At 39.6% G+C, this 63,236-nt stretch overlaps 6 protein-coding genes across 7 annotated transcripts; 4 read left to right on the top strand and 2 right to left on the bottom strand.

The window, feature by feature from the left end:
- Positions 1 to 3,278: 3,278 nt before the first annotated feature.
- LOC308100438 (lysophosphatidylserine lipase ABHD12) lies at positions 3,279 to 8,870 on the top strand. The gene is made up of 13 exons (XM_080449489.1): positions 3,279 to 3,506; positions 4,029 to 4,144; positions 4,232 to 4,337; positions 5,096 to 5,215; positions 5,353 to 5,383; positions 5,486 to 5,531; positions 5,700 to 5,829; positions 7,155 to 7,192; positions 7,327 to 7,403; positions 7,521 to 7,594; positions 7,681 to 7,759; positions 8,127 to 8,248; positions 8,359 to 8,870. The coding sequence occupies exons 1-13, from the start codon at positions 3,412 to 3,414 to the stop codon at positions 8,378 to 8,380; spliced, it is 1,056 nt and encodes a 351-aa protein (XP_080305615.1). The 5' UTR covers positions 3,279 to 3,411; the 3' UTR covers positions 8,381 to 8,870.
- Positions 8,871 to 10,715: 1,845 nt separating this feature from the next.
- tm9sf3 (transmembrane 9 superfamily member 3) lies at positions 10,716 to 28,047 on the top strand. Its single transcript, XM_080448708.1, has 15 exons — positions 10,716 to 10,960; positions 12,483 to 12,678; positions 12,858 to 12,980; positions 15,530 to 15,690; positions 15,916 to 15,993; positions 16,766 to 16,897; positions 17,704 to 17,870; positions 19,169 to 19,263; positions 19,421 to 19,551; positions 20,371 to 20,510; positions 22,377 to 22,445; positions 22,531 to 22,677; positions 23,431 to 23,514; positions 23,657 to 23,733; positions 26,297 to 28,047. The coding sequence occupies exons 1-15, from the start codon at positions 10,856 to 10,858 to the stop codon at positions 26,362 to 26,364; spliced, it is 1,773 nt and encodes a 590-aa protein (XP_080304834.1). The 5' UTR covers positions 10,716 to 10,855; the 3' UTR covers positions 26,365 to 28,047.
- A 412-nt stretch (positions 28,048 to 28,459) lies between these two features.
- prdx3 (peroxiredoxin 3) lies at positions 28,460 to 31,904 on the bottom strand. The gene is made up of 7 exons (XM_080449218.1): positions 31,865 to 31,904; positions 31,041 to 31,143; positions 30,400 to 30,541; positions 30,051 to 30,186; positions 29,671 to 29,774; positions 29,361 to 29,526; positions 28,460 to 29,155 (listed from the first exon to the last, which is right to left on the bottom strand). The coding sequence occupies exons 1-7, from the start codon at positions 31,898 to 31,900 to the stop codon at positions 29,105 to 29,107; spliced, it is 738 nt and encodes a 245-aa protein (XP_080305344.1). The 5' UTR covers positions 31,901 to 31,904; the 3' UTR covers positions 28,460 to 29,104.
- A 329-nt stretch (positions 31,905 to 32,233) lies between these two features.
- sfxn4 (sideroflexin 4) lies at positions 32,234 to 39,178 on the top strand. Its single transcript, XM_080448772.1, has 14 exons — positions 32,234 to 32,369; positions 32,727 to 32,792; positions 32,909 to 32,965; positions 33,077 to 33,103; positions 33,201 to 33,255; positions 33,417 to 33,442; positions 33,584 to 33,637; positions 34,026 to 34,088; positions 34,501 to 34,569; positions 34,737 to 34,827; positions 37,729 to 37,844; positions 37,921 to 38,006; positions 38,452 to 38,569; positions 38,657 to 39,178. The coding sequence occupies exons 1-14, from the start codon at positions 32,331 to 32,333 to the stop codon at positions 38,732 to 38,734; spliced, it is 945 nt and encodes a 314-aa protein (XP_080304898.1). The 5' UTR covers positions 32,234 to 32,330; the 3' UTR covers positions 38,735 to 39,178.
- Positions 39,179 to 39,403: 225 nt separating this feature from the next.
- dennd10 (DENN domain containing 10) lies at positions 39,404 to 44,550 on the bottom strand. 2 transcript variants are annotated; one of them, XM_080449474.1, is made up of 10 exons: positions 44,416 to 44,550; positions 44,263 to 44,317; positions 43,538 to 43,734; positions 43,265 to 43,344; positions 42,953 to 43,101; positions 42,240 to 42,351; positions 41,813 to 41,913; positions 41,510 to 41,617; positions 41,317 to 41,408; positions 39,404 to 40,915 (listed from the first exon to the last, which is right to left on the bottom strand). In XM_080449474.1, exons 2-10 carry the CDS (start codon positions 44,306 to 44,308, stop codon positions 40,748 to 40,750), a joined length of 1,053 nt encoding a protein of 350 aa, XP_080305600.1. In that variant the 5' UTR covers positions 44,309 to 44,317; positions 44,416 to 44,550; the 3' UTR covers positions 39,404 to 40,747. The 2 variants fall into 2 exon arrangements, with proteins under 2 accessions (XP_080305600.1, XP_080305599.1); XM_080449473.1 differs by lacking the exon at positions 41,317 to 41,408.
- A 1,751-nt stretch (positions 44,551 to 46,301) lies between these two features.
- eif3s10 (eukaryotic translation initiation factor 3, subunit 10 (theta)) lies at positions 46,302 to 62,727 on the top strand. Its single transcript, XM_080449318.1, has 22 exons — positions 46,302 to 46,455; positions 47,975 to 48,165; positions 48,255 to 48,391; positions 48,719 to 48,882; positions 49,278 to 49,477; positions 49,926 to 50,134; positions 50,924 to 51,095; positions 51,252 to 51,356; positions 51,450 to 51,548; positions 51,647 to 51,763; positions 52,113 to 52,298; positions 52,763 to 53,110; positions 53,850 to 53,954; positions 54,041 to 54,154; positions 54,299 to 54,421; positions 54,513 to 54,666; positions 54,772 to 54,956; positions 55,444 to 55,565; positions 56,741 to 57,108; positions 58,453 to 58,591; positions 58,851 to 59,095; positions 62,172 to 62,727. The coding sequence occupies exons 1-22, from the start codon at positions 46,407 to 46,409 to the stop codon at positions 62,372 to 62,374; spliced, it is 3,735 nt and encodes a 1,244-aa protein (XP_080305444.1). The 5' UTR covers positions 46,302 to 46,406; the 3' UTR covers positions 62,375 to 62,727.
- Positions 62,728 to 63,236: the final 509 nt, after the last annotated feature.

Raw genomic sequence — 63,236 nt, 5'->3', positions numbered from 1 at the left:
CCACTACATACAGAGGGCCTGGATATTAGCTTCAGTGGCAAAGTTTGCAGCCTGGCAGAGAGCAATTAATTTGATTTTATTCGTTTTTTACAGCTCTGTCATAGAGGAATTTGCCCAGAGATGGCCTATTGATGTTCTCAAGTCTGTCTTCGCCTATATATAGAAACAATAACAAACAGTGGGGTGTAGCAAATTGAGAGAAACCAAAAAATCTCTTATTTAAGATATTACTTATTTAATGTCTTACCCTATTCATAGTTGATAAGTCTCGCTCACGGTTCACACTGGAGATGGGTACTGTAAGGACAATGACCTCCAACTGGCTCAGGCAAGGGTAGAGCTGTCGATTAAGTTGAAGGCAAGGAATTGCCCGAAGATCCAATTCAAAATAAAAAAGTCAATTCCCACACACTTGCCACCTCTTCATTGATTTACAGTATGAAAAAAAGGCTGATTGTTTTTTTTTAAATATAAGGGGTTCAATTAAAACATAATTAATGCATAGGTGATAATTGTGTGCGGCAATTTACTTTTCTTCTTTGGAAAGGGGTAGAGCTGTCCCAATTCATCTCATTGGGCCAGCAGTTACCCCACTAACTTAAGACAGTGGGACGTTAATCAGGGTTCCTCATCCATCTTTCTACAGAACATACCTATTAATCATGACTTTTACTTTTAACTTGGAATGCTCCAGTCAGTAAATGCTGCTTGTAGGACAGTCATTTTTGCAGCACAGAATTAACAGGCTACTGCAGAAATGTTGTGTAGACACTGGATAGGGTCTTGAGATTTCCTATATCATCTTCCTTGGCTGCTTGGGGTCCCAGCATGTGAAAGGCACCCATGATGTCCAAGTTCTGAAACCTTCTGTCCAGGCTGTCTTGGAGGCCTTTCAGATAAGGCCCCACTACCGCATGTCACAGGGAAAAAAAACGAGTAACTAGATTGAGTGATTGATTGATTGATAGATATCTTTATTTCCACAGGGATAAAACTGACCTGGGTCTCTTTTCCAGAAGTGCCCTGTATACAAAATAATTGAAGTCATATAGAACATACCGTATATAATTGTTACATGAAAAGCTGAAAGATAACCAGATGGGCTAATGTAAAGATGAGTTTGGAGAGATATTGTTGATGATTTGCAATTAAAACTTTATACACAATTAGAATGCCATGTTGTTTCCTCTGGAGTTCAAGCGATGGCTACATGGTATTTTGTTTTGTTTTCCCAAACTGAGTGGGTATAGTACTTACTTCACAGCCATCCAAAACAAATGTAACTGTGTCCTGACCCTGGACCAGAGCACCTTCTACTCCACCTGGCCTCTGCCTCTCATTTCTCACCCTCCTCCTCATGGGTGATGTTAATGGTATCCAGGTCATCATGGAGGTGCTGGCTGTGCATCACCTGCATCTCTTATGGTCCACAGGCATTTGCAGTCACACAATGCTTAGACCTTTTCTTGAATGAAATCAGTAATGATTGATTACTTTAAAATGATTAGAGAAACGTGAAAATTTATATTTTCTTAGAATGTAACTGCGCTTTGATGACCAGGAAGTTTACATTTTCTTTGAATGCAAAATGTTGAAAGATGTTGCAACACATCAACCTGCAGATAGACTGCTGTCACAAAACCGTATGGTGCAACAGAATCCACATGGGCCCTTGGCTACTGACTCAGCCAAGGCAGCCATGACTGCACTGATGTTCCTTTGCAAAGTGATGACTGACTGTTGAGACAGCCAGCGCATGTGCTGGCAAAACTCTGACATGGTCTATCGGGTGCAGCTGGTGGAGGTCATAGTCTTCCATTGGGACCGGCTGGCACCTTATCTGCCCCTCGCCAGCACATAAGAAACCTGGGCAGATACAGAGAGACCCCCCACATCAAATGACCCTCACACTGAAACATCCGTGCCTCCGAGGCCTGTGATCCAAAGTCTGCGTCAGCATATCCAGGACTTACCAAGACATCAGAGACACATACTTCCACAGATTACAAACACCCAAAGAGAGTTTGAAAACATGACCAATGACAAAAAGCTCCCATACCTGCGGGGACACGGAGAAATACAACAATTTGCGAACACAGCTGACAGTTGTCACAAGTCAACTGTTGTGACAAGAGAAGGTTATCCAATATGGAGTACAACACCCTAAGGACTACAATATGTTTTACTGCACTATCTGTACGAGAGGACTTCAGACATAGACCTACTGTACATATGAACGTAGCTGCTACCTTTAAACACATTGAAAAACTTCAGCTTTTTTTGTACACTATTTAAATAGTAAAGTGCTGCTATTTGTCCCAAAAAGAGACAGCAAAACCCTGAAAGATTGCGGCTATTTGTTTCAAAAAGCTGTTGGTGAGGGTAGCTTGGTATACAGCTTTTTTTTTATCATATTATGATAAAAAAAAAGATTTATACCAAGCTAACATCTATTCTAAATCTAAACTATTTCAACAGCCAGTCTTTCCTATTGTGACATAGCTGATGTTGATAGCGTGATTACGCAAGAGATGAGCAGTTTGGTTGAGGTCAACAAATAATGGGAGTCTTACTGGAGGAGGAGGATGTTTGACATTATTTTGAAATCACTTTAAGATAGTAGAGTTAATTTGAAATGGTCAGGAAATTAACTCACTTCTACAAGAATATACAACATGTTGCATAATAAGTCAGCACAATGTTGTACCCCCACCAACTGTCCCCAGTTTGTTTCTGAAATTGTGGATTAAATCCCTCAGGTGGGGGCTGTGGCATTCTGGGATGTGCCAATAAGATTGATCTTATAGCATACCCCAGGGTGTGTTTCATTGTAGTGTCGTTAATTGTGCCATTTTGATGTTAATGATATAGGTGTATAGATGCTTTATATGTGTCATGCCATCAATATTCGAAACCATAGGCCCTATAGGGTTATTGTTGTCCCCTTAAAATTAACTGCTGTGGGCCTAGTCACATGTCATATATGTGAGCTTCATTGGAGCCTCTTTTATTTGCAGTACCTGCAATAAAAGATCGAGGAGTTGCCTTGTCTAAGTTGTCTTTTGTCTTTTCCTTGAGCAGTAAAAGTCAAATCGTTTTGGGATTAGTTTTATTTATTTATTTTCCACTTTGTTCTTAAGGTCGCGTCATTAGAGTCACTATAATATTTTGCCTACTACCAGTTAGGCTACTCTAGGCCACCTTAACCCGCTTCGTTCCTCCCACCCTTTCCTCATTCTCTGATCAAACTGTACTTTAACCTACTTGGTCGCATTTGTATGCTAGCCTGTAGGCTGTAGCCTATGTTTTACTACTAACCTAACTTTCAAATGAATTTTGCTTCCCGTTCCGGACAGTTTATTTTCACGCAGACGGAAGAAGTGGTTGCACGACATCGAATAGACTGACAGAATGAGGAAAAGGGTCGATAAAGCGAGTACAGCCGCGACTGCTGCTTCCCACCTGCAGGGCGTAGAGAGAGAGTTAACGGAGGAGAACCGGTTACCGTGAGTGGTGCTGGACACGCAAAGTCTATGATAAAGTGTTAAGTCAAGACGTCTCTCTCTCTCTCTCTCTCTCTCTCTCTCTCTCTCTCTCTCTCTCTCTCTCTCTCTCCCTCTCTCTCCACTACAATTATTTGAAAACTTTAGCTACTTGTTACTTTGTAGATTTGGATTACTATTACAAAACATAAATAAACATTTCGGCCATTTGAAAATAGCCGATTTACAAGCTCACAATGTGTCATGGCATTGTGAGCTTGTGGATCTGCTATTTTCAATAGATATTTAACATTTCATTTGAAAACTTGTGAAATGGGACGTTCTGCATGAGTAGGCTACTTTCTACTTTTGGTACTTTAAGTACATTTTGATACCAATACTTTTATGCTTTTGCTCAAGTAAATTTCTTTCTACATTGCAGTATTGATACTTTTACTTAAGTAAAAAATATGAGTACTTTTTCCACCACTGGTAAAAACTCAACTGAACAAACAGAATCTCTCTCTCTCTCTCTGGTTATTTCAGATCCCTGGGGAGGCGTTGGCTCAAAAGAGGCTTACTGGCATTCTGTGCCATTTTCCCTATTGCACTACAATACGTATTACCAGACTTAACGCAGCGTGTTGTATATTCTTATGGAAGTGAGTTAATTTCCTGACCATTTCAAATGAACTCTGCTATCTTAAAGTGATTTCAAAATAATGTCAAACCTCCTCCTCCTCCTCCAGTAAGACTCCCATTCTTTGTTGACCTCAACCAACCTGCTGATCTCTTGCTTAATCACACTGTCAACATGTACCTTACGTCAGAGGAAGGGGTCTCTCTTGGTGTATGGTGAGTATAAACCTTACCTACTGTATTGGCTGTCTTAATCAGCCAATCGTATGGCAGCAACTTCATGCATTTAGGCCTGTAGACATGGTCAAGAATGGGGAAGACAGGTGATTTATGTGACTTTGAACGTGGCATGGTTGTTTGAGTATTTCAGAAACTGCTGATCTACTGGGATTTTCAGAGGTTTACAAAGACTGGTGCTAAAAAGCGACTGGTCCGAGCTGACAGAAAGGCAACAGTATTCTCAAATAAACACTTGTTACAAGCGAGGTATGCAGCAGTGCATCTCTGCACGCACAACAGGTTGAACATTGAGGAAGACGAGTGGAAGACCACTCCTGTCAGCTATGAACAGGAAATTGACACAGGAAAAGTGGACAATAGCAGATTGGAAAAACTTGCCTGGTCTGATGCATTTTCTGTAGACTGTAGAAACTTTCTACAGATGTTTGTGCGTTAAAGTCCCAGTAGATCAGCAGTTTCTGAAATACTTTGGCACCAACAACAACCATGCAATGTTCAAAGTTACTTAAATCACCTTTCTTACCCATTCATTTGAACTGCATAGATCATCTTGACCATGTATACAGGCCTAAATGAATTGTTGCCATATGATATGCCCGTTTAGAAATTTGCGTTAACGTGGAGGTGTCTCTAATAAAGGTTAAGTGGTCGGTGAGTGTAAATGCAGCCTAAGGAAGAACACTTTTTGGTAAATCAATTTGTACTTCTTGTGGGTCTGTTTTGCATTCTTCAAGGCACACGGTTCCTGAAAGTCAGTGGAAAGAGGCACAAGGGAAGGACCTGGCATGGTACCAGAATTCTTTGGGAAATGGAGCTCCAGTTGTCATATATCTTCATGGCAATGGAGGAACAAGGTATGAAGAATAACACTACATCATGGTGGCTGACATAGGCCTATAAAATCAGAGATAGTAAAGACATTCTATTATTTATTATTATTATCATAGGTGGCAGTCTTCTTCTTAATGAATCATGCCTTCTATTCAAACAGGGCAGCTCCTCATCGTGTTGGAGTGGCAAATGTGAGTGACAGCCCCATATGAATCTCTTGAAGGTCTAAAGGTATAATAGATTTTAGTAGACACTGTTGTAATTATCAATTAAGTGTCAAAATGTGTCAACAGCTACTGAGTGCACTTGGTTACCATGCTTTGGTGCTGGACTACAGAGGTAGGTAACTGAGATTGTTATAACACCCCAAAGCACTGCTGCACCTGCACAATGTTTTACGGAAGAGAGATCAGTCTAAATTTCCCTCTGACTGACTGCCACCTTGTGGTCAGTGCGAGGAACTCTGTATTGCTTATGTTTAAACAAATGATGCTGGAAATCTTCCAGGATTTGCAGATTCCACTGGGCAGCCTACTGAAGCTGGCCTGACCACTGATGCCCTCTATCTGTACCAGTGGGTCAAAGCCCGTTGTGGAAACAGTCTCGTAGTCATTTGGGGACAATCTGTTGGCACTGGGTGAGTAAAAGGCAATGAATTGTTAAGTGGCGGCTTAACCACTTAATGTGCTGACTTAAAGGACCATGTCATTGTCAATACATCATTGTCATCTGTTCACAGCTTTGGCCATACATCATACATGAACATTGAATATTTTCGCATTTATGGATTTTTTAAGACTCCATGTTTGTTTGCATTTTGTTTCATTTTGCAGTTGAGTTGAATTTCTTTCCTCCAGGGACAATTTTTAGTTTTTTTTTGTGTTATCAATCCACGCTTTAAAATGCATCGAAAATGTCACTTTGACTTAACTTAAAGGCGCAATAAACGTATCCTAAGCTAAATTATGCAAGTTGAAGTGTCTGCATATTTTCATTTTCATACTATACTGAAATGACTTGAATCCAATGGCCTTAAAAAAGTCAAACAATAGTTGTCAGTAATGTCTAGTATAGTGAGTCATATTAAATATAGTGAGTCGTATTGCTTGTATTTCTCTCTCTCTCTGTCTCTCTCTGTCTCTCTCTGTCTCTCTCCTCTCTCTTTCCTACTCGACACGGTCAAGGCAGATGACCGGCCACCCTATACCCTGGTTCTGCATGACATTTCTTCCATTTAAGGGGGAGTTTTTCATTGCCACCGTCACAAAAATGCTTGCTCAGTGTGAGACAATGTCGGGTCTCTGTGAATCTCTGTAAAGTGTCTTGAGACAACTTGTTGTGATTTGGCACTATAATGCAATTTTATTTAATTGAAATGTACTAAACAATCCACCGGTATGGTCCTTTAAACCCATTGTACCTGTGTTGCATCCTCTCTCCCCTCACTTTTACTCTTTCTCTGCACTGTCTTGTCCCAATAAAATGTAAATGCGTGAAAAATGCAAAAGAAAAGGCCAGAAGATGAATCAAGTCAAAGCTAAACTCACAACATAATACGCCAATTACATACAAATAAAATGTAACTCAAACAAATCTACAGTAAGTAGTTGTACTTAGTTGTAGTTTGCAGTTATAATTAGTTACTATTCTCCATTAATAAGAGGTTTTATAGTGTTTTATCAAGTTGAGCAGAGTTTAATTGAGTCATTGGGCACTTAGAGAACAACACAACTGACTACTGTATCTACTACTGACTACTGACTAGTCGACTATCTTTTTAAAAATCGTAATATATGCCTTGTGCTGTCACAAGGTATATTCACTATACAAATCACTATATGTTATTGTATCTATATTCAGATGTAATAAACCTGCTGCCTTTTGAAACCATTGAAAAATGCATAAGGAAAGTACAATTTTCAGGCTAAGCTGTAACTAGTGTTTGATTTCATATCTTTGCAGAGTGGCTACCAACACTGCAGTCAAATTGTTAGAGCAAGGTAGGTTTTGCTACTAAAGAATTGTAGAGTGAATAAGCCTATATAGAGCTTTAACAATTATTATTACAATCATAATTACATAGTTTTTGTATATTGTTAGACACAATTATGACAATTTTCACTCTTTATTATAGGCAAGGTTGTTGATGGTATTATCCTTGAGGCTGCATTCACAAATTCTCAACAAGAGGCTGCTGATCCCATTGGCTGGGTATATTTATAGCTATATTGTCCTCATTTAGATGTTTTGATGATGCATGTCATGTGTTGATTCATAATACCTTCATGTTTTATTTGATTTAACTTTTAATTTGCCTTCCATGTTAAGTTTTTAAAGAAAATACCAAGCATTGGGTTCTTGAACACAATGGCAGACAACAGTCTCTTCCCTAGTGATGACAAGTAAGTATACAGACATCCTTAGTAATGCACTACAATTGTTCATAATCCAATTAATGTAATAACGAATACTTTTTCTAATTCTACAGTTTGAGGAAAATGAGAAGCTCTATACTATTCCTTTATTCAGAGGATGACACCATAGTTCCTACTCACATGTCTCAACAGGTTAGATGAGCTTTTGAATTTTATACTCTAGAACAATTCTGTCATTAGACTTGTATATGTATGTATATATATGTATATATATATATATATATATATATATATATATATATATATATATATATATATATATATATATATATATATATAGTGTGTGTGTGTGTGTGTGTGTGTGTGTGTGTGTGTGTGTGTGTGTGTGTGTGTGTGTGTGTGTGTGTGTGTGTGTGTGTGTGTGTGTGTGTGTGTGCGTGCGTGCGTGCGTGCGTGCGTGCGTGCGTGCGTGCGTGCGTGTTAATTCATACTTAAATTGTATTTCTTGATCATTTTTCATCTGTTAGGTAGTCTTAACTTTACTGGTTTTCCCTCTCAGTTGTATCAAATAGCGCTGAGTGTGCAGAATCCAGACAGAGTCAAGATAGTGTCATTCAGCGGCTCTCATGGTTATAAGCACAATGGGTTATATAAAGACCCCCAGACGCCTGGCATCATAAAGTATGGAAACTTTTCTTTATCAACTTTTTGTTTCAGTTGTTATCTGGAAATCAGTTGCTGTTAAACATTGCTACAGTTAACAACCAAAATGTGTTTTGTCTGCTCAACAGGATGTTTATGCAGTCATTGTAAAATAATAGAGATGCTTCAAGACTCTCCGTCTTCTCTACAGGACACTGAATGAATGAATGAACAATAATAATATTTTAGTAATTTTTGAAATAGTGTATTGTTATGAACAAGAATTAGATATTCAGTAAAGTTCTGTAAATAAAGTGTCTACCATATTTGAACGTCTTCGATCAAGGCTTAGGCAGTGTTATCTGACCCCTGGTGGCCACACTTGTACATTGTAAGTACATTCTGTGTTATGACATGAGTATGTCTGCTTCATTTCTGGTAATTAAAGAAAAAAAGGAAGAAACAGCTGAAAGGCTTTTCTCTATTGTTGAACATGAAATAAGTTAAATTGTTGTACTGTATTTCTCCTATTCATTCTCACTGTTCAGGAGGACACACATTGATATTTTTACAGTAATATGCCTATAATAGGCCCACGTGTAAAAGTTCACACAACCTCCTGTCCTAATGAATGTAACATTTTGTAATTACCAAAAAGAAAGAAAAGTCACTAGTACCTTATTAAAAGACCTTCAAATCTATATGACAAGGGTTGTGATTTTCACAAATCAAAGTTATTGCAAGAGTTTAATTACATTTCTATCAAGTAATAAACACAAATTGACACAATGACACAAATTGACTAGCCTGGTAAAGCCCCTCCCTCCGGAAAATCTAATTTCCACCTGAAATCAAATACAAATGAGATTTCCGGAGGGAGGGGTTTACCAGGCTACAAATTGACAACTTTGCACAAAAAAAAAACACATCTATCTTGATTTTCATCATCAGGTCAACTTGATGACATAATGTTGAATAAAGTTAATTGAAGACAGCTGAGGCCTATTTTAGTGCAATATATTAGATAATAAACTAATTCTAATAATCTATGGCAACCTATGAATCTGTAACTGAGAGTACAAATGTTAAACAGCTTTGCTTTACTTTATTTGTTATACTTCACACTTAACTCCACTACATCTCAGAGGCAAATATTGTACGTTTGACTCCACAATTATTTGACAGCTTTAGTTACTAGTCACTTTGCAGATTTAGATTATTAATACAAAATATACATTATCTAATCCATTATAATATATTATTATAGGTTAAGCTGCAGCAGCACATAGTTAGAATCAGCCCCATATTCACCAGAGCAACAACATAAAACATGCATGCATTACTAATTCCAATCCAATAATTTGATTGACAATCTGCTAAATGAGTACTTTTGTTGATTTTGTTTGATGAGTATATTTTGATGCCTTTTTTAATTATTTTGTACTTTTATAGTTGCCTAAAACATTTGAATACAGCTTATGCTTGTAACAGTGTACTTCTACATTGTAATATTGCTTCAAAGAAATCTGATTATTATTTATAGGATTTTTACAGTCTATATAATGGTTACTCTACTTTGGGAGTTTCTGGGAGCAATCAATGCCATTTGTAGCTCCGAGAATGAACCAAGTGTAACCGAATAAACAAGACCTAGCCACAAGCAACTCTTATTAGATCCTATTTTTAATATCTGGAATCTAGAGTAAGTTGCAGTACCAACCCTTGACAGCCCATACATCCAAACAGAAAAGTCCTATCTGATTGTTATGAGCTTTCTGTAGTGTTGGAGTTTGGAAGCGCTCGTTTTCAAAAAGGCAACGTCCTGCTGCCTCCTGCATTATGGGACATTTAGAAACAGGAGGCAGCAGGACCATTGAGTGATTTCCAACGAGCGCTTCCAAACTCCAACACCTGGAAAAATAATCACCTGCCCGGAATGTATTGACAGAAAGTAGCTCATAACATGTCTACGGTCACGGTGGATGTTTATGAAACAAAAACTTTGCAGATAGAAAGAGGATAATTCAAGCTTTCCATACAGCTGCAATTCCTTACGGACAGTCAGACAAGACCCATGTGTACTCTCTCAGAGTTTTACCAATTAATGAATTACATCAATCCATTGATTACCTTTACAGTGTATGCTGTACTTTTTTCTGGGTGCCATCTGCCATCAATGGCAAGGCAAGGCTCATTTCACTTTGCAAGATGATCAAGTTTCTGTCAAAGCCAAAGGTGAGGGACAGCTCCACACACACACACACACACACACGCACAAACACACACACAGGCACGCAGGCATGCACAGTCTCCTGGCAGTCGGATGACGTGGCTGAAGGTTGCGGCTAGTGGCCGATGTTAGAAACAAACAAAGTGTCTTAACTCACCGCTCCGCTCGGCGCCGCGGCGTCCGATTGGAGGAGATCGACCACGTGACGCGACGGCACCAATCGGACGCGAGCGCGGTGTGAAGTCTGTCGCGAGCTTCACCCTGTACGACGTACGCCATATGCGTATGAGGAGCGGAGCATCCCCTTAGAAAACTGCCTCTGTCATACAACCAGGAAGAAGGTGGGATAGTTTAGCCCCGCGAAGCTAACATCCACCCCGAGCCCCTTGTCTGTAATACTTCCCCCCCGAAAAACAATGAGGTCGATCCGGTGGAAGGTTGCAGTGGCGGCGGCGGCGACTCTCCTGGCCGTAGCGGGCTTGTTGTTACCTGGTGTCGACGCCGACGAACACGAACACACGGTAAGACGAGGCGCGTAGAGGCCGATGGAGAGCAGGGAGCCTGGCTGTGTGTTGGTTGGTGATAATGGACGGTTTGTGGCCGTGGTTGTGGTGGGACGTTTTGTGAAAAAAGGAGCTGCCCACGGCGACAGTGACCTGGTGACATGTCACCGTCGTAGCCGGCTTTGAATAATGGCGTTAGCTTGTGGTAGTTTATAAACATTGGCTTTAAAATTAGCCGACTTGGCTACGACTACAGTACGGCCCTACTACTGTAGACAGTGTTGCCATGTCTGCTTGTTATAAGCGACCTTGGGCTTGTTCCTGAAGTGTAGTTGCTTATTTGGGCTTGTTTCCTAATGTTGGTTAAACCAGTGGTTCTCTAACATTAATGTCAAGGACCCCCCACATTTTGTGTATTTGTCTGCGGACTAAGAATATTTTGTGCCAGGGACCTGTGTATCAGATTTGTGTTGTTAAAATTAAAATATTCAACATTTTCATTTCCCCCACCAAGATTATTTTGAAAGTAGCAGATCTACAAGCTCGAGCTTTTAGATCTGCTATTTTCAAATAGCCAATGTATATAGGTTTAAAGTGCTCGTGTGGCCTACAGTCGCTTCTTTTGGGCTTGTTTTCATAGACCTGGTTGCTTATTTCTCTCACAACATCTGGCAACACTACTGTAGAGCTTGTGGCTAACGTTAGCTCGCTTGCTAGCCCGAAACTGAACTGTGTAGCTTTTAAAAGACCGGAGGCGAGGTCTGCTGCGTCTTCACTGCGTTCACTAACTGTGGAATGTCGTCAATACAAACTACTTTATGAGCTGTTTAGAACGTAGGGTGGCCAAAATAAATGATTTGTAAGTTATTGTTTAGCAATGTGCGCTGCTGTCCTGCTCTGATGCCGGGTGTTCAGGGCCTCTGGCTGGTTCCTGGTGTCAATCTGGTCTTAATGTCTCATCACCAGTCTGTTTTAATGGGACCAATACCTCACCAGTGCAACTAATGTCAAATAGATTGAACTTCAGTGCTTCAATTAAACTTAATTGCTTCAATGTCGAATTGTTGTTGACCAACAACAACGGACTTGTCAACTTCTGATGCACGCACTGTGTGGTGTTGGTGGAGGGGGTTGGATGTACAGTACTGTTTCACTTGTCTCGTTTTTGATTGATTGATTTAATACTTAAAGTTTGCGCACAAAAAAAGCACAGAAAGTACAGTTCTATGCAAAAGGATGCTCAAAGGTTTAAACCCAAGAATGCACTATGGCGTGTTTTGTTTCCACTGTATTCTCGTTGAGTACGAGTGCACTGCAAATGAGTGCACACTTTTCCACATGCATGCATTATTTTTTTGATATAGTTGACTCACATTAACATCCCATCAAGCTCTTATTGGAACTGTGTTGTAACTAGTTAGTGACTGTAGATTTAGTTGCCATGATCTGGTTGTCAATGTGTACGTGGACCCAGAAAGACTTGTAAAACAGGCGCAGCAATGCTTGAACCTTACCACAGTGATTTCCGTTTCCTTTGCAGTACGTGGACAAAGAGGAGGTGGTGTTATGGATGAATACCGTGGGGCCTTACCACAACCGACAGGAGACATACAAGTATTTCTCTTTGCCCTTCTGTGTGGGCAGCAAGAAGACCATCAGTCATTACCATGAAACTCTCGGAGAGGCTCTGCAGGGGGTGGAGTTGGAATTCAGTGGCCTAGACATCAAGTTCAAAGGTATTATTAAACTGACACATGAACTCATTAGATTGAGTTGATCAGTTTTCAGCAACTGTGAGAGTTCAGTCAGTGTTGATTATTTATTATGGGTTGCAGTTGTATGCTCATATCCATGTTTCTCACTGTAGCACTTGAATAAACTAATAGTTGCTGTTATGTTATTGTGCTCCTTGCAGATGAAGTGATGCAAACAACATACTGTGAAATTGAGCTTGACAAAGCCAAACGGGATGCTTTTGTCTATGCTATAAAGAATCATTACTGGTACCAAATGTACATCGATGACCTACCTATCTGGGGTAAGTGATGCTTAGGATTTCCGCCAGGGATATGTTTTATGTCTTAATGTTTTCTATCTTAGACTTAGCCATGGTCATTTGTGTATTTACAGAGACAGTTGTGTTTCCCCAAAACATTTTCATATATAAGTACAGACTCTAAATATTGGTCCAGACCAGTAGTATTATCATTATTATTATTATTATTTTGGGGGGTGGGGTTAGTAGTAACACTGGAAAATATTCAGGAACTGAATTTCTTTGTATCATTGTCAGTGCTCAATGAGAAGAAATACTACAGTATGTTGTCTCATACATTACTTTTTGCCTAATTCATGCAATGCAATAGTGTGGCTGTGAAACTATCATCACATGTTCAAATCTGTAATGCAATTACAGACCCCACGGTCATGAAATTCCTGGAAATATTTTGAAATTAGAAAAATATTTTTCCAGTCCTGGAAAAGATTTGGAACTTGTCTAGGGTCCTGGAATTTATCAAGGGTCCTGGAAAAATATTTGGCTATGCATTGTTTTTGGCAATTTCTTTCCAAAACATCTATAACATTACACAAAATATGTATTTTCTTTCCGAATGGGCTGCGTGATTGCAGCCTAATGTATACCGGACGTGACAAAAATAACAGATCTACAAGCTCACAACATGCTGCAGCGTGATGCGTAGTTAGTCAATTTTTTAGTTTTTAGTTTAGTTCTTTATTTTTGCTACACTGCCTGTCTTTGGGCATTGCACATAAGAGTAAGAGACTCATTATTGCGCTGAATGTTATATATAATAATGTTATACAGGCCTGGAAATTGGGTTAAATATTCTGGGAAAGTCTTGGAAAAGTTTTGGAAATTCATTGGTAAAAATGTGTGGGAACCCTGGCAATAGTGTGGCTGTGAAACTATCATCACACGTTCAAATCTGTATATCATTGTCTCTGAGCATGTGTCATCTCTCAGTAGGTGATTTACGAGGATTTAATTATACCTCTGACTTTACCTGTTGAACAGGCCATTTGAATGAATGCTAGTGAGGATTTAGCCAGTGGAATTGACATGGAATGACTTGTCCATTAATCCTTTAACTTTTGGAAGACTAGTACATCGTTGTCGTTGACCACTACTAATGTTGACCTCACCATGGATTGCACTATTATTCTTTTGTATCCTGGAGAGCTGTTTGTTATCTGAAAAGGAAACATTGTAAGCTAGTTATTACAATAAGCTTTTAGTGTGGTACCTAACAGGCTTCTTGGCAACTGGTACAGTTGAACCACTCCTAGAGCTGTGTGAGCATAGCTGCTGTGTAACCTGATGATATTGTGGACAATGGGTGGGGCCTGAGCCCTAAGACACACTGTACAGTTGAATATGTCATCATACTTCATTAAGTATAATGTAGACTTTGACCTCAGATCCGGTTCCTTGGGTCAATTTCAATGCTTTACCAAATACCTCTGAGTCTGTACTCATCCAGTTTGAGAGGGAGGGAAACTTTGTTAGTCTATTCATTTTGACATAAACAACCGTATCTGTGTTATTGCATGTTTAGCCCACTGACTCCAAGTCATGTATACTTTAAGTTTACATTACTGGCAACAATTTTCTAAGGCATACCATTGTTTTAGAAATGTTTGCATGCGTCCAGGAAGCCATTGGTTTCTGTTCATTTCAGGACGTGGACAGTACTTTTAAAATCAAGTTACAGACTTGAAACTTGCTTGAGATGGGTAATTCAACAGTGAAACTTATGTGCGTTATATCCAGTTAAAGGAGTAGTTCACCCAAAAAATTACTTATTTTCTATCAATTTCACACCCCATGAAGCCTTGAATCCATGGATTTATTTGTGTTTTTGTCCTAAGCTAATAATTTGATTCCTGTCTCCTACCGGCTAATGTATCCGGTAGGAGACACAAAGTAGATTCTTTGTGTCTCCTACCGGAAATACAACCGGGCATCAAATTATTGGCTTAGGAATGAGACAAAAACCAAAATAAATCCATGTATTCAAGGCTTTATGGGGTGTGCAATTGATAGAAAATAAATCATTTTTTGGGTGAACTCCTCCTTTAAAAGTGCAATTGAAAAGTCTAGCCAAAATAGCATAGTCCCTGGAGAAAATTGTTTTATGAACATTAATGAAATGTCCATAACTTTTTTCATAGTGATGTGAATATTTAAGATAGGTTTATCACAACATCTAAAAGTTGGAATTTAAAAAAGTGTTATAAATCTAATTAAAAGGTAGTATGCTTTAAACAAAATGTTGGTGTGGTTGTAATGTAATGTGTACAGAACATGACTTGTAATTAATTGCCTAAACATGCAATCGCACCGGAATGGCCCCAACATGCCAGAGGCACATTGTTTTTAGATATGCAGACCCATGTTTCATAGCCTAGGTCTGCTGGACAATTAAAAACATCTACAGCACCTATAAACTTGTAAAACAAGCGCCACAAGGCATGTTTTATTACTATAGTATAATGCGTATAGGTGGCCTTTGTGACATCTGCCATGAAGCACAACTCTGATAACAATGCATCTGAATTGTCCAGGTATTGTGGGCGAGGCAGATGAAAATGGCGAGGATCACTACCTGTGGACCTACAAAAAACTGGAGATTGGTTTCAATGGCAACAGGATTGTTGACGTGAACTTGACGAGCGAAGGCAAAGTGAAGCTTGTCCCAAACACAAGAATTGGAATGTCCTACTCAGTGAGTATTGAACTTCCAACTGGGTGGTCAGCTAAGCTCGTTGTTATATTTACAATATGTATCATACTATATCAGTCAATAAAGTGGAATGTCACAGGGTTTAAAACATATTAATCATTCATGTCCTGTGGGTTGGCAACAAATGTGCTCTTGAGGAATACATTTTAGAAATCATCACCTATCAATGCATTTCATGCCAGTATAATAACACCTTTCTCATCACAGGTTAAGTGGAAGAAGTCTGATGTGAAGTTTGAAGACAGATTTGACAAGTACCTTGATCCATCCTTTTTCCAGCATAGAGTAAGTTGATTGTTACACATTTTGCACACTAAATTACTATAGGATTTTACAGTAAAAAAATTCCATATTTCTGCCCAACTTGTTACAGTGAAGCCTCGCTAAGCTGAACCCACCAAAATATAAACCTGTCTCGCTGAAATATTTAAACACCAGGGTAACAATTTCAAATATATATTTATATTTATAAAGCCAAGATACAGTACATATTCTTTAACACATTACAACCGGGAAAGCATCTATGTCATTTTAGATCTCTTTTGCTATTTTTTAAAAATCTTGAAAATTGGTGCAAATCTTTGTATATATGTTTTAAATCGAACATTGTTAACTCAAATCTTTGCTTCTGGGGTTCCCTGGAACTATTTATTTTGAGATGGGGGTTGGCGGCCAAATACATATAATTTTGGGGGGCCTTGACATGAAAAAATTAGGATTTTGAAGACTGTTGTAGAATCGGCCTCAGGTCTTAATGGGTTAACAGCAGTTACCACACCTTTTGAGGTGGGTTAGTTAGTGGATGCATGGCGTTCCACAAGTTGGTACATAATTAATGTTATATATTGTATTATTTATTATTTAATTTGAACATAAGAATATGCAGAACAAGTTATGACACTTCAATTTGAGAATTGAATTAACTGTGCTTAATGATTCAGATCAGTTAAATAATGAACTCCAAATGTGCGTCATTGTCAACATGCTGCACTCTTTAGTCTTTAGGTCCTTTACTGATTAGTCATTGCTTTTTTGTTTTTCCCATTTCTTTTTGCAGATTCACTGGTTCTCCATCTTCAATTCCTTCATGATGGTTATTTTCTTGGTGGGTCTGGTGTCCATGATTCTGATGAGAACACTAAGGAAGGACTATGCTAGATATAGCAAAGAAGAGGAAATGGATGACATGGTAAAGTTTTATTATAATATATTTAGATATATTTTTTAAATTAGCTGTTTTGTTAACCCCCTTTGGATTTGGATTGTTTTCCTATCACCTGTGTCTTTCTCTCATTTCTGGGATTTGCTATTTCATGTGACAAGCAAAGTGCTCCCCATGCTTACTGCACCGTTTTAATTATCTGTAACACTTTCATATTATAAAGTCCAATCATCTTTTTTTCTATTAATTCACGAAACCTGTGTTTGTGTGTGTGTGTTTGACTGTCCTGGGCATAACTCGGGCGCCGTTCTAATGAACGCCTCAAACTTGTGTGTGTCCCATATGACCCGGGGAATTTGATCGGACCAACGGCTTCCGAGTACAGAAAAAACGCAAATGTCTGTCTGTCTGTGGCTATGCAAGGGACACACCAAATCTCTGTGTTTGGGGGTTGTGAGCACTGGCTTCCCTGATTTGCCAACCCGACCCGCCGACTTCACTGATTACCTGAGCTTTGCACCCATGTTTGTGCCGCTTCGGCAGTATAAGTTGTAGAGTGCACAATGGAACAAATAGTATAAGATCTGTGCTCATGGGTGAAGGAAGCCACAGCGAACAAAAGCGGTGGCGCAAAGCAAAATCAATGTGCGCTGAGCTGACAATGTGTACCAGAAGTACATCAGATAACAGGATTATTTCGCAACTGTTGGGGTGTGTATTCACGACTTGCCTCGTTCCCGACTTGTATGGCACCTGAGTAGTAATTAATAATTTCACATTGGTTTTGAGAATGTGCATCCCTCTCAGCTCGAGTCTCCCCTTTATCACTACAGGATAGGGACCTGGGTGATGAGTACGGTTGGAAGCAGGTACATGGAGATGTGTTCCGACCTTCCAGCCATCCCATGATCTTCTCTTCGCTCATTGGCTCTGGGTGCCAGATCTTCTCTGTATCGTTCATTGTCATCATTGTTGCCATGATTGAGGATCTGTACACAGAGTGAGTATTTGATATTTGATTTAAGGGTAAGAACTAGTGCTCTCAACAAAAGGATTCTCAAGGCGTAAACAATTGGGATGTTTTTAAAGTTTTTACTGTCTTTTATAATGTCAGCATTTATTGTATTATTATTTATCATTTGGAGATAATAAAATAAAATAAATCATACTGTACATAGGGAAGTTACAGCCTTGTATCCCAGTATATTTGGAAGAAAAGAAGGGAACCCCAGGGTGTTGTGGGGTTTGGGGCTGAGTGGGTGAAACTTATTGTGAGTTTTGGGGCTGACCTTGCACTCACACCAAAAGCGACTACAAGCGACAAAGCGACCAGCAGTCATTAATTTCCCATGGCTAAACTGAGTGACTTGGAGCGATGAGACATTTGACAACAAGGTTGCAGCGACATGGCAATTGGAAAACATTTTAACTTATACAAATAAGCAGTTACTAGATTCAAGTAATCCAGAGCACCGGCCAATCAGATGGCAGATGTGTTAGTAAAGTTTATTTTATTCATACTGTGAATTGCAGCAGAATATAGATAGATGCAAGCTTGTGAAATGGACCGTCTCTGACAGGTCCCGATTTGATATACAAAATATTAAACTGTAGCAGTTGTAAATGTGAAATAAATCAATATTGAGCAAATACAAGGTCCATCGCTCTATCAGAAGTAATTTTTGGTTGTATAAGTGAATTATAGATTGTTGACAGAAAAACTGCCATTGCACTTCAGAATCACTATAGACGGACATGAGCTCTGTTCTCCCAGGGTCACCTGGAGCTCACAGTGAACCACAACTCGACTATTAATGCTGATTATTAATTAGGGCATATACGTCACTAATTTCAGCAAATGTTTCTTCAGCACCAATGTTGATTTTGTTTATTCGTACAGTAGGTGAATTTGTGACAGAAGGTATACATAGAAGTCAACATGTAATGTAACCTACTTTGACAGCGTGGAATAGTAAAATGATAACGTACTTCCATACTGCATTTTATGGTCCATTCCTTGACTAAAATGTTTCTAGAATATTTTTTTTTATATAAAATAAGTTTAATATGGATTGCATCCACACAAGCTCCTCTACACTCCCGCAAAAATAAAACTGTAGCGTCGACGTGTAGTGCTTTTTCGATTTTGGCGACAGCGACTTGGTGACACAATAAATTCGCTTTTGGTGTGAATGCAGGGTGAGGGAGTGAAAAGCATGGGGCCATGGGGTTTGGGGCTGGCGTTGGAGTGTGATTTATGTGGGTTTAACTTAACTGATATATAATCTTTCTCTGCAGGAGAGGATCCATGCTCAGTACCGCCATTTTTGTGTACGCTGCAACTTCTCCTGTTAACGGCTACTTTGGAGGTAGCTTGTACGCGAAACAAGGAGGTAATATAACAAGCGTCCATTGTGATTGAACTCCCTTCGATGTACGGTTATGGCTTTAATGCATTCACTAAATCGCTTAGTCGGGACGTTATAAAATCCATTTGCCTTTTATACTCCCTTAGTAAAAATGTGGGTGTCTTTCCTTTTGATAACACAGGCAGAAGATGGATTAAGCAAATGTTCATTGGGGCCTTCCTGATCCCGGCCATGGTGTGTGGGACCGCCTTCTTCATCAATTTCATTGCTATCTACTACCATGCCTCAAGAGCCATCCCATTCGGCACTATGGTAAGTATTGCACAGCATACTGTACTTTAACTACATGTTCTGAAAAGCCATCAGTCAGTTTATCTAAATAGTAGAACTTCACCTGTGTCACAGTAATAGTGATATAATATATAGTGTAATATAGTGTATGATATTGAATGTTTTTCATATCTGGTAGCTAATCAAAATTCCAATCTTCCAATGTAATCAGTTTAGAATAATAGGCATAAAAACAAACTGATGGGAACAAAAACATTTTTAATTGCAATCTAGTCAATACAGGCTTTAAAGAATGTCTCTTTCTATGAACTGTTTTGTTCCAACATGTCAATGTTTCTGTCTTTTGAACAACCGTGTATGAATACAAACCAATTTTAGGGTATTTATGGAGAATGAATGTCTTGACTCTTGTGGAAGGTATTTACAGAAACATCGACCACTGCATTTAAACAGCAGAGGTGATTTGATTGTGTTGGAGTTTCATTCATCGTTAAAGAAATCCTACCACACTACGCCAGACCAACTAACCCATTACCAAGTAATATCAGTACCATGCCAAAGAATTTGGAGAATTGTTTCTTGGGCACCTTGGTGGCTTAACCAGAAATACCAGAAATATAATGAGTCTTAATAGGTATTTGCTTTAATTTACATGTATGTATTAAGTGATGTGAATGCCAACAGTCGTAAAGGGGTGTAAATCCCTACTCTCCTTCAAAACTGCTCTAAAAGAGCACTTACAGGTGGCTGCTATTCGAAACTGGCCCCTGTAAAAGTCAAAGCCTCTTAAGTATGTAAAACTTTGTTAATGTTACTAAATGTTATGATGTCTCCTGACAGGTTGCTGTTTGCTGCATTTGTTTCTTTGTCATTCTGCCTCTAAATCTGGTGGGTACCATTTTGGGGAGAAATCTGTCTGGCCAACCTAACTTTCCCTGCCGGGTTAATGCTGTGCCACGGCCAATCCCAGAGAAGAAATGGTATGTGTGACATAAGAATCATATTTATTGCATTTTTCTTTTTCCAAACAACATTACATCAACATAACATTGCATTGCATTACATAACAGAAAACAAAATGGGCAATTACATTTAAACATTACAAGACAATCGCACAAAAAACTAAAGGACAACACAATAACATCAGCACTACTCTTCTCCAAGTTCTTCCATTAAATGTGCCAGATTATTGTTTGCGATATATTGTATAAAACGACCCCACACCTCCTGAAACAACTCTTGTTTGTCCTTGAGAATATACGTAAGAGGTAGACATAAAGACAGTTCCCTGAATCACTGTGCAATGCTTGGCTTGTCTGGCCTCTGACCAGGTTAATGCTATTACTCTTTTGGCTTGTAAAAGACACATCTATAAATATTCTCTCATTGCGCTTTATTCTGTGTCCAACTGGATAGAGGCCTAGCAGAGAGAATTTGCCCAACCTCCCTCCAAAACTCTTCCAATCTTGGACATGACCATAAACAGTGCAACTATGTACCTCCATCTTCACCGCACCTGGTGCATAAGTCCGGAATGTTGTTATTAAACTTATTAAGTTTCACTGGTGTGATGTACACTCTCATAAGCCAATTGTATTGTAGAAGTTTTAGACAAGCCGTACTCCATTGTTCCACTGTTAGATCCTCCTGTAGGTCTGCTCTCCAGGTATCAAGCCTATTTTCAGAGGACTCCGGAGAAAATGACATTATTGTAGTTCATTTCATCATTAACAGACTACAAAGTATAGGAACTTGTCTTTGTGTTTTTTTTTGCAGCAGAGACAACAATGTATCTTCATAGTACATAAATATGTTTCCTGGAAACAGGACTTCACTGCACTGCATACTATGGATGGTGATCATACATTGACTTAATTTCTGACTTAATCATACATATTAACACATTTTGCTCTTGTTATTTGAGTTACACATGAATTATGATTCCTGCTCTTGAAAGGAAGTGAACTTATGTTCTTGAAATAGAGCAGGGGTCTTCAACGTTTTTCAGCCCAAGGAGCCCTTAGCCGATAAAGCAGGGACTCCCTACATATTGTATAATATTGTGTTGCAGATTAAACTTTTTTTTATAGATTTCATAGATGGCTACATAGACTTTCCCCTCTACACCAAATGTCTTTGCCCGAAAATAGCCGATCTACGAGGTTGCTTATAGATCGGCTATTTTCGGCTCATGGATCATGTAAAAAGAGGGAGAAAAAAATAACAACGATTTTGCACCCCCCCTGTAGTAACTCTGGGGACCCCTTAGGGGTCCCGGACCCCCTGTTGAAGACCCCTGAAATAGAGCATTGGCATTGGAGTATCTATACTTCTGTGGAAGAATTCTGACATGCAGTAGCTCTGAAGTCCACAGGGTTCTAGAGAGACTGAGAATGCAAACATTTGCATGGAGAAATTCTAAATCACACGGTAATAATGGTGATATTGGAGAGCAGACCTCCATACTGAGCTAATGCTTCACTGTGGCCAATGCGTGAGAAGAAATGAGACGTGGTTGCATTTCTATCTTCTCAGTTTGGGGGAGTGTGTCTCTTGCCTTAATGGTGGAATGTGGTCTGTACCGGTTAGATATGGCTGTCAGTAGACAAACTTGCACATTGCTAGCGGGATATTGCTGACGCACCCACATCAGGATCGCCACATCCACGCCAACTCTTTCGTGTTAGCATCTTGATGTTGATGGGAGATTTTGTTCGTGAAAATGGAACTGAGAGAAAACACTACGCTGGGTAGTTGATAAAGGCAGAGTGCCAGATTACTGCCCTCAAACTAGAGGCCATAGAGTCATGTATTGTTGGTATACTGATACAAACTTGATCTTCTAGGTTCATGGAGCCAGCTATCATTGTCTGCCTTGGAGGGATCCTTCCATTCGGGTCCATTTTCATTGAAATGTAAGTACATTTTCTGGCGTGGTAGATAAAGTACAACAGGCGATGCACTGTTAAGACTTATTTTTTTCTCCCCTGTGTCTTTCAGGTACTTCATCTTTACATCTTTTTGGGCCTATAAAATTTACTACGTCTACGGCTTCATGATGCTAGTCTTGGTTATCCTTTGCATTGTGACTGTGTGTGTCACCATCGTATGTACATACTTCCTGCTCAACGCTGAGGACTACAGATGGTACGTAATACCAAAGATCTTTGATTGATATGTATACATACATACGGTCCACGTCCAGTCTTTACTTAAGTGCCTATGGTGCAAAACAATCATTCATAATCTGTGCTCATTGTCACTTCTCCGTCACAACAGACTTCTTGCCTCCTAAAAGGGACTGCCCCAATATGAATGGCCGCACTAAAGACTTGGGACTGGTTCTGCATTAGAGTTTTTTTTGTTTCGTTTTTTTACTTTCTAATATAATTGTTTCCACCCAGTGTCAACTGGGTGGAAACTGGGAAATTGTCCTCAGTCTCTAGTTGAGCGAAACATTTAGAGACTGACTTGTGAGTCTAGATTGATTTATGTGCCTATTACAAAATGCACTGAATGGAGCTGCAATAGAATTGAGTTGGCAGCAGAGTAGAAGTACTCAAGACTCAACGCACTAAAAATAGGATACAAATCCCTGAACAAAATCCCAGAATGGGGCATAACTACAGAGAGGTTGGAAATATTAGCTTCAGTACCAATCCAGAAAATATACCACTGCTTATACAACACATATAGTGCAGGTGTGGCCTTGCTGTCCAATCAATAGTAGGTTACTGTGAGTGTAGTTTGTGAATGAAGTCACACAAATCACAATGCAGTCTTTAGTGGTGAGTGGTAACACGACACAGTTGAGGCTGGCTGCTTGTGTGCCTTGTTGAAGATACTTACCTGTAAATGGTCTGACTTGTCGTTTTTCTGTTTATTTTTCTTTTGTGCCAGGCAATGGACAAGCTTCCTCTCTGCTGCGTCTACTGCTGTTTATGTCTACATGTACTCCTTTTATTACTACTTCTTCAAAACCAAGTGAGTTTCAGCTGTCATTCCTGTTTGACTACTTAAAAAATAGTATCCCATAAATGATACATTTTCAAGTAGTCAGAGGTCATACAAAATGAAGAGATCATACGCAAAAACTGTTAACTCGTTTCATTCCTCTCTGTTTTAGGATGTATGGGCTGTTCCAGACTTCCTTCTACTTTGGCTACATGGCCGTGTTCAGTACTTCCCTGGGAATCATGTGTGGTGAGTTGTGCATCATTATCCCAGTTTTTGGGCATGTCATTATAGGCAAAAATAAAATAAAAAATACAGTTTTTAGGCTCCGCCTCCGGGCTGCTGATCAGAGCGCCTTTTCTGTTTGAACTGGGCGCTTTTTAAAGTTGAAGAAAGCGATAATGACATGGACGGCTTTTTATCAGCTGTCCAATCATGATTGTGCACAAGTACAGCCGCTCATTGTCCGAGCTGATGGTCTCGCTATTCCCCGCTATCAGCAGCCACCGAGGCACACACACAGGACTACCACCACCAGCACCGCTACTCCTTTTCTGCCTAGCAAAACAGTATATTAAACCTATCATTACCTAATATAATTACATCATATTCGCTATATACACAAATCTTTTATTTTCATAGAGGTGGGCCTATTAATATATTGCAATTAACACGCGTATTGTGGTCCAGCAGTGTGAGCACCAGGCGACTCAAAGCAAACAGCCGTGGCTGGGCAGCAGTACTGTCAGTCAGGGGAGAAGAAATGGAAACCTCAGTACTTGTATCTGGGAGCTCGTCTATAAAAGATTGATACATTTTAGGTGATAAATATGCCATACAGTTGTTCAATCTTTATGACATCCACATCTACACCTTCAGTGAGTTTATTTCATAGTATAGTATCTAGTGCTGTCGGAACGAATTTCGGTATTTGAAAATAATTAGAATGCGGAAAAAAGTATAACATTTGAATGCTAAAATTGCCATTCGAATGTAGTTTTTAAAAACGTATAATTTTTTTTTAACTTAAAGGAGGAGTTCACCCAAAAAATTACTTATTTTCTATCAATTACACACTCCATGAAGCCTTGATTTCATGGATTTATTTTTGTTTTTGTGGCATTCCTAAGACAATAATTTGATGACCGTGTGTATTTCCGGTAGGAGACACAAATAATCTACTTTGTGTCTCCTACCGGATACATTAGCCGGTAGGAGACGGGAATCAAATTATTAGCTTAGGAATGCGACAAAAACAAAAAAGAATCCATGGATTCAAGGCTTCATAGGGTGTGCAATTGATAGAAAATAAGTAATGTTTTGGGTGAACTCCTCCTTTAATTTTTTTTTCTTATTATTTTTTTTCTTGACCTACCAATGCGAAAACAAATGCTTTCATCTTGTCACAATTGCCACAATTGTCAACAATAAAGTTTGAGTGCATGCACTACACACAGAAAGTTAAGGACGTATAGTCGCTGCCACGCCACCCAATGTGTCTGTGCACGCTCGGCCTTGCGCCTGTGTACTCATGCTGGTCACACCACGTTGGTTCAGCGCAGAGGCAGGCAAGACTCCTCCCTTCCTTATAAACGTCATTTGGAAGTTACATTTTAGAAACTTAAATAATTATGACAATAGCAAAGGTTTTGATGTAACATCCGTCTGTAGCGTAGAGAAAGCTCAGCTCTGCTTCTCTCTGTCTGTCGCACAGCTGTCCTTCCTTCAACATGTTGCGCTGTAGCTCCGCCTCAGCCGATCTCCAAGCCCACAACGCGTCGCTGATGCAACGCGGTGTGGGCTTGTAGGTCAGCTGTGTTCCCTGTGCGACACCGTTGTACACCGAAACAAAAACGGGCACTAGTAGGCAGGAACAGACATTATATACGTGCGGTAAGAAGTTGTAGCCTAATATTTCTCTCCTCTTATCAAAAAACCCATAAAATGAACATAAATTAAATCCATAACCCTTAACTAATATTGTTGGTTTCACTATTTTGTTTAGTCTGTTATTAGAGCATTTGTATGTGTGTGTTTATTATTGTACAACTATACATTATTTTATATAATTATATAAAATAATCGATTATAAAAAATAATAGAGGATTGAAATTCGAATGGTATAATGGAGAACTGACAGCCCTAATAGTATCTCATATATATATATATATATATATATAAACTAGTTTGTTATTAGGGACTTTGTTAAAAAATATTTTTAGTCAACTGGCTTTTTAAGAATTTGGTCAATTGGTCTTTCTCAGATTGAATCAATCACTTCCTGGTAAGGTACATTTCTGGTATCAGTATGATTCACAATTATGTAAGTCTTTAAAAAGTGATACTATATATATATATACATACAGTGTGTATATATATATATATATATATATATATATACACATACAGTATATATATATATATATATATATATATATATATATATATATATATATATATATATATATATATATATATATACACTGTATGTGTATATATATATATATATATATACTGTATGTATATATATATATAGTATCACTTTTTAAAGACTTACATAATTGTGAATCATACTGATACCAGAAATGTACCTTACCAGGAAGTGATTGATTCAATCTGAGAAAGACCAATTGACCAAATTCTTAAAAAGCCAGTTGACTAAAAATATTTTTTAACAAAGTCCCTAATAACAAACTAGTTTATTCCAAGAATACTCATTACCCAGTGAGTTTGAAGTAGTGTAGTGTAGTGCAGTACGAAATATGCAGTTGTTGACCCACTGAAAAGAAACCAATTCTAATGTCTTTGATAGGTGCTGTTGGATACGTGGGAACAAGTGCCTTTGTGAGGAAGATCTACACAAATGTGAAAATCGACTGAGTGCAAGTGACATCACAGGGACATCCATGGATCGACCCAAGCGCGTCCTAATACGAGGCGTCGGGCACAAGTCATTTTTTTCCTTCACCTTTTGCAAAAGAGATTGTGGAATCTCACTTTGTACAATGTAGTTTTCCATTTTTCTGAATGAGTCTGAACGCCGCAACACACAAGTGAACAAGAGCAAATCTGCGGGAAAAGATATCAAACATTTGTTCTGTTTTTATCAATTGCTTTCAGAACAAATGTTGTTGGAGCAAATGTTAAAAAGGATAACATGGCTTCTGTTTCCAAACCAGTCCCACCTGAGACCTGAGATCTAGACCTAGATCTTTACTGATGGAATAGTCTCGCTCTCTTCAGTGAAGAGGCCTAAGTGTATTGAAAGCCTTTGTTCTATTGTATTAGAATATTGGAGGGTTGGGTTTGTGTCTGTGCTCTGACTTGATTCCTTGATCCTATTTTGTATTAGTCATTCTAAATATCGTTACTATTGTATTTTGGTCTCCGTATAACTTTACAACAAGTGACATCTTCACAGAGTACAGTAGGTTGTTGAAATTTACTTCAGCTACAGTGACGGATCGTACACGTTCTCGAGTATCTCTCGAGACCTCACCCCCGCCATTTTGACAAATTTAATTCCCTGCTACAGTAGAATCCATCCATCCACAATCCAAATATTTTAGTACTACTGTACAGATGGGAAAAGAGGGACTGATCAATGGTTGAGGTACAGTATAAATAAAAAGTTTGTTTTAAAAATGGATGTTTAATGTGATCCCATATCCCTGTTTAGTCTTACGTTTTCTTAATGTTTGGGTTTGAATGAAGTCTACTTGTAAAGATAATATATGGATAGGGGGGAAAAGTGTATATAACCTTAAAAAATGTACCTTTAGATGTAGATCCCAAATGTATTTTCGTTGTACAGATTTACTACAGGGTGTTTTTTTAAATGAATCATAAGTTCTAAACAAAAACTATATTTAGTTTTTTTTCTCTTTTGTTGTCGGTGCTTGGGGTGGGGCTGGTGGCGCTGTTACAGCTTGCCTGAAATTGCATGAAGTTTTCACTAAACCATCTGCTCATCAGATTTCCTTTTGTTCGGCGCTATCTGTTTATTTTAGCGTTGCCCCCATTGTGAGCATCTCTGAGTCGGTCTCAAAAGTGTAAAGGTATATTTTGGTGACATGTAGAGAAAGCTGTTCAGGAAATGAGCTGTTGTTCATGATCACTTCTGTTATTTTTGACACCATTTATTATTTAAAGCTTTAAAAGGCTCTCCGTATTCTGGTAAGCCATTTCCCTCATGTATTTTCTTTGCCTAACCTGAAACATCATGGGAGTAACCCATCGTGAATGTCAGAAGGAACGAGGCAATAGCTTTGTTTCTGCAAACATACTGTACAAAGTGAAATTTATGTACACTTAACTAGATGTTTTCATAACCGCACAGTGCTGCAGAGTATTTCAAATGCTTTTTCCCCATTTTGTGTAAATACAGTATGTACCTTACATGTATGAGAAGTGGCAATGCCTTGTTTTTCTAATTTGAATTCTCCCAACTGAAGTTGATTTTGGCACCTCATGTTGTGTACCAATAATGTCTGATTAGACATTTTGAACCTGCATATTAACTTGCTGTAAAAAGAAACAAAATAAACATGTTTATGTACAGGGGTTATGTAAATGTGATTTTACTATCAATTAAAGTCACTTTAATTTACGTGGCTGATTAAATATGGAAATTTCAATATAACCAAAGGTAAATTGCTGTATGCAGGGATTTCAGCTAAATCTCATATTGAAATGGTATTAAATTAAGGCCCTACATACTGTAGGCCTAATAAATTGTGTTTAGATAAGTTTGGACCTGTGGTCCTGAGTGTGGTGGCGCCACTACCTGAGTAAAAGTTATTACCAACTAAATTTGCAAAGATGTATACTGCATCAGTGGGAGTAACCCATTGGTAATAATTGTTTTCTTCTAAAGAATCTTATAGGAGCAAATTGGCTTGAATCCAAAACAAATTCATTGTGCAAAAAGTAATTAACTGGCACGATATGAACTCCAAATACAGCAAAAGATCTAAATTTATAAAGAATACATTTATTACAGAATTTATAAACAGATGCAACTTTGTAAACCATTTAAAAAGGAATACCAATGCCAACAAAATAATTTACCAGATCGAAGCAAACGTGTTGCTGTCCAACGCGATATCTGAACAAAACAAAAGCAGTAGGGTATAGGTATACCTCATGGCATACTTCTACCTCAATGGTGAAGAAATATTTTACCAGCAAGACAGTGATAACTACAAAAATGAAGCTATAAAGAAACCAGCTTTCCATGTTTGTTGACTATTTTCATCAGGCCCCTGTCTGCACTTTTTTAACCTTGGTTAAAGACCTTCATAAAGCAGTAAGCTTGAGCTTTGCGCAACAGTTTGGGGAGTATATGTCTGGACTGACAATATATGGAGAGCTGGGTGTGAAGTCATTTTAAGTCTAAATCATAAGTCTGTAATATGATGATGTTGCTTGCCGACAAGAACCTATTTTCAAGCTTGAAAATCTTGTTCTTTTCAGCAAGCGACAACATTGTGTGATGGAGTTTGAATTAAGCTGTGTAGGTAAGCAACTTTTCAAATAATACAAGAGCAACCCAGGGTGGCATTTTCCTTTAACACAGAACATTCATATACATTTTTAGAGCTGTTAGTTGATGTCTTCATTAATTGACTGTTTCAAAATACTCCTTTGAACCTTCAGGGGTTGGCTTGATCTGAAAAAAACAAAACATATTGGTGGAATGCACAATTAATACAATGTCAGTATTCATCCAAGAGCATGAATTAATTTGCTTTTAACATATGAGGAGATTATGTCCTTGTCTGCAAAATAAATACTTGTTTTGCCTTGGTCCTCTGTAAGTAAGTCTTTATAGTAAGCAATATCTAGTGTTTTATCAATTTACTGAAGTAACTCACCGTAGGAGAGTCTGGAGTCCAGCTAGCTGGGCACACTTCCCCATGGGTCTCCACAAACTGGAACGCCTTTACTAGACGAAGGGTTTCCTCCACACAGCGACCTACTGGCAGGTCATTCACGCTCATGTGCCTAACCACACCTTGTGGATCAATGAGAAACAGTCCTCTGAGGGAAATAACAACGGTCACAATGGAATTAAATGTTTAGTATGTAATATTACTGGGCTTCAAAGCAAAGCTCAAAGTTTGACATTTTTCAGTGGTAAAGCTTGTCAATTCTTTTCCAGGCAACATGATGAACATACTGTACCTCAGTGCAATGCCTGGACCTTCCAGAAGAACCCCGTAGTCTTTAGAAACCTGCTTTGTGAGGTCAGCAAGCAGGGGGATGTGGATGTTGCCCAAGCCTCCAGCCTAACAGGACAGACATTATTATGAGTTTCAAAAGTGGTTATGACAACCAACCATAAAAGTGAGGACTTGGAACATTTAGGTCCATTAACCATTTTCAAGTCGCTATTGTCAGCATGTCATCATAGGCTAACATTTTCAAAACAATTTAAAAAATAGCATATGTACAAGCTCACAACCCATTGCGATGTAACAGGTTACGGCTGTGAACTTGTAGATCAGCTATTTTTGAACTGTTGAATAGGGCTTAATTGTGTAATTTTAAGTGAAGAAGTGTACCTTGCGTGGTGTATTAATCCATGCCAGATGGGTAAAGTGAGAGTCCACAGACACACCCACCACCTCACAATTGATGTCATGAAATTCACTGGCCTTGTCGCTGAATGAGATGATCTCCGTTGGGCACACAAATGTGCTATAATAAGCACAAATCGAGCCAGTCACAAAATGATAGAACATAGGAGCAATGTGCTAAAGTGTAACAAAATGATCAAAACAAAACAAGATGCAAAACATAAGCATTTAGTAAGGTAAAATAAATTGTGAAGTGATTTAATGCATTCCGCTCAATTGTGTTAAAGTTACAGTATAATACTGTATGTGTTTGAGAATTAACCAAATTACTCACAAATCCAGGGGGTAGAAGAAAAGGACCAGGTATTTGCCCTTAAAGTCATCCAGGGTCATCTCCTTGAACTCTCCATTGTGGACAGCAGTAGCTTTAAAATTAGGTGCAGGCTGAGTGACAGCTGGGGCAAATCTGACAGCACCTGGAAGAGGCAATTCTAATTTATGAATGCATATTATGGTATTTAACAAACATGCATTATATCTTTTGTTTGCCCTGGCCTGGATTATCCCTGGTGAAATGTAGACACTTGTAGAATCTAAACTTGATGAATAGGTCTTTGACATACAATACATACTGGTGGTTGACATATGATATTTGAAATGATCATACACTACAAAATATACTGGTCACGTTGGCGGGTCAGAAGTGAATATGATCTTCGTCATTATACAGTAATGGTTGTCAGACTAGGTGAATATGATTTTTGTGATCATACAGTACATAGTGGTTGACAGAAGTGAATATGATCTTTGTCATCGTACAGTAGCCTACATGCTGGTTCATTGTAGGTGAATATGATTTGTGTAATCATACAGTACATACTGGTTGACAGACTAGGTGAATATGATCGTTGTAATCATACAGTACAGCGGTTGACAAAAGTGTATATGATCTTTGTTATCAATCATAGTACATACTGGTTGACAGACAGGCCCTGTGGACAGTAGAACAGACCCTGTTCACTGAGGCTCCCTTGGGACAAAGTGATGCAACTTTCAGTCCTCCTGCTGCAACTGTTGCCTAAGAAATAAGAGTTCAATTTAATATCAATCCACAAATATTCATGAAATTATATTATATATGTCAGAATAGTAAGGGATTATAGCAATACAAGAGTGTACTTTAATACGTTTATTTAAACGTTAATGTATTACTCCAAGTCTCCAACGCACGAGGGCGTTGCATGCAAAACAGAACTGATAACGCTATAATGAGACTCACGGGTAACCGGAACGCTCGCCCCAAAACACCCCCCCCCCCCCCCCATTTATTTATTTTCCCCGGACTACTCGCCCCCACCGGTTCTTGTATTTTTGTATTTGTTTTTAATAAGGATAAGGTTAGGAATCAGTTTAGGGTTTAGGCATAGTTTTACTGAGGTTACGTTTAGGAATAAGGTTAGGTTTAGGCATAATTATACTGAGGTTACGTTTAGGAATAAGCCTAGGTTAGGTTTAGTTTAGGCGCATTAGTTTTACTGAGGTTACGTTTAGGAATACCAGGGCGACCGTTCCGAGGGCGCCGGATTTGCCCCGTGCAACTGTGTTTTGGGGCGAGCGTTTTTGTATTCGATTCATGCGCTCGCGCCACTTGTCAACTGAAGTGACCAGACTTCAGTGACGCATCACATGCATGAACAACATGTATGTATTACAACGTCCCGTTTATCAACATACTTTACATCCCCAAGTCAAACACTTAATAAACGCATTTAAGACAGCATAACTTCATTGTCACTTACAGAGGTCCTGAGCAGTCTTCCAATGGTGGTCGCCATGTTGTATGATGACAGCAGCGGTGACGTAGGCTTGATTTATACTTCATGCACGACTGTGTCGCGCGCCGAAAATTGCGGACACTTCTGTCTCTTTAGTTTTTCTAATAACTGAAATGTTATAATCACAAGTGTAAATTCAGTAACCATGTTTTCATACCTGCTGTCACTGGATACAAATAGATACAAGACTTACAATGATACAAATTGTATGATTGTTTAAAACTTCGTTAACTGCTGCTGTTTGAATTTGATTTTGCGCATATTTTAGAAGCACTACGGCACAAGCTATAGACACGCCCACAATGGCCATGTGTTTGATTCATTGCGGAAGTGGAAGAATATGACCTCGAAAAGCATGATAAATAACAGCTAGTTTAATATTATCCTGCACTGTTTTGCCATAGTTAGTCGTTTATAACAAACTAAACGAATGGATCCTAATTTATTGCACTGGAAAAATGAGGGAAAGGTAAACGTAGTTGCGCATTAATTCTGCATAAAGCATTTGTTTATATCATTGATATTGAGATATGGTTGAGGATATACTTAAATGTGATTATTCTAGCTAAATTTCGTATACATAAATCAAAACTTAGTCATTCCAAACCCTCTTTCATTGTATTTGAGATTGAAGCCAGGCAGTGCTTTAAAAGAATGTATGACTAAAAAAATAAGAAAGCTGCAGGAACTTTTGTGTTCACTCTTTAATGTTTTCTGTTCTCTGATGTTGTTGTATTGATGTATTAATAACTTCTTTGTTTGTGTTTATTGTATTGTATTGTATTGTATGTCATACAATGTCAAAACATATTTCTCTTAATTGCAGTCATTCTTCAGTCGACTACGAATCTGGCTTAACCTTCTGGATCCTAGTTGTTTGTTCTCCTCCGATGTGAGTAGCATCCACTCCAGTATAATAATACAATAATAATAATAATGATAAATAACAGCAACCATATGTGATTAATCAAAACCCCTTTGAACTCAGACTATGATTCTTCTCTTCAGGCTGAAATACAGAATGCACGTGCTGTCTTCACAAGTGGAGACAAACAAAGAGAAAGGGTAGGCTTAAGAATGATAGAAATGGTCTCTACCTAGTATCTGCTTATACAGTTATTTTCAATGATGTCTATCCTGATTCCTGATGCATAAAACCAGTTATGTCTCTTCCAGGATGAACATGCATGGACCCTTTCTATGGTAAGTAACGTTAGAATGAAAAACTGTTGAGAATTATAATATAATTTACTATATAAATATTTTCGTATGTAAAACATTGTCTCTATTCTCTTCACAGTCCTCTGTACATGCTGATTCTGGTGCTGTGCTCCCTATAGCTTTCCGTCCTCCAGGTACAGTTCGTTTTTAGTTTAGTTTTTATGTTATGCAGAGCAATGTTACATACATATTTTGTGCCTTGTATTAAGATTATTATTGTATTCCACACTAGTACCAATTGGACTTAATTTGTGTTTACTGAAAAAGATGCCTTACAATGTATTCTTCTTTCTAGCATTATTACCAATATCAGCCCCTTTGGTAAGTGTTGTCATAAAAGAAATAACAGCAGTAAATATTTTACAATGTGGCCATTGCATATGATGTGTTAATGAACAGTCTGTTTTTCGTTTTGTTTTGTCTTGTGTTGTTTTTTTGTTTGTTTGTTTGTTTGATTTCCAGGTTGTTGCAAGCCTTCTTCAACATAATGGAGTCAAACCAGCATTGTTTTGGCAGGTAAAAGATTCATCATATTTAACACACACACACACACACACACACACACACACACACACACACACACACACACACACAATACCTAGAGGTAATACTCCATGCCTGAGATCTGATTGATAATGTAATTGTGACCTTGAACCTTGAACCTTTCACACCAAAACGTAATAATCTCTTCTGGTCTTCCCTGCTATGCGTTGCTGCAGGCAGTATAACAAAAAAAACTATAACACATAATCCACGATAAACTGCTTGAAACCAGCTCTCGGTTTGTGCAATTTAGAATTTTGTTTCGATGGAGTACTAGCTGCGAGGTCACAGAACTAACAAATTGCATAGTATATAATATACTGTATATACTCTTTATATAAAGGAGAAATGTGTCTTGCAGTTTTTGCTTCACAGTTACAGTGCTGGATTCAACTATGCCAACAGAAATTCTTCTGCAGAGAAGGTATTTTCAAATTCTCAGTCTTAAGCACTTTCAAGCTGGTGTCCCTCAAAAATATCAAAAGAATGTTCTACACAAGCTCATTGTGATAAGGATAAGGATAATTCCTTTTAACAGGACGTTCATGAAAGTCCTTGCGGGCTTGTTTCCAATGAGGGCCTGTGAGCAATTAGGGGTTAAATTTCATTTCATCGACATATGCTGGCGTGGCCTGGAATCGTACCTGGGGCAACCAGGGCCTCTGGCTCCCTAGGCGGGCTCACTAACCACTCAGCTATGGCCGCCCCTAAAGCTGAGAGTGAGCTTGTAAATAGGCTATTTTTGCTATTTTTAAAACAGGACTGTCGTTAACTCAGTTGCAGTTCTATGTTTTTTTAATGTTTCTCCTTCATGTCGACCTCTCTCACATCACCAGGGGATGGAAACATCTTTGAAGCAGGTTCTATTGGTTGTTGGATCAGTTACATATGCAACATGTGCTGGGGTGTGTATAATTTTGGTGAACATTGTGTATTGTGCAATATTTATTCTATTGCTTCATATTTTTCCTATAAATATACTATACACTTAAATAGACCACTGAAAGCGGTTGAAATGTGTAAACCCTGTAATTCTATCCAAACATCATAATCATTATGCCTTGTGTTTCAGGCAATCCCTCAAATAGTCATTAATCGACTTGGAATTATCAGCTCACCCTTCCAGATTTTTCTTAGGTCAATATTGCCAATCCCCCTCTCTGGTAAGTGCAATATTAGACCTAATTTAAGAAAATGTAAAGTGCTGAAGGCAAATCTGTGTTAATTTATGGATGTTCATTATTGGGGGGTGCTGTAGAGTGTAGACACACATGCATATTGATTGATTGATTGAACATTTTATTAGACAGAAAATACAAACGGTACGAGTACAGTCAAACAGTAAAAAAGTCCTTGCGGTCTTGTTTCCATTGGTAACTATCAACATAACGTAAAAAATAACACCACAATTCAATATCCTCACAAATATAAAACACTATATGTACAGAGTAGAGGAGAAAAAAAGGGGAGGGGGGTGATCATCTGTCTAAAGGCCCGTACACACTGCAGGAGATTGGGTCCGAGATTGCTGTCGCCGACATTTTTTGGCGCTCGCCGACAAAACCTCCCGATCTGACGCAGATCGGCCTTTGATCTGCGAGATAATGCTCGCTCTGTGTGAAAGGTTCCGCGAGACGATGTGGCCGCGATTATCCGCTCTGCGACGGCTTTCCGACCGTTTTCAGATAACTACCATGTTAGATATTCAGCTCTGTCCCAGACAGGAGATCGGACAGTATCATACATTATGAAAGGGTCTGCGAGGAGATCCACGCTACAGCCAATGAGAGCACCGTGGTACAGCCACCGTGGCTAGGGGGGCGTCGCTGGATCTGACCACAACAAACAGTCCCTACCGCAATATTACCGTCCAGTCCTGTATTAAGTTAACATTATAAAACAAAATGAGAGAGTGAGCGAGCCTGGTGGGCTGTTTATTTTAGAGGAATTGTACAGAGAGAGAGAGAGAGACAGACAGACAGAGAGTGAGAGCAAGAGCGAGCTCTGTGTGTGTGTGTGGGTGCAGCCACACATGATGGGATGGGATGGGAAAAACGGCGGAAGTCCCATACACACCCATGTTAAGTTTAAAACCGGAAGAACGGTCGCGATAACATGGGTGTGTATGGGACTTCCGCCCGTTTTTCCCATCCCATCCCATCATGTGTGGCTGCACCCTGTGTGTGTGAGTGTGCAGCATGTGCACGCTGTTATGAACAGCGTTGCCAGATGTTGCGAGAGAAATAAGCAACCAGGTCTATGAAAACAAGCCCAAGAAAAGGCCACTTGAGCACTTTAAACCTATTTACAAATACATTGGATATTTGAAAATAGCCGATCTACAAGCTCACAACGCGTCGCAGCTATTTTCAAATAAAAATCTTGAGAAAATTGTGGAATATTTTCCAAATCCACACAAATCTTGTATGGGGGTCAGTGATGGCACAACATATTTACAGAAGGGGGGTCTGCGGACAAATACATATTATGTGTTGTTTAAACCACTGGTTTAAACAACATTAGGAAACAAGGCCAAATAAGCAACTACACAAATAAGCCCAAAAAATGCACCCCGCAACAACCAATATTTACAAGCAACTCTACAGAAAAACAAGCCCAAAGTCGCTTATAATAAGCGGACATGGCAACGCTGTCACTGACGGCTTCTGCGCACTTGACTGCGAGAGAGGGAGAGAGAGAGAGAGGGAGAGAGAGAGAGAGAGAGAAAGAGCGAGAGAGGGGGGAGAGGGAGAGAGGCATATCACGGGATACGTCGATTAAAATGAATTGGAATAAACTCAAATGTATGTATTGGGTCTGACTCTGGAGATAGCATCCTAGTGAACTATCCTACAGTGTGTCAGCCCTTGTCGGGGATCAATCCTGTTGTGAAGACCACAACGATATTATGACAGCCGATTTCAAGAAATAAACTCCTGCAGTGTGTAATGCTTAACGATCAGATAACCCCCCGAGCACTTTAAGGTCCTGCAATGTGTACCTGCCTTAAGGGAGAAGTGATAATTACCTCCCCCTTTGGCCTCCTGAAAGATGGATTTTCAGGCCTGTTTTTAAAGGAATCCAGTGATACACATTTATTGAGGTATGGGGTCAGGGCATTCCACACTGTGGCAGTGCTGTAGGAGGCAAACATGGTTGGCTTTATTTAGCTACTTTTTTACATATCTGCTGTCAAATCTTGTCTTTCATTTTGTATACAGGTAGATGTGTGCATATGAACTTATTCCCTGTCATTATCAGTGTTATGGCAGTTAGGTTTCCTGCAGTTGCGCGACTCGATGCATTTCTTGCAAATCATCCTGCAGCTGCAGCATGGGCTGAATCACCTCTTCATACAACCGCATGGGGTGATCTCCCTGAAAGCTTTCAGCATAGGTTGCAGAGAGAGTAGCCGTGGCACCAACTCTTAGATGTGTGGAACAGGTACTATACAATAGCTAATGTGGCTCAGCTAGGTATGCAATCTTTATTTCTGAGTCGGAGGAGCACTTTCAAGGACAATTTAGCTGATCATCTTGAGGGAATATAGTACAATTATTAGTTATACTGCACGATCAGCCTAAAAGTTTACCTTGTATGGTATAGTTCCATCCAGATTCTGGCATATTCCTGTGTCCATACAAATTAGTCGTCACTAATATATACTGATATATATATACTATATATATTTTCACAATATATAGTTTCAAGCAGTTTCTTAACATTTTATCTCAAATGAGAATAGGGCATTTCATCCCTCTTGTATAAAAACCTATAAAAGCATTTCATTTAAGTTTCTTCCTTGTTTGTTCAAAAGTATATGTAAATTTCAGCCTGGTGGTGGTGGCCGTCATGGATTTTAAAATGTTGAGACAGCATGCCATTTTGAGCTGGGCATACAGCAAATACACACCTCATTACCCCTAAAACCCATATGCCATAGATTAACACAATTTGCCTTCAGAGTTAAGATTTTTTGAAGTCTATACAATTTGTTCACTCTTGCATCTGCATGCTCATAATTGATTGACAGAGATATAATCTAAGTGTGCTCTTCTCCCTAGCTGCTCTGGCCTCCTTCAATGTGTATATGGTCAGAAATGAGGAGTCGGAGAATGGAATCCAAGTGTTTGATTCTAACGGCAACACTGTTGGAATCTCTAAAGCAGCAGGAGAGAAGGTAAGATCCAACAATTTGTATTTTTTTTAACATGAATAAATTACAACATTTTATTGATTTCCCTTTTTCTGTTTAGGCTGTAAGGGACACTGCATTGTCACGAGCAACACTGATGGGTACTACAGCTGCCCTTCCCAATCTTCTGCTATTCCTCTTAAAAAGGTGAGTAACTTCTGGTTTCCAACAGGTGTATTCACTATAATGTTTGAGATTCCCAGGCATACTTGATAACATTATGCTATGTGTGATTTTTAATTACATGAATATGCTATGTGTGATGTTTAATTACATGACGATTTCAATCATTAAATAAGTATGAGTACAAGTATGATTATAATGTTATTGGAGAGGCGTTACAGTTGAAAATGTCCTATTAATCCATCCTGAGTTATTGATTTTAGAAAGAATGTTAGGGATATTAAGAAATACGCTAATAACACCATCTTGCAACCACTTGAACCCCAGCATACCTATTCAGGGGCAACATTCGCCAAAAATAGCAGATTTACAAGCTGCAGATCATCTATTTTTGACAAAGAAATGTTGTGTACATGAAAGAAAGTAAGTACAGTTGGGTCAGTTTCAACAATTGGACCACTCATTACAGGACGAGAGGTTTCCAGAAGAACCCCCTGTTAATGACTCCTATGCGTCACATCAGTACTGCAGTTATTCTGGGCATGATGATTCCTGTCTCCTTCAGTCTTTTTCCACAGCTGGGAACGGTAAGGCTGTTAAGTGAATTCGGGTTTATTTTCTGTCCTGTCCTATTCCATCTGACTGCAATTCACGTAACATCATCCACTTTGCAGATCAAAAAGGAAAACTTGGAGAAGGAGCTGCAGGCTGCAGCTGCAGATGGTCAGCTGTTCTATCATAGAGGATTGTGAGGAGCCATGAACAAGTCTTCTTGTCCAGAGAATTCAGTGCCACTCACACACACATTATCTGCACTTCATTAGGAATTGTGAAAATAAAAATCCCTGGACATCCAGGTGTTTGACCTGCAATACTCGTCCTTACATTGCAATGTAATTTGCATAATACCAAAATAATTAATGCAATTGTTGTTTTAACCGGGACTAAATACCACTTGTGTACATCATATGTCTGGTGCATGTAATGGAGTTTAAGATCAAAAAGATAATAATTGGTGCTGGAATTAACTTTTTTTTGCATTAAATGTGTAGATTCTTATTTATTTTAAATAAATATACATTGTGATATTACATTTCTTTAATGGGTTCATTATGTGTATGATAGATATAAAATACTACAGCAATTCATGAATTTATATTACAAACCGTGTCCTTTCTGAAATATTGCAGGCATGTGGATGAAATGTACACAATATAGAAATGGCAAAGTATTTTGTACATGAACATAACCTCAACACTCACAGACAATATGTGACTCAATAAACTGGTCCTTTGAATAGGGAAGCATCAATCAGTATAATTATTTGACCAGTAGGTGCAAAAAACAATGAGAAGGCACCATGGCATAAAACCATGACAAATTACTTCTATTGAATTATAAAGTTGTGACTGGAAACATGGTTAGTATATTAAACTTTATTAGAAGATTTTAATGAAAATAAAAACATTTTAATACAATTTTCCATATGTTTTAATGGTCTGATAACTACTTAATTTGTATAAACCAACTCTTTGAGTAAATAATGCATCCATGTAATTTCAGCTGCTATTAGGCATTGCAGCACAATCATTATTCTTACTGTATTCACTCAAGTGGAATGGAAGTTTGGAACGGGCGCAAAAAACTAAACAAAAATAAGAATCCTTAATTGTGACCTCAGTCCATCCCACAGAGCAATGTGTGGCCACACAGGTAGCTTTGCATTGTCAGGCACTGAAGTCCATCCAGTAGGCTGACACTTTTATGCACGCTGTCATCTCCAAAACCCTGGTTGAATGACCTCAAATATAATATTTGACTCTTACAACATGCTAATATCACACTTGCGCTTGTTGGTAGCTACATGCTGTCACAAACTAGGATGGCACAGCAATTCATTTGATCTCAACTGAACGAATGTGACACTAGTTTATTCCATTGAAGGTGCCGTAAATAATATTTTTGGGTTAAAACTAAAACATTGTTGAAAAGCTAAAGCTCTATATTATGATATTAATCATTGTTATAGTGTTTGTTCAGTAACGGGTCTCCCCATCCCCTGTCTCTCTCAAAAAATACATTTCAGGTAAGTTACACATTTCATCCAATCAGGAGAGAGAAACCCATGAAGATCATTTATTAGCTTGTATTCTAGTTCTAAATGTGTCTGCAAATTTTTGTTTCATCACTTCAAATTTCATTTCTTGTTTATCCTGCATCGTACGAGTTCTCTCTCCTGATTGGATGAAATCGGTAGTATCCCGACCTGAAGATTTATTTATTTGGTGTCATTGTATCCATCCTGCCGATGTCGAAAGTAAAGATGGGAGACTAGAATATTATATCCAAAACAAAAGGATTTAGAGAAGACATCCTGGTGGAAAATAAAATGGATTATTGTGTAAATACTTTATACATTATTTAAATGTACTTCTTGTTTTCTTTTACTTTGTCGGTGAGATCCCTGTTATTGAACAAACAGTCTATAAATTGTTTGTTCAATAACAGGGATCTCAACAATATAGCAATTATTTCTATAGACTCTAAGAGTCTATAGCAATGATTGCTATGGGAATATATAGCTAATATTTTAACAAAAACAAATGTCACTTACAGCACCTTAAGGTCAAACAATTTTTGAAATATACATGAGAATTTAAGAATTGAGTGCCTCCTGCAAAAGACAGTACACACTAATAGCACAGTAAATATCCATGCTATTAAAAGTAATATATAATATATAGCAATTTGAAAGTAGGGCAACATTATATTCTTAGGAGTTGCTCAGCAGCTGCCAAATGAAACAGGAAGTTCTCAGTTGCTGGGGGGAAATGACGCTGTTGTAAACCCTCCAGTGTGATTTTAGAGTTTTCTCCTTCATCTGCCAGTGCAATCAAGTTCGCAAGTATCTCTTTTGTCTTTACAGAAATGTCCTGTAAAATAAATAAGTAAACAAATTAAGGTGCACAATTACAAAAACTCATGGTCTTGAATACATAAATACTGAACTTTTAAACTTGAAATTCACTAAGTGTTGTTGCTATTCTTGTTCTGACAAGTGATAAACTAGGTTTATATGAAGTTAGAACATTGAAGAAAATTTGACTTTATTCAAACCAAACTGGTTTTATTCAGTTTTTAAGTGCTAGAAATAATTATACTATATAAATAGATGATTTATTTTATGTATGAAAATATGTGAACATGTAAACTACTACTCATTTCGTAATCAAAATATTCAGTGTATAAATTACATTTGCATGTTCTACATGCATCCCTGTGTCATATTGCTATGCAACTACTACTACTACTAAAGGATTAAATGAGATATCACTGATATAAAACTGTCTGTTTTATCTGCATCCTCTGCAGACTGGACAATAAAGTGGCCAATGTCTTTGTGTAACTTTCCCATAGCCATGGCCTCTGTTAAAAGACAATGGCATTCAGTGAGAAAGAAACCCTCTCTTGCTTCATCAGGATTCCAAGAGTCATTTGAAACATATTCATGTTGCAAAGAATCACACCTTTGGCACTCTGGGATACTGTGATGACGTTGTCTGGGAGGTTCACATACACATCGAACAAGTCCAATTTGTTGCCCACTTCTGGATCTATAAATCCTGCCACATATCCTACATGAAGACACAGATATTAATTAACCACTCTGAGATTTGTAAGGTTGACAATACAGATGGTGGCTAATCGCTAAAAATGAGGGTGAACCTCTTCACAAATATGTTTCTCTTTGGACAGCATAGCACACATCGGAGGCAATAAACTCAGTTTCTGCCATAAAATTGAGTCAGTGAAGCAGCAGTCTTCCTCACCTGGACATTTCTTGAGGTCATCCAGTTCTATGTCAGTCAGGTGCACATATGGGTGGAGAATTGACCAGTCTTTCCTGTGCCATGTCAGAGCTGGTAGAACTCTGGCAGGAAATCCAAAATAAATCCCAAAAATGATTACAGCAGTGGATATTTAGCTGTCCAGCTGGCATTGGTAAAGGAAAACGCTATTAAGCCATCATGTTCTCTGAACATCCTCCTCAGACACTTAGCTTAACCTTACCAAACCCATGCCTAAACTTGACCATATTAACAGTATCTAACCGGAACCAGCCGCAAGATATAATCACATGATTGACTCAGACCAATCAAATAGCATAGATTGCAGTGAGTCAGATGGCTGAACATCCATTACCAAGGATTATCAAACTGTAAACCAAGATGTTTTCATTCTCATTTCAATATTCACCTGGTAAACTCTAACAGTGCTTCAATACGGGGGTGATGGACAACAATTCTTTTCTTCAGCATGAGGGCAGTATATAGGATGATGGTCTCCATTCCAAATTGGGACACAACATCTGAAAGGGAGATAATACACAGGAATAACCTCTTTAGATCTCTGATGTAATCTGGATAGTGTTGTTCGAGTTGTGATCTTTCTTGAGATGCTACTAATTTTAAATATGTCAGTGAGACGGTCTAAATAACTTATTAATATACAGCAGGTTTCAGATTTTCTTTTGCCAATTAGTCTTGCTCTTAAAGATGAGGTGTCTTATTCATCTCAAGTAACAAATTGAATGCAGTGCAAAACATAGCTAAAGCCTAATTTATACTTTGTCGCTCGCAGCAGTGTCACTTGCTAAAAATAACTGACACGACGTGTTAGCTTGAAAACCTAGTATTTCAGCCCAGGCATGCAGCTTGCTTGCCATTTACCATTTCTGCCTCACATACAGTAATTGCCAGTGTAGGCCAGTGGTGTGGCCACTAAAGCGAATAACTGCAAATACCAGTCAGTAACTGATTATGATCCTACATTTTACACATACAGTAATTTATCGTAGGACATTTAGGACGTTTGAATCTAAACATCATAATTCAAGAGATTCATTTGAAAACAATAACGTTTGATAAGGCTCCTGAATTCAGGGCCTCTATGCAACAGCAATGTTTTACCTTTTACTGAACCTGCTAAATATGCCTTCCTGACATCATAATCCTTGATGAGAAATGAGCCATTTTCATCGCTCTGGCAAATGCCTTTGGTGAGGACAGCAATGTAACCTTCCATCATTTTCACCGGACTGCCATGTTTGTTGTACATTCTGAATAAAGACAAAAACATACCACACCACAGGAACATGAATGATGAGTTCTGTTTGAATCCCACTGTAATAATTGATCTTGAAATAGTATATTGTGTTTTACAACCACATTGAGAGTGAAGAGTTGGAAATATTATTTGGATTATTATTGCGTACGCTGTACCTGCATAGTACTCTACTGAATGCAGCATACTTTTCAGGATTGAAGTCTTTTGCTGTAACAACTATTGAAAAATGTGTGACCTAAAGAATAAAATGACGTACAAAAAAAAAGTCAATTAAGGAGTTTTGAAGAAACACTCATTGGTAGGTCTACTCTATTACTGCATTACCCAAACACAGTACATTAAAATAGCAACTCATGCAGGAGTCATTATTGTTCAGATCATTTCAAATACAATTATTGGGAGTGTCTATTTAAAGGCACTACTTATACCTTCGTTAGGGCAGTGGGTTCCTGTACTTCAACAGTAGAGATGTAGAACCATGTACGACAGAACTGACCAAACACAAAGGTGTTAAGACCTCGGCTATCGTGCGTCAGACAGCACTTTCTTAGCAGAACTTCTCTCAGTTCTGTACTGACAGAGGGAAAGCTCCACACCCACAATGTGTCTCCATTCACATCTTTCTCTGAGGGGAAAGACAAGACATTATTGTACACAGGTTCAAACCTACCAAAAGAAAAACAGCAGAATTTCATTCTTCAAAAGGATATGGTTGGTTGGATATATCACATCACTTATTTTAGTGATATACAGTAAAATCCTCAGTTTAAATGTATCCATTTGTAACTCTGAGAGTGTACAAATGTAACCAAACGGACCATTAGTACAGAGTCAAATCAACCCTCCGGATTTTACAGTTCACTGCTGACAGTGCTTAAAAAGCCAAATCCTTAGTGATCCTTGTTGCCTATTAAATTAAATTAAAATTAGATTTGATTAAATTGTCCAATTACATATTAGTCCTAGCATATAATCCTTAATTGACCATGAGTGGTCCTGTATATAGAGAGCCCAGCTGATAGGGTAGTTTATATCACACTGCTATCATGTGATGCAGCAGTCCATGATAAAGCTGGGACAAAGTTCACACGAAAACACTATATATAAGTGTAAGATCAAACAGCTGTGGCTTGTGAAATAAAACCTCACTTACCAATTAATCCGACACTTAGCATAAACTGTGTTTCAGTTGCTGCCATGATCCATCCCTGAAAAGAGTTGACAATCACACAACTATGTTATAAGAAAAGCTTGCTTGATGTCACCATAAACAACAATACTCTGGTGAACACAAATATAACGTTACCTTGAACTCCTGCCTACCAGCCTGAATATAATATGCGACGCCAGATCGAACAAGGAACTAAATAGAAATAGAAAAGTAGTCACTGGTTGTAGTTTGTGCTGCTGTCAACAGAAGACTGTCACTCTTGGTTCCTTCTTCTTGACCAGGGACAATATGAGGGAGGAGTCAGAATTGTCACAACCATTCACATAACGTGGAACTAGACATGCGCAGTACAGATAACGGGTGATGGTGCATTAAAGTAGTTACTCGTAAACTCGCTTAAATGGGATGGGTTGTTTCATGTATATTATCATCATCACCACCACCACCACGTATGCGTGACCAGAGTGCTTATTTAAATCTAATGTCTAAACCAGCTAGGGGTCTTCAACAGGGGGTCCTCAGAGTTATTACATTGGGGCAGTCAAATCATTGTGTGCTGTTATAGGAACTTATTTTGTTTTGTTTTGTTTTAACACTTGAATCCTTCCTATCATCCCTATTCCGAGGGGAATATTCACCAAAAATAGCAGATCTACAAGCTCGCAGTCGCAGCAAGGCGTTGTGAGCTTGTAGATCGTCTATTTTCGGCAAAGAGGTTTGGTGTTGAGGGAAACAGGAGCAAACAAAGTACAGTGCCAAAAGGTCAGGTTTACTAGTAAGTACTGAGGGTTTATGTGGTTAAATGTCTGGAATAAACAAAGAACATTCATTCACACTACACACATAATAGTAAATTAAGCTATGAAATCTATGAAAAAGTTTAATCTGAAACACAATTTTATACAATGTGTAGTGGGGGGTCCCTGCTTCATCTTTCTCTCAGCTAAGGGGTCCTTGGCCTGAAAAACGTTGAAGACCCCTGGTCTAAACCGATTGGATTTAAATTAGCAAATTAACCAATATTCTAACAATTTGATCCACACGTTTTGTTTTAAGATCTCACCTCAGTCATAATAATTACCAGGTTGAGACGGGACATTGAACGCACCTTCAGAAGAGAACATACGGGAACTTTGTGTGGTTGTTCCCCATAGAACTGCCAGGTTTGTAGAAACCCCCTTGAGGAGACCTCAATTTCACCAACTATTATTTAATCTATTATCAATTTAGAAATGTTTTTATTCAACATTTGATTTTCCTTATTTCTTTTCAACTTAAATGGTCATCATAGCCTTTCCCACACCTACAAACAGACCATTTAACTTTGTATATTAACATCTATAGAACTTTTGAAAGCTTAACCGAGCTAAACCTCATGTGACAACATTGTTGTTCCCTAACTTTTCACACTTTTCACAACATAAACATTCTAAATTGGTCCATTTTGCATTGTTGTTGTCTGGGGATAATGCCTTACTTGTCACTGATTACAGTGCTGTAAGTAACTAAGTACTCAAGTACTGTATGCACTTAAGTAACATTTTGAGATTTTCTTTACTTAACTGGAATATTTCCAATTTTCGGTACTTTTTACTTCTACTCCACTACATCTCAGAGGAAAATATTGTACTTTTACTCCCCTACAATCATTTGAAAACTTTATACTAGTTACTTTGTAGATTTTTATTAATATTACAAAACATATATTAACCACTTCAGCCCAGTATTTCGGTCATTTGAAAATATCTGATCTACAAGCTCACAATGCGTAGCATCGTGACGCATTGTGAACTTGTAGATCGGATATTTTCAACAGATTTGTATACATTGTATACATTTAAAAACTTGTGAAATGGGACAGTCATTCTGCATAATGACTACTTTCGGTACCTTAAGTACCTTTTTATACCAATACTTTTGCCCTCCCTCATCATGATAAAGTACAGCAGTATAGCCTAGTGGGGGGAAGGGGGATAATATGCTCGCTACCTGGCAACCCGGAATAGGCCGCTTGTCTCGTTCTCACGAGGTTTTTCCTCCATCCTTTCTCAGCACCGTGTGTCCGTTGCCTCCACTGCCCGGCTGGTCGAGTGCATTTACTGCATTCATTACACGCGTAAACCACCATGCCGGCATACTTTCAACGGCCCGAAAATGCTCTCAAGCGAGCAAACGGTGAGTACAGACGTCTATTTCACCAAGACGTCAAGGAATAAGAGGGCAGTCTAAGCTATAAAAAAAAAAAAACTCCCCGGTTGACGTGCCGCCTCTGCAGCTAACAAGCTAATGCTAAGCTAACAAGCTAAACGCTAAGTCCCGTTGGAATGGCGGGGAGGCCATATTGCACGCAGTCACTGTCTGGCTAGGCCGGTCTCATGTCCTGTTTAGTGGGCCAGCCGTCCTAAGTTCATATGGATGCGATTTAGTAACATCTGCTGACGATGCTTTCAGGTGTCGGAACAACGGTTATCAAAGTGTTGATGGCTAGATGTTGCTACTTGACAAGATGTTCTATTTATTTTCCATGAATGTCATGTGAATGTGGCACTGGTGGTGGGCCTTAATCAGCTAGGTTAAACATATGGATGGATTGACAAGTGTGGCCAATGTAATGACAATGGGGTTGGCGTCAGGTTCAACCACTGGAGGCTTTGATAATAACATGGGAATAGTAATGGCAATCAATGTTTTTGTCATTCATTCAATGTTATTACAAGTTAAGAGGAAATTACCTACCTGGATTATATTTTAGAGGAATATCTTTCCAGTGAAAAAATGGCAACCAAAGTAATCCATAAAAGTCAACCAAAGAACTATATCTCGGATCTGTCGTGGAGAGTGAGTTTCCAAATGTGGCTACTAAAGAACACGATTTTTGTAAAGAATCTCTCCTCTGGTCAGGAGGAATACATAGAGGACTCTAGCTTGGGCACCCATCCAATGTCACTTTTGACTATGCATGCACCTCATGGTACCATAGCACCACAAAGGCCTTATGAAGAAGGCTACAGACTTCCCAAAACAAACTGATCAGGCTACTGCTTGGCCTTACACCTACAACTCATCTAACCCCTGCTCATTTTGCTAGGGTGGGATGGCTCAGGATAGATGGGACTGAGTACAGCAACTTGCAATGGGCCTGGTCTACAAGATACACTACACCACAAAGACACCCATGTACCTGTCAAACTACTTCAAACGTTAAAGATGCTCACAAGCACAACACCAGAAGGAGCTCCACAAATCTTGTTCAACCCAGATTCAGCTCTAACAAGGGTTAAATTCGCTCTACTGCTATGCTACCAAAATGTGGAATGCCCTAGTACCAACAGTCATTAAAAAAGTGTGACTCCTTTTCTCTCCTTCAAAACCGCTCTAAAATAGCACTTACAGGTGGCTACAATTCTTACTGGCCCCTGGAAAAAAAGTCTAAGCTTATCACCAGAAATGCCCCACCCCCAACTGTTTACTGTACATATTTTCCTTGATGATTACTACTCGTTTATATGCACCATGATGTTTTTGCATATTATTGTTTGTCTGTATGAATTGAATACACAGGACCTCAATGGAAACAAGCCATAGTGCTTTCTTGGGTTTATCCTTTTAGCATCCTTATGTATGGAACTGTACCTCTGTGCATTTTTTTCAAACTGTTAAAGTATTCAATCAATCAATTCTAATGCTTCATCAGAATTCTTGGAGGTTGGCAAGAAGCAGCCAGCTTTGGATGTCCTGTACGATGTCATCAAGAGCAAGAAGCATCGAACATGGCAGAAGATCCACGAGCCCATTATGCTCAAGTACCTGGAGCTCTGCGTGGATCTGCGCAAAAGCCACCTGGCCAAAGAGGGGCTCTACCAGTACAAGAACATTTGCCAACAGGTATGTTGAAGAACTATTTTTTGACACAAATCAGGTGTTTACTTACTTTCCAGACTCCACTGTTTACATTTTAAGCCTTGTCTTAATAGGTGAACATCAAATCCCTTGAGGATGTGGTCAGGGCTTACCTCAAGCTGGCTGAGGAGAAGACTGAGACCGCCAAAGGAGAGTCTCAGCAGATGGTCCTCGACATAGAGGATCTGGACAACATCCAGACACCAGAGAGGTGACATTTGTCATATTTGAAAACATTTTAAATTGAATTAAAGAAAATTTGTTCATTTTGTGTCAAACAATATTTCCACATCTCTTGTTGAACCATCATTAACACAATGTAGGTTTAGAATGGACCAATTGATGTAGATGAGTGATTGACCCTGGGTGTGGTCAATATTAAAGTTAGAAGCTCCTAGATGCTCATTCTCCTCATCATGATCTGAAAAGAGGGGTTTCATAGTTTAATCTGGTCTCAGCTGTTGACATTAAGCTTGCTGTTTGAATTTGGTCTTGACAGACGTTGACATTAAGCTGCTGTTTGAATATTTTTTTAAAGTGTGCTTCTGAGTGCTGTGAGTGGAGAGGACACTCAGGATCGTACAGACCGCCTGCTTCTCACTCCCTGGGTGAAGTTCCTGTGGGAGTCCTATCGCCAATGCCTGGATCTGCTGCGTAACAACTCCAAGGTGGAGCGTCTTTACCATGACATTGCCCAACAAGGTACTGACACAATGCTTCATGCCGTTCTCTATCCATATTCATTGTATTACTGTGTTTAAATGAATGTTTGCTACTTGTTAAGAACTAAGTAGCCAATTACTTGCAACAACAATGTACATGTTTGTACAGACACTTGGAAAAGAAAATATTAAGTAAGAGTATAATAGTATATTTCAAATTTATTTTATTTAGGATGAATTTTCACAATTGTCCCAATCAGTGATCTTGCATTTAAATACAACTTGCACTAATGCTACTTCATTCAAACACTGTAACTTTCAACAACTTGCACCTATGTTACTTCATTCAAACACTGTGACTTTCAAAAGTGTACATTTTTACAAATTATACATTGTTCACTTTCCTGACACAGCTGTTTGTTGTGTTTTCTGCAGCTTTCAAGTTCTGCCTTCAGTACACCCGCAAGGCTGAGTTCCGTAAGCTCTGTGACAACCTGCGCATGCACCTTGGTCAGATCCAGCGCCACCACAACCAGAGCACAGCAATTAACCTGAATAACCCCGAGAGTCAGTCCATGCACTTGGAGACGCGCCTGGTGCAGCTAGACAGTGCCATAGCCATGGAGCTCTGGCAGGTTGGTCTGTCTTAACTGTAATATCCCACAGTGTCTTACTGTCTTGTTTTGTGAATAGAGACCAGACAGAGAGTTATCAAGCAGAGATGACATGCAAGACAAGTTCTGAGTGGGGAATGAAACCCAAGATGTTGTGGTTTTGTGATCAGCATGTTGAGTAGTTTATCCACCAGTTAGCTTAATTTCTCTCAATGTTCTCTGTGATTGATGGATAGACGCATACACGGTCAAGTTTTGATAACACAATAAAAAACGATACGACAACTGTCTAGCATGTCACACATGCACCTTCAAAACGTGCACATACTTACAACACCTTCAAAACATGCACATACTTACATCTGTACATTATTAAATGTCGGGCTGCTACAGAGAAAGCACTATCATATGCATGATATTGATGTCACAGAATCACTGAATCAATATTATTTTTAATGTGTCTGTCCAGGAAGCCTTCAAGGCCGTTGAGGACATCCATGGCTTGTTTGCCCTCTCCAAGAAGCCTCCCAAACCCCAGCTGATGGCCAACTACTACAACAAAGTGTCTACTGTGTTCTGGAAGTCTGGGAATGCTCTTTTCCATGCCTGCACCCTCCACCGACTCTACCATCTCTCCAGGGAGATGCGCAAGAATCTCACCCAGGAGGAGATGCAGAGGTGAGCCCTTCATCATAACCTTAATGACAGTTTAACCCATTAAGAACTGAGACTATTCTTTAAAAAAATCTAAATCATAACAGTTTTTGGAAAGAAATCTAAAAAAAATGTTTTCAAGATTTTTCAAAAATAGCAGATCTACAAGCTCATAGCGCGGCGCTCGGTGCCGCGCTATGAGCTTTTATATCTTCTATTTTTGAATAGCCAAAGACATCTAAAGTGACACAGATGCATTCCAGGTATCAATGGGTTAACACTGTGTGGCTGTGATGTAGGTCAGACATTAATGGTACATGGTGCATTTATCTAGCGCCTTTATCCAAAGCACTCTACAATATGCATTACATTCACACACGCATTCACACCGATGTGGAGAGAACCGTGCAAGGCACCAACCTGTTCATCGGGAGCTGTTGGGGTTTCAGGGGTTTCAACTATACACTATCTTGAAACACCACTGCACTTTCCATTGTATGTAAATGATGTAGCCCTAACAGTAAAATCCTCTGTTAATTTAAATCGCTGTACAACCATTGTACACTGATTTAAAGTTAAAAATCAAATAACTTTTACTGATTGTTTCTGTGCGCTAGACTAGGTCTGTCAAATAAATAATTGGCCCTTGAATAACCGGTGACTAGGCAAAATGCAATAATGATGATAGTAATAATGGAATTGGAATTTTTGAAAGACTAATCCGAATGTAATTTCTGAGCTCCGTTGACAGCCCTACTATGCAGGTAATGGGGCTGTATAAACTAATGGTTTCTCTCAATTTGCAAATGACAGAATGTCCACCAGGGTCCTGTTGGCCACACTCTCCATCCCCATCACCCCTGAGCGCACTGACATCGCCCGCCTCCTGGACATGGACGGCATCATTGTGGAGAAACACCGCAGACTGGCCACCCTGCTGGGCCTGCAAACTCCACCAACACGCCAGAGTCTCATCAATGACATGGTAGATTATATACACCACACACCAACGAGCTTAATAAATGTTTTGTTTTTACTAATTTATTTCTTAAAACATTAAAATTCTATGTAAAATAAAAATATGTATGTCAGGGGTGTGCTGTGTTGACAGATTTCTGTGGTGTGTCCTTTACGATTTTAGGTGAGATTTAACTTGCTGCAGTACATCGTACCTGACGTGAAGGAACTTTACAACTGGCTGGAGGTAGAATTCCACCCACTGAAGCTGAGCGGGAGAGTGACCAAGGTAAACTAGTCTGCATTTGTACACTCGGTTAAAATGAACACTCAGGATTTTGCAGTGCAGAAGTAAGTATTAATCAGAGCCCATTCCTCACAGGTGTTGGACTGGGTGAAAGACCAAGCAGAGAAGGAATCTGACCTCCAGCAGTATGTCGCCAACCTGCAGAGTAACACCATCCTTCGGCTCCTACAACAGGTGACTTGTCCTCACTTAAACTTTTCCTGACCCTTTTTTATTTTTTTTACCATTTTTAAAAGCAGGTAACCGTATATGTGATCTTGTTACGTTATTAGGTTGCTCAGATCTATACGAGCATCGAGTTCAACCGTCTGGCCACCCTGGTTCCATTCGTGGATGCCTTCCAGCTGGAGCGCTCCATTGTGGACGCTGCCCGACACTGTGATCTGCAGGTAAGATCAGGCCTGATTTATGCTTGATCGCGTGCTGCTTTCGCACGCCAAAAACAGCATATCTACTTGTAGATCAGCTATTTTCAGCATGCAACAAGGTATAATGGAGCTTTCAGGTATTTGTTAAACTAGAGGTTTAACAAACCGCCGATCCGACCAATATGTCTGAATCGTAGTGTTGAGGTCGGCTGGTCCTCCTTTAAGCCAATTTTAATATAAGATGAATATTGTGGTCAACATTTAGATACGTCCAACAACCACAGTTCATCACAGTAAAAAGCCAGCAATGTTGGGCTATTGTTAAGATGTTTGCCGTAACAATTTCTATTTCATTTTTTTCCCCCTGCAGGTTCGAATTGACCATAGCTCTCGTACCTTGAGTTTTGGTTCGGACCTGAATTACTCGGCTAAAGAAGACTCCCCAGTCGGTCCGTTCCTGCAGAACATGCCCTCAGAGCAAATCAGGAACCAGCTGACTGCCATGTCCTCTTCTCTGGCCAAGGCCATCGAAGTCATCAAACCTGCATCCATCCTGGTGAGCACAGCCGTCATGGAATTTCTGTTTTTATTACGGCAGGGCTCTGCAGCAGTATAGCCGTCTATAAGATGGTTGATCTGTGTATCAGAGCTAATTTCACAAACTGCTGGACCAATCGGCGACAAATGTCATAGAAGTACCTCAACTCATTTATTTTCATGCATTTTTTATACTTTTAAAAAAATATATATTTTACTTAAATTTTGTAATGGAAGTCAATGCGGCTCTGATGGGGCTTCCTTGCCCATATTTGGAGATGACTTTTGCAGACACAGGAAAATTATTACATTTCTACTCACAGACCCAAGCACCGATGAACTCTGAATACTGATGTATATTTTGTATATTATGTATGACACAAACTCTGAATGTGTGTATTGTTTATGTATGACACATGAATGTATGAAACCTCTGTCCAGCCATGTTTTCATCATGCTTCCATCTGTTTGTCCGTTTTTCAGCAAGAGCGCGAGGAGCAGCACCAGTTGGCAATTGCTGCCTACCTGAAAAATGGCCGCAAGGAGCACCAGCGCATTCTGGCCCGCAGGCAGACCATTGAGGAGCGCAAAGAGAAGCTGGAGAGCCTGAACATCGCGCGAGAGAAGGAGGAGCTGGAGCAGCGCGAGGCTGAGTTGCAGAAGGTCCGCAAGGCAGAGGAGGATCGCCTGCGCCTGGAGGCCAAGGAGCGTGAGAAGGAGCGCATCATGCAGGAGCACGAGCTGATCAAGAAGAAGACGGTGCGCGAGCGGCTTGAGCAGATAAAGAAGACCGAACTGGGAGCCAAGGCCTTCAAAGATATTGACATTGAGGTACTGATGCCTTGCATCAAACGATCAATTGAAATTTCAGTGGATAGAATATTTATCAAAGAAATTCAACTTTAATAATGGTTTTAGTTGCATTTTTAAATGTCTGTTGTCTATTATTTAGTATTTGAATGCTTGACTTTGTTCCATATGATAACTACCTTTTCAGGACAGGAACCCCTCCTGTTGCTGTGTACAGTATATAGCAACAATTTGTTTTTCAGAAAACGTAGGTCAGTGTTTAGAATCGGCCTCAGGTCTAAATGGCTTAATTTCATATTATGAAATAATGTCATAGATTGTAGGTCTTCAACAGGGTTTTCGTTTTACATTAACCACTAAAACCTATTCTGGGCCGTAGAAAATAGCAGATCTACAAGCTCGTAGATCTATTATTTTCAGTGAAGAGATTTGGTGTTGAGGGAACCAGTATTGAGTGGCTAAATATCACAAACAAAATGTATACAACACTGATGTTTGTCTGTCAAAAGTCTATTTCATCTATGAAATCTATGAAAATATTTAATTGGAACACAGTCTTTCCAATTATGTTGTGGGGGACAGTGCTTCATCTCTCAGCCAAGGGGCCCTTGGCCTGAAAAACGTTCAAGATTGCTGTCATAGTTAAATTGATGATGGATTCTAAAGCTGATCACATTAGTCCTTAGGCTATTGAAATTGGGCTTTGTTACCAAATGTTTCAAGGTGAGACTAATATTTAATATACGTTTATTTTGCACAGGACTTGGAGGAGCTGGACCCAGACTTCATCATGGCCAAACAGGTGGAGCAGTTGGAGAAGGAAAAGAAGGAACTTCAGGAACGTCTAAAGAACCAGGAGAAGAAGGTATTTCAGACAAGCATCACATCCATTACCCTAGGTGGTTTAGATGTAGCCTTTGGACTAACCTCTGTGTTGTGGATATCTTGCAGATCGACTACTTTGAGCGAGCGAAACGCCTCGAGGAGATTCCCCTCATCAAAAAGGCCTATGAGGAGCAGCGTATCAAGGATATGGAACTGTGGGAGCTCCAGGAGGAGGAGAGGGTAAGGCAGCACCTCAAATAAACGGGGCCGTTTATATACATACAACTAACACATTTTGAAACGAACATTTCATAAATCAAGGATGCCTCATGAGTATGAAGAAGAATGTGATCATCAGTGTCCGGTGCTGTTTGATTGTTACAGATCAGCAACATGAAGGTGGAGCGTGAGAAGGCTCTGGAGCACAAGAAACGCATGTCCAGGATGATGGAGGACAAAGAGAACTTTGTGTCCACAATAACAGCAGCCCGTAGCTTCATTTATGAGGTAAGACCAATAGAGACCCACTACTTTGAAGGATGTTTATCATGGTAGTATTGGTTTGAATGTTAAAATCCTCCTATCTCTTTCTTTAAAGGAAAAACTGTCAGCATTCGATGAGCGCTTGGTTGAGGAGAGGAAGAAGCGCATGGAGGAAAGGAAGAAGCAACGCAAAGAGGACAGGCGTAACAACTTCTACCGCCAGAAAGAGGAAGATGCCCAGCGTATCCATGAGGAATCACTCAAGAAAGGTAACATGTGGCAACGTGACCTTGTGCTTCACAATTCACTGGATGGTGTCATTCTGTTTTAAATAGACTTTGGGATCTCCACTTAAAATGGCAATTACATTGCAGAGCGCGAGGAAAAGGAGCGTATTGAGAATGAGAGTCGCGAGGAGGAGGAGAGGGAGTACCAGGAGCGCCTAGCTAAGCTTGAGGAGCAGGAGCGCAAGCAGCGTGCCCGTCAGCAGGAGATTGAGGAGCGCGAACGCCGTCGTGAAGAGGAGAGGAAGGCCCCGGAAGAGAAACCAGCCAAACCGGTGCGTGTCACGTAACCACTTAAATTCTTTATACTTTGTTGTGCAACAAATATCTACAAGCTCAACACATCGCAGTGTGACATGGTGTGAGCTTGTAGATCATCTATTTTATGTCCCCTTTATTCATTTTTGTAGAATTATGCCCAGAATAGGAACGCTAGGGTTCATGTGGTTGATCTGTTTTCCATCGCAGGATTTCTGCTGTTAATTAACTCCATGAAATGACATGCACATTGTACTGTAAATGTAATGTGATATGGAGGGGCAAGGCCAAAGGTCAGACATTCCTATTTAGAAACATAACAACTTGACATTAGCTTATGTTTAATATGCTAGATTACTTTTGCAGGTTATTAAAAAGAAATCACTCAAATTGCATCAAAATAGACAGGCTTTCAGGACCCTTTCGGGCGTCAAAATTACTTTTACCTAATTTGCCACGAGGGCCTCGATGTCTCAAGACTGTTGAATTATTTACCCCTTTCAGGAGTGGTCTGAGAGGTCTGAGAAGGAGGAGGGTGGTGGTGGTGGTGGAGGAGGAGGAGGAGGAGGATGGAGGAAGAAAACCGATGATGATTCAGAATGGCGTCGTCCTGTTGGAGGTGACAGGTATGCAACTCTGAATTCTCCTTAAATTTCTGATGCACCCCCTCCAATCGGTGAGTAAATTCCGAAATGTAACATTTTGACAGATTTCTTTTGTCGTGGATTGTCGGTATACACCAGACCCGTTGAAAGTGGGAGTTAGACACGCGCTGATCTCGCCTCCATGCGATCACGTGGTTCATGTAGCACGCATGTCTTGGAAACTGATGCTAAAACCGAATGGGCTTCAGCATTTATTGGAACTACACAGTAGTGTTTGGAACTATTGGCCGAAGCGAGAGAGATTGACTCACGAGGCTGTGGCAAGAGTTACTTCCACATTCTCCATTTACAGTGGAAGTCTATGGGAGTGTCGTAACTCTCAATTGCCCTTTTGCTTTTTAACCACTTTCAACCTAGCATCTCTGTTTTGGGCATGTCCTTATAGTTGAAACCCTTATAAAATCTTTTTTTTTAAATAACAGATTAACAGCTCACAATGGGTCTTGAGCTTGTAGATTGGCTATTTTATAAAATGTGAAGTAAAAAAATAAAATATTAATTTGGTTGTTAAAAATCTCATAACTGCTGTTAAAAATGCTGTTGTACATTAACACATTCGACGCCAGAGTTTAATATCATAATGTACTCACCAGTGCCAGCGACTTATTGTTGTTTTTTTGGGTTTTTTTCACCTCGCCACAGACCTCGCTAAATACCTTAAGATCGCGCGTTCAACTGTTTGTAGACACACAGGGTAGCTGTGTGAGTGGCCCAGAGAAGACATTTTCAATCGGCGATCGTCCATTTTGCAGTAGTCGCAGTTTCTATTAAACAGCGTTCAGCGTGGAGAAAAACGACACCACAATAATGGCGGATTAGGGGAAGCTTTAGAGCGGCGGCGGATGGGAACGAAAATCTTCGATTGACATTTCCGGTGTGCTACAATGAAATGTGTCACTGCGAGGGAGGCCTACAATGAAATGTGTCACTGCGAGGGAGGCCTACAATGAAATGTGTCACTGCGAGGAAAATTTTTTAAAATACCACTTCGCGTAGAACTACGCGACTGGCACGCTGCGCAATTATTTAGGTTTGCGTAGAACTACGCGATTGGCACGCAATGTGTTAAAGGGAGTATCTGTCAGTCAGTGTGGTTGTACAGAAAGGCCTATAGCACTTTCTGTCTAATTTCCCAGGGAACGGAAACAGGAGGGTCGCGATGACGAGAAAGAAGATCCACCCTTCAGGCGCAGGGGAGGAGATGACAGAGCCCCCCCGCCCCGTCGGGATTTCGATGACGACAAACCCACATGGCGCGGAGCTGACGAAGAGCGTCCCAAGCGCAGTGGCTTTGACGATGACCGCGGTCCCCGACGCAGGTTCGATGATGACAGAGGGCCCCGTAGAGCCATGGACGAGCCGAGAGCCACCAGACGTGGGGCTGATGACGACTGGGGTCCCAGGAGGGGTGCAGATGATGACAGAGTTGCCAGGAGAGGTGTGGATGACGGACCTCGTCGTGATGCCGATGACGACAAGCCCTGGAAGCCTATTGCTAAACCTGGTATGTACATACTAGGCCTGACCTCGACTAGTCGAATAGTCGACTAATTAGTCGCGGGGGGTCCGAGTCGACTGCGTGTCTCTTAGTCGAATCTAGTCACACAAAAAAAAACGTTTTTTTGTTTTTTTTAAGGGCCAAAAATGTTTTTCATTGTTTTTTGGCCAAGTCTACACCTGCAACCACACGTAACTTCCACTTTATTCTTCTTATTCCTAGTCTTTGTATTGGTATTGTTTGTGTTGGAGCGCCTCAGTGTGGCTGCAGAGTTCATGTGCAACCTCTTTCAGAGAGAGATAGAGACACTAGAAACTCTGCTGGAGACACAAAACAAACTGTAGACTTGGCCCTTTGAAATAAAATGTAGATTCGACTAAACAAATCCTTAGTCAGGGACAGGCCTAGTACATACTAAGACCACAATTTGGATAGCGGTGCTCTGTGCATCTCCGCCAGACTGCGTTGCCTAGCCAGGGCTTTGGAAATAACATTTAGACAACATGCATGCATTTGTGGCACCTGCTATGGGCAGAAGTGAAAGTGCTTTCAGAGGTTTAGATACTAATTTTGGATGTCAAAAGACAGGCAAACGGTGTGGGATATCAAAACTGTTGTCATTGTCACATAACACCCAAGATCATTTATTCCTAATTTGGTGAAAGGATATAAGGATAATTCCTTTAACAGGTCCGTTCATGAAAGTCCTTGCGGTCTTGTTTCCAATAAAGAAATCATGTTTCTGCAACAAACAGTTGTAGCATTTGTGGTGCCTGCTACGGGTCTAGGTAAAATTCTAGTCTAGGTAAAATTCCCTTTTTAGAGACCCATTAATGTGTGTGGGGTTGATTGGATGATGCGATCAAGTTTTTGGGCATTTTTTGTAAAACAGGCCTTACCTGCAAAGTTATGGCAATTGTAGCCAATCAGATTATAATACCAAAAATCTGTATATTGCATGTTTATCACATGATTCCAGAGGTAATGTGTAGCTGTGTGAGTTTTGGATGTGGAATATGCAAAATGGCGTAAGATCTTGTGAGGCGGAAATGGGTGCAGTCTATATGGCGTCACCGATACGGTGTGTACCGCATAGGCTTTGATGCCTGACAGCATGTCCGGATTTGCGGCGGATTTGCTGCTTGTCGCTCCCTGACACACTCTCCCTGTTTCCTGTCTCAATCTACTGTATTCTCTAATAAAGGCATAACCCCCCCCCCCCCCCCCCCCCAAGAAAAACGACTTAAAAGCCACTGCATGGTATAGCATCATCATGAGGCAGATAACATTTTGGGAGTGCTTTGTTATGATCGTTATTCTTCTTTGTATTAAAGTATCAAGAATTTGTAGCTCCTACAGCAGGTGGTGGTTGGCGTGAAAGAGAGAAGGCCCGAGAGGAAAGTTGGGGCCCTCCCCGCGGCGGAGGTGGTGGTGATGATGACGAAGAAGAGGGAGAGGAGAAACCCAGAGAGCGTCGCCCACCGCCAAGGTTTTTAAAAAGATGTTTTACCACTCTTCTGATGGGATGATTGATCACAATTTTTTATTTTATTTCTCCTGTTTTTGTTTTTTTTTCTTTATTTGCATGTGTAATTATATCTCTGCTATGGCAACAGCCAATACTGACCAGACATCGCCATCTGCAGTTACTAGTTAGCAGAGACTCATAATCTATTGAGATGGTCTTCAAGTGTAAATTTGTTAGTCGTTTTTAAATTTTGGGTTGGGGACTTGTTTAATCTTTTCAGAGAGGAGCCCGCTGTGGAGAAGCCCAGTGTGTGGAGAAGAGGAGGCGGCGGCACAGAGGACGCCAACAGCTGGCGTCCTCCGAAGCGCGAAGACACCGACCGTGACGAGCGCCGTGACGTGCCCCGTGACGTGCCCCGTGACGTGCCCCGTGACGTGCCCCGTCCCCGCGCTGAAAGTCGTGATGTTGTGCGCCGTGATGAGCGCGAAATTAGAGCCCCACCCAGAGAGCAGAAGGAAGAAGAAGGTAAGCAAAGCCTGCTCTCTGCAACTCACAATTTGTGTGGAGAAATTCCCCCTCTTGATATTTCTTCTCAATATGATCTCATTTACCCTCGTCTTGATTTTGCATAAGAAAACCTTTTTTTCCCTTTTCTGGGCCCTGTCATATACTGGCACATCGGTCTTCTTTTGATGTTTTAGGAACACTGTTGAGCACTATGGCTTTACCTAGGGATGGGCGTTTGGGCATTTTTTCGTAAACATGTACTGAGTGCTCAGCGGTTAAATGTAGCATGATGTCATAATTTATGAAAATTAACAAAGCAGCACAAGTCACGAGCCTTGGACATTTCAACAATGTCATACTGTATGTAGCGCAGCTGATGTCAGTTGCCGACTTGAACGCAGTGAAGCCAGCTTTCTCATTACTATTGCTTTTATTAGAAGAAAAGTGTACAGAATATAGTCACAGAATATAGTGGGTAACCAAAGTCGGTATAACCGCTTCGGTCCGGTTCGACCATGAAAATGAGACCGGTTTGGAAATGTTTTCATCAGCACAACTATATCGGCTACCATTGCAGATCAAAGGCTTTTGTTAAACGTGTTTACATGTAGAATTCAAAGTAATTGTTCCCCCTTAACTCTTTGACTGCGGACGACGCGATAACGCGTCAAGTGCTACTTTGTCCAGTTGGCCGTCGACGCGCTCGACGCGCTGGACGCGCGTTCATTGTTTAATCTCTGATTGCGCTATGCTGCTTAATATTCAATGTTATTCTCGAGTTCCACTTACTTCACGGACATCTGCATCCGGTTCCATGACCTGGATTCCGTTTCCGGTTTTTGATTCTTTTCCCCAGTCATTTTCGTCCAAAATAGGTAAATAAACGGGTTTTCACACGGTATAACGGACAAACGGAACGGTTCTCTTCTATAATCTATGGTCTGGGTGACGATCAGTCATCGCCGTCGTATATCACAACGTAATTTTCGCTGATCAAAACAATGGGGGGGACGTCACATCCGTTTTCATGTTTTTCCTTGTCTAATCTATGAAGAAGGGTGAGAGAGACCCAACGACATGGATCAAGCTGTCATGTGCTGCGCCCTAGTGGCGGATTTGTGCTGGGTCTTTACATTATGTGTCCTTAAATTATTTTCATGAGAAAAATTCAAAATATAAAAATAAAAAAACACGAAAATTGCTGGCACTGGGGGAGTACTTTATGAAAATACTCTGGCAGTCAAAGAGTTAAGGTGGCACTTGTTTTGATATTAATATTATAGATTTTGTGGTGGCCAGCAACATTGGATATTTTATACATACGATTATGTTGGATGAATCCAACAGGATAAAGTTAAAATTAATATCACGGCTTCGGATAGATTAAAGGCAGTTCAGCTCTGACCCTAGTATACCATTGAAGCGTGCTCAAAGTTGCTCTAGTTAAGATATCTTAACATACAAAGCAACTTATCTCTTTACATGTGCGTCATCTCTTCTGTAGCTTCTAATAGAAAGAGCTGCATGTTCAAGCCAGCACAAAGTGAAGACACTGTAGCAGTTACCTTCAACATTCACCGACACATACACCTTTTGAAAAAAGATCACAATTTTGGCAATTGTATGTAAGCATAAATAGGCCTTGTGTAACTTCATTACATTTTCTACTGGGAGATTAGTGTGCAGACTTCCCTTCCTTTCTCTAGCATAAATAGGCCACCATGTTGTGTCAGAAGTGTCTCTCAGTCTGGAAAAGATCCTATCCTGATGGTGATCAAGGTGGTGTTTTCCTCACAGCCACTAGATGTCACTAATTACCTTGTAATTGTTGTCAGTAGTGTTGTACTGGGATACTCTTGAGTTTGTGGAATCTTCTGTACCAACCATTTTTTTAATGTCAAATCTGTTTGACTACTGACACTGGGGCTAAATCATATATTAAATGTATACTGATACTACAATATGGACGTCACAATAGCCTGGGATGCAATTGCATTATTTTATACCCCAGTAACTTGCATGCATGTCTGTCTACTGGTGAGCTACTCTTCAATTAGGACTGGCGTGAATGTTATTATTTAGGGTTTGAACATTTTGGTGGTATTTACAACCAAACCTTTGTATTATGTATGCATTAGTATATGGAGAGTGCCATTAGAGGTAAACAAACTTAAGTTGTTACGTTGCCTGGCTCTGGGGACATATCAGGGCTGACAGAGATGTCATGTTCATTGATGGAAATATTTGACTGTTGGGGGACATTTCCATTGTCAAAATCATCATTTGTTAATGTTTGCCACTTCCCCATCTTTAAATGTAGCCTGCCCTGTCATTAGCAACACTTGGCTAGTTATGCTAAACTACAATCCGTTATTCCACCTCTGAACTGAGACTGAATCTGCCAACCACACCAGGATGTATATCTTTAACATTAAACACAGAATGTTTGCCCAAGAATAGGGACACTAGGGTTCATGCATTGATGCAGAAAAGCAGCTTACCAAAGCCTACTGCATGTAATGCTTGTCAGTTCTTTTGTCAGATTCAACACAGGCAGTACTGAAGTTCATTTATTCATGATCAGTCATTTGAAAGCTATAGTGACAATACTAACCCCTAGTAGTTATGAATAAAATCAGAAGCCAAGTGTTTACAGTGAATGAGGACACGCAATACCACAAAGACCTGTATGAGGAGTGTTTGGTGACTAAAGCAAATACAACTGAACTCCAAGCTCATTCCCAAACAGGTAATGTAAACAAGTTAACCTAGTTCTTGTCAATATGTTTGACAAAAGCTCCCTTAGTTTGTTAAAATGGTATATTGCCCAATAACCTTAACAACTTAAACCCTATATTTAATTGTACTTATTCCCGTGGGCACTATACTTGGTAGACCATAATTTGCATGGGCTACACTACAAGCTCACAACGTGTTGAGCTTTTAGATCTGATATTTTTGCTGAATGTTCACCCCAGAATAGGGATGCTAGGGTTGAAGAGGTTAATAACAATTGCAATCATTGTTTATTTCTTTTATTTTGCGATTCTGCTTGACACCAACCTGTCAACCTGATGTGTTATGTCTTAAATAGGAGGATCAACTTGGCGTCGTGCTGGTGATGACAAGCCTCGCGAGGAGCGCAAAGAAGACAGAGAAAGACCCCCTCCCAGGGAAAAGGATCCTGAGCCTGATGCTGACGGGGAAAAGAGCTCATGGCGCGACGACAAAGACAAAGAACGTCGCGTCATCAAGGAAGAGACGGACGATGATGGCTGGACTACTGTCCGACGCTGAGTCCTAATCCTCCATCTTCCATCGCTGCCGCTGAATGGCTTATGTGGTGACTAATTGGTTTTCAAAAAAAGTAAAAATTCTTTAATGTCAAAAAAATCCAATTAACCAGTTATCCACCGTGGTGAATTAATGGCAATATATCTTGCAGCATTCAACTTCTATCTTTCATTCAACTTCTATCTTGTTAAATTCAACTTCTATCTTTAATTCAAATTCTATCTTGTTTCATTCAAATTCTTTCATTCAACTTCTATCTATCATCATTCAACGTCTATCTTGCAGCATTCAACTGTATGAAACGGAGTTGCATGTGTATAGATAAAGCCTTTATTAATAAAGCAATTTGCTCACCACTTGCATTTGTCCTTTACATCCTTATTTTCAAAAACAACATGATGCTTATACTGAAGGTGAGCTTAGTAATAACTTGAAATGTCCATGTTAAATTTTACGTGCAATGTGTTGTATAAATATAATGGCTACCTTGTAAACAACATTCAGAGGTTGGAAGTAACAAAATACAAATACTTTAACTTTACTTAAGTGGAGGTTTCAGGTGTCTATACTTTACTCGAGTATTACAAAAATACAATCACCAAGGCTACTCTTTAAAATGTGTTTAATTCAGTGTTAATCTGCATTTGAGCAGAATTATTTGTTTTTGCATTATTTGCGTGCCCTCCAAACGACACCGATTTGACCCTAAATGAATGCCTCAATGACAGAAAAAAACATGGGTTCATCTGTCGGTGCATCTGTCGGTGCATAACTGCATATGATCACACACACGCGACGGGCGTAACAAGATGAAAAAGAGGAAGACTTCAGTACGGAGAATAGACATTAATTTTAGCCAATGTGA

This window comes from Gymnoscopelus braueri (assembly GCF_963280865.1).
Source record: "Gymnoscopelus braueri genome assembly, chromosome: 14".
Taxonomy (NCBI): domain Eukaryota; kingdom Metazoa; phylum Chordata; class Actinopteri; order Myctophiformes; family Myctophidae; genus Gymnoscopelus; species Gymnoscopelus braueri.
Note: the sequence above shows the minus strand (reverse complement) of the source record. Positions and strands in the feature narration are given on the sequence as shown.

Coding starts and splice junctions, on each gene's coding strand:
- eif3s10 (XM_080449318.1), top strand. CDS start 46,407: ATGCCGGCATACTTTCAACGGCCCGAAAATGCTCTCAAGCGAGCAAAC. Junction 48,883..49,277: donor CCATGACATTGCCCAACAAG/GTACTGACACAA, acceptor TGTTTTCTGCAG/CTTTCAAGTTCTGCCTTCAG. Junction 58,592..58,850: donor GAGCGTCGCCCACCGCCAAG/GTTTTTAAAAAG, acceptor TAATCTTTTCAG/AGAGGAGCCCGCTGTGGAGA.
- prdx3 (XM_080449218.1), bottom strand. CDS start 31,900: ATGGCGACCACCATTGGAAGACTGCTCAGGACCTCT. Junction 29,527..29,670: donor GGTCCAGGCATTGCACTGAG/GTACAGTATGTT, acceptor TATTTCCCTCAG/AGGACTGTTTCTCATTGATC. Junction 29,156..29,360: donor GGACTCCAGACTCTCCTACG/GTGAGTTACTTC, acceptor TGTTTTTTTCAG/ATCAAGCCAACCCCTGAAGG.
- sfxn4 (XM_080448772.1), top strand. CDS start 32,331: ATGGATCCTAATTTATTGCACTGGAAAAATGAGGGAAAG. Junction 33,256..33,416: donor TATAGCTTTCCGTCCTCCAG/GTACAGTTCGTT, acceptor TCTTCTTTCTAG/CATTATTACCAATATCAGCC. Junction 34,570..34,736: donor CATATGCAACATGTGCTGGG/GTGTGTATAATT, acceptor CTTGTGTTTCAG/GCAATCCCTCAAATAGTCAT.
- dennd10 (XM_080449474.1), bottom strand. CDS start 44,308: ATGGCAGCAACTGAAACACAGTTTATGCTAAGTGTCGGATTAATTG. Junction 43,735..44,262: donor GCTAAGTGTCGGATTAATTG/GTAAGTGAGGTT, acceptor CTTTCCCCTCAG/AGAAAGATGTGAATGGAGAC. Junction 41,914..42,239: donor GCACTGTTAGAGTTTACCAG/GTGAATATTGAA, acceptor ATTTCCTGCCAG/AGTTCTACCAGCTCTGACAT.
- tm9sf3 (XM_080448708.1), top strand. CDS start 10,856: ATGAGGTCGATCCGGTGGAAGGTTGCAGTGGCGGCGGCGGCGACTCTC. Junction 15,994..16,765: donor CATCCTTTTTCCAGCATAGA/GTAAGTTGATTG, acceptor TTCTTTTTGCAG/ATTCACTGGTTCTCCATCTT. Junction 17,871..19,168: donor ATTGAGGATCTGTACACAGA/GTGAGTATTTGA, acceptor CTTTCTCTGCAG/GAGAGGATCCATGCTCAGTA.
- LOC308100438 (XM_080449489.1), top strand. CDS start 3,412: ATGAGGAAAAGGGTCGATAAAGCGAGTACAGCCGCGACTGCTGCTTCC. Junction 7,404..7,520: donor CTGCTGATCCCATTGGCTGG/GTATATTTATAG, acceptor TTCCATGTTAAG/TTTTTAAAGAAAATACCAAG. Junction 8,249..8,358: donor CAGACGCCTGGCATCATAAA/GTATGGAAACTT, acceptor TCTGCTCAACAG/GATGTTTATGCAGTCATTGT.